Source organism: Bufo gargarizans, chromosome 3 (genome assembly GCF_014858855.1).
Source record: "Bufo gargarizans isolate SCDJY-AF-19 chromosome 3, ASM1485885v1, whole genome shotgun sequence".
NCBI classification, from domain to species: Eukaryota; Metazoa; Chordata; class Amphibia; order Anura; family Bufonidae; genus Bufo; species Bufo gargarizans.
Window position 1 is genome coordinate 25,315,299 of NC_058082.1, and position 71,664 is coordinate 25,386,962.

Below are 71,664 nucleotides of genomic sequence, written 5' to 3' on the forward strand. Positions count from 1 at the left end.
CGCCGCGTCCATATCGACTGGCTCTATAAAAATATCACATGACCTAACCCCTCAGGTGAACACCGTAAAAAAATAAAAATAAAAACGGTGTAAAAAAAGCAATTTTTTGTCATCTTACGTCACAAAAAGTGTAATGGCAAGCGATCAAAAAGTCATATGCACCCCAAAGTAGTGCTAATCAAACCGTCATCTCATCCCACAAAAAATGAGACCCTACTTAAGGTAATCACCCAAAAACTTTAAAAACTATGGCTCTCAGACTATGGAGACACTAAAACATGTTTTTTGGGGTTTCAAAAATGAAATCATTGTGTAAAACTTACATAAATAAAAAAAATTATACATATTAGGTATCGCCGCGTCCGTGACAACCTGCTCTATAAAAATACCACATGATCTAACCTGTCAGATGAATGTTGTAAATAACAAAAAAAAAACGGTGCCAAAAAAGCTATTTCTTGTTACCTTGCCTCACAAAAAGTGGAATATAGAGCAACCAAAAATCATATGTACCCTAAACTAGTACCAACAAAACTTCCACCCTATCCCGTAGTTTCTAAAATGGGGTCACATTTTTGGAGTTTCTACTCTAGGGGTTCATCGGGGGGCTTCAAATGGGACATAGTGTCCAAAAAAACAGTCTAGCAAAATCTGCCTTCCAAAAACCGTATGGCATTCCTTTCCTTCTGCGCCCTGCCGTGTGCCCGTACAGCAGTTTACGACCACATATGGGGTTTTTCTGTAAACTACAGAATCAGGGCCATAAATAATGAGTTTTGTTTGGCTGTTAACCCTTGCTTTGTAACTGGAAAAAAATATTAAAATGGAAAATCTGCCAAAAAAGTGAAATTTTGAAATTGTATCTCTATTTTCCATTAAATCTTGTACAACACCTAAAGGGTTAATAAAGTTAGCAAAATCAGTTTTAAAATACCTTGAGGGGTGTAGTTTCTTAGATGGGGTCACTTTTATGGAGTTTGTACTCTAGGGGTGCATCAGGGGGGCTTCAAATGGGACATGGTGTAAATAAACCAGTCCAGCAAAATCTGCCTTCCAAAAACCATACGGCGCACCTTTCCCTCTACATCCTACTGTGTGCCCGTACAGTAGTTTACGGCCACATATGGGGTGTTTCTGCAAACTACAGAATCAAGGCAATAAATATAGAATTTTGTTTGGCCGTTAACCCTTGCTTTGTTACTGGAAAAAATTTATTAAAATTGAAAATTTGCCAAAAAATCTAAATTCTGAAATTTTAGCACCATTTGCATTAACTCTTGTGGAACACCTAAAGGGTTAACGACGTTTGTAAAATCAGTTTTGAATACCTTGAATACCATTTTTGGGTGGTTTCTATTATGTAAGCCTCACAAAGTGACTTCAGACCTGAACTGGTCCCTAAAAAGTGGGTTTCTGAAAATTTCTGAAAAATTTCAAGATTTTCTTTTAAACTTCTAAGCCTTGTAACATCCCCCAAAAATAAAATATCATTCCCAAATTGATCCAAACATGAAGTAGACATATGGGGAATGTAAAGTAATAACTATGTTTTGTAGGTATTACTATGTATTATAGAGGTAGAGAAATTAAAACTTGGAGATTTGCCTTTTTTTTTTAATTTTGGTAATTTTTTTATTTTTTTATAAATAAAAATGAATTTATTATGGGGGGCACTGAGAGGGAGGGGGGAGAGGAGCCCTATGGGGGCATTTATTGGGGGCACTATATAGGGGTAATTTATACTGGCACATTATGGGGGCACTATGGGGACATTAGCTCAACTGGGGGCATTACAAGGGGGTATGTTTTGCACATTATAAGGAGAATTATTTCTACTGAAGGGCATTATGGTGGGCTTTATTACTCCCCCATGGTATGACCCCCTAGTAGCAGCACCAGCCTCTCCCTGCTCTGCTCTCCCTCTGCCCCTTCTCCAAATCCTTATTATGAAATCTTTCTCATTAGGATAAAACACAACATCAGCTCCGCCGAGACCCCGGCCAAAGTGTGAAAGTGGTGTCCGAGATCCCCAAGGGCCAAGCCAAGTAATTGTAAGTTTTCATATGAAATATGTTTATGTTATACACATATAGCCTACACTGTGCCACACAATATACAGTATACCTCTACACTGTGCCCCACAATATACAGTATACCTCTACACTGTGCCCCACAATGTACAGTATACCGCTATACTGTGCCACACAATATACAGTATACCTCTACACTGTGACCCACAATATACAGTATACCGCTACACTGTGCCACACAATATACAGTATACCTCTACACTGTGCCCCACAATATACAGTATACCTCTACACTGTGCCCCACAATGTACAGTATACCGCTATACTGTGCCACACAATATACAGTATACCTCTACACTGTGACCCACAATATACAGTATACCGCTACACTGTGCCACACAATATACAGTATACCGCTACACTGTGCCACACAATATACAGTATACCGCTACACTGTGCCACACAATATACAGTATACCGCTACACTGTGCCACACAATATACAGTATACCTCTACAGTGTGCCCCACAATATACAGTATACCTCTACACTGTGCCCCACAATATACAGTATACCTCTACACTGTGCCCCACTATATACAGTATACCGCTACACTGTGCCTCACAATATACAGTATACCTGTACACTGTGCCACACAATATACAGTATACCGCTACACTGTGCCCCACAATATACAGTATACCTCTACACTGTGCCACACAATATACAGTATACCTCTACACTGTGCCCCACAATATACAGTATACCTCTACACTGTGCCACACAATATACAGTATACCTCTACACTGTGCCACCCAATATACAGTATACCTCTACACTGTGCCACACAATATACAGTATACCACTACACTGTGCCCCACAATATGCAGTATACCTCTACACTGTGCCCCACAATATACAGTATACCTCTACACTGTGCCACACAATATACAGTATACCTCTACACTGTGCCACACAATATACAGTATACCGCTACACTGTGCCACACAATATACAGTATACCGCTATACTGTGCCCCACAATATACAGTATACCGCTACACTGTGCCACACAATATACAGTATACCTCTACACTGTGCCCCACAATATACAGTATACCTCTACACTGTGCCCCACAATATACAGTATACCTCTACACTGTGCCACACAATATACAGTATACCTCTACACTGTGCCACAGAATCTACAGTATACCTCTACACTGTGCCACACAATCTACAGTATACCTCTACACTGTGCCACACAATCTACAGTATACCTCTACACTGTGCCACACAATATACAGTATACCGCTAAACTGTGCCCCACAATATACAGTATACCTCTACACTGTGCCACACATTATACAGTATACCTCTACACTGTGCCCCACAATATACAGTATACCGCTACACTGTGCCCCACAATATACAGTATACCTCTACACTGTGCCACACAATATACAGTATACCTCTACACTGTGCCACACAATCTACAGTATACCTCTACACTGTGCCACACAATCTACAGTATACCTCTACACTGTGCCACACAATCTACAGTATACCTCTACACTGTGCCACACAATATACAGTATACCGCTACACTGTGCCACACTGCCGCATCCCAACACCCATTACTGTTTTTTTTTCCTTTTCGACATTACTGAGTGAGGACTTGATTTTTGCGGCACAACTTGCAGGTACCACAGGTACCATTTTGGGGGCTATAAGGCATTTTGATAGATTTTTATTCCATTTTTATGATGTGTAAGCAAAAAACATGCAAAAACTGACAGGCAATCTATTAGGCCATGTCTAATAGGCATACACTGTAGGCAGACCTAGGGTCTTTCAGTAGACCCCCGGCTATCATGTAAAGGTATCAGCACTCCATGATCACTTATGTTAGGTGGCAATGGGTGACAACAAGAGCCGCTCCCTCTGAAACCATCCAGATGCTGCGGTTGCTGGTGACAGTGGCAACTGAGGGGGTAAATGGCCAGGATTGGAGAAGATGCCCATCTGTCACTAGACAAGCCGTGAAAAGGCGATTGTGCCAGTGAAAAGCCCATAAAAACAATTATGGGCAGTTGCTAATGGGTTAAACAATGGTTTTAAAGGAAAGGTCCATATTTATTGCCATTGCATCCAAAATGAAAAGGCAGAAAGCCTGGCAAATGATATTTTTATTAAAATAAATTAAATGCAAAATTTAATTATCTAGCTTTCTTTATCTACAGTTTCTTTACAGACCTATGTGTCTCCATGGTAACAGACTACAAACTATGTGGTCTGATCCTTTAGTCCTATCTGTCCCCTATTTTTTTTACTGACATTCATTTGGTAGCTAAGTAAGATGCAGGGGACGGATGGAAAGGAGCATCACTGCAGGTTCAGACTAAACAGGGTTTGGCCTCATGCACACGACCGTTGTGTGTTTTGAGGTCCGCAAACCGCGGATCCGCATAACATGAATGGCGTCCGTGTGCGTTGCGCAATTTTTAGAATGGCACGGACAGCCTTTAATATAACTGCCTTTTCTTGTCTGCAAAGTCCGGACAAGAATAGGACAGGTTATATTTTTTTTTGCGGACCACGGAACGGAGAAACGGATGCGGACAGCACACGGAGTGCTGTCCGCATCTTTTGCGGCCCCATTGAAATGAATGGGTCCGCATCCGAGCCGCCAAAACTGCAGCTCGGATGCGGACCAAAACAACAGCCATGTGCATGAGGCCTTTGTTTGTAGACTGTTACTATGAATGGACACACATAGGCCGACACAGGAGCTGTAGACGCAAGACTTTTAATAAAGGATCTTTGTAATGACACTTCATTTTTCATTTCATGCATTGTAACAACATAAAAGGGTTGCATAAAGGACCCTCCCTTATAGGCGTTGATCAGAATTAGAAAAACATGGCTGATTTCTTCCAAAAACAGCCCCACACCGGTCCATAGGTTGTGCCTGATATTGCCGATCAGCTCCACTGAACTGAACGAGGCTGAGCTGTAATACCACACACAACCTGGGAACAGCTGTGGTGCTGTTTTTGGAAGAAAACAGCCATCTTTCTCTAGTCCTGGACAATCCCTTTAAGCTTCATTTTATAGCTATATGCACACTATACTACATTTACAATATGCTTAAATTGTGCTTTATATACATTTTTTAAACTCTGTTAAGAAAACTGATTTTTATTAGAGATTTTTGGAACAATAAACCAAAGTATAACACAGCACCATTAATGTGACACATAAAATACAATCTTACTGTTAGAGCAATGTCCTAATTGACACCATTTCTTCTTACAAATCATCCAGTCCTGTGACACTTTTAGAGAAGGGAAGGAGTCGGTGGAACTTTTAATGAACTCGGCTCAGCTCACTAAATCTGTTCAGCGACATTTCTATGAAATCAGAAATGTAATGGTTTGGTCACCTTCAGACTTTCTATATTTCTAGCTCAGCCGGATGTTAACCCCTTCAGGCTATAAGTTATCATTTTGGGGTAAGTATATGTTTAATTTTTTATTTTTTATATTTTTTCATTTAATGTAGGGAGGAAAAGTAAAATTAAACACCATCCTTTTTATGCTGTTTTTCATCACTAATCTAAAATAAGTGCACACATCTATAGCACATGTTATAGGAATACCAAATGTATTTATTACTTATTTTAATAATTAAAATGCATTTATTTAAAAAAAAAGGCAGGTCATTTTACAGTATCTTATTAATATTCTCTACTTTTTTTGTCTCTTAAAAGGACATTAAAGGGATTTTCTTTTTTACATCAACCTCCTTTACAATACTCATTTATGGTTGTAATCTATTTATTTTCACTTTGTTGCTGCTCTCTTCCGTTCTGGGCTGTGGTCACATGACCATGTCCATGCAGCTATTTCTTATTTCCTGTGATGTAATGTCTATTTCCTGTGATGTAATGTCCATGGGTGGGGCAGTGATAGGAGAGCGTCTATGTAACTAGCTGAATGGGAGGAGCTATAAACTAGCTGGGCTTTAGGGGCAGTGATAGGGGCGTGTCTATGTAACTAGCTGAGTGGGAGGAGCTATAAACTAGCTGGGCGTTGTTGGGGGTGGTGCTGGAGCTGTGGCAGAGGAAGGAGAAGTGCATCATGGGTTTGGTTGGATTCAGGAACAGGAAGTGCTACCTACAGGATGGAAACAGGCAGACTTTTTTTTTCTTGCATGTGAATGGAATATAAACTATTTCATATACTTGCATTACCTGCAGAATATTAATGATGTCAGGATTTCCTTTGGAGGAAGCAGCTGAATCCTAAAGAAATTTAGACTCAGAAGCTTGGTTTATCTGAAAGCCAAATTCCAGTTCAAATTATTAAAATCAATGAAAGGGTAAATGTGTCAATGTTAACAGGGTTTTCTGGGAGTAGAATATTAATGACCCATCCTCAGGATAAGTCATCAATATCCAGGGACCCCCTGTTTGAAGAGGGAACGGCACTCCAGTGAGTGCTGCAGCCTCCTCACAGCCTACCAAGCACAGCGCCATACATTGTATAGTGGCCATGTGTGGTATTGCAGCCCAGGCCCATTCACTTGAATGGGACATGTGACCAATGAACATGATGTCAATGGTGGGAGCGTTGTGGTATCTTTAAACAGCTGATCGCGGGGGTGCCGGGATTGGACACCCACCGATCAGATATTAAAGACCTATGAGGACAGGTCAATATTCTTCTCCCAGAAAACCCTGTTAAGATTTATACATTTACTTTTTCGTTGATTTTAATACTTTCATCTGAAATTTGCTTTTCATATAAACCAGGCTTCTAAATCTGAATTTCTTTAGAATTCTGTTGCTTCCTCTAAAGGAAATAAACTGGTTTCTGAGACCTTTATGGCATTTCTGCAGGAGAATATGTCTCTCGGAATAAAAAACATAAAGCTCTGTGGCTGGGAGATATTTTTTTTTTCCCCTCGCAGTTCATCGTAAAGAAAATAATTTCAGGATCTTTCAACATTGAAGAATTTAATCACATTCTTCCTGCTGCTGCAGATGCATCTCAGATATTTAGCTAAATATGATCATTGCACGGAGAGGATCAGCACAAGGCATGCATAATTGTGCCGCGCTATAACTCACAGGACATAAATAAAAGGAAACTATTTCAAAAGAACAGGTAAAATGCCCAGGAAATATCTCTTTAGTGTAATGGCCCTGTCATCTGTTGCATAAAGGTCATAAGTCACCCAAAGATCTTTTGAGAAGCTATCATCACAGGAGAAATGATCTGCAAACAGGCCGCAGCTTCCCGGGATTCAGAGAAAATACATTACAGTCGATGGGCACGTGACTCAAAGCTAAAGTTTTTTTCTGCTTACTTTGACCTTTCCTTCCGAGAAAATGTCTAGTGCTAAAAAGAAAACAGGAAGACTACAAAATGAAACCAAAGAACAGTACAGGATAAAAACTACAAACCAGCAGATTTACTAACATTTCGATCCCGAATTTCCCGAAATTTAAAGCATACCTGATTTCTGAAAAAAAGTTTGCATAATGGCTGAACTTCTTTGTACAATTATAACTGAGAAGGAACAGGTGTTTTTTGGGCTTCCCTAAAGTCTTTTTCAGCCATATTATTTCTTGCTTCTGCCGCACAGCTAGATGCATTTCACTCAGAAGCAGGAGGCATCTCTCTTCTGAGAAGTCTGCTAGCACTGTACTGCTGTGACATACTTTCCCTTACTTCCCACTATGTTTGCTTTCAGCTCCGGAGCTCACAGAACAGGTAAGGAGGGGGAGATCAAACTTGTAGACACACAGGAGGATCCTATAATCTTCAAAAGCTGTGTAGAAGGAGTTCTTCTATCAGGATCTCAGCTAGCTCTGACACACCGCCAGTTCCTGTAAACCATCTTCTGAGTCTCTGATACTAGGCACAGATCCTGCCTGACAACAGGCAGTGGTCTACAAATTAGGTGGAAGTGAGACCCCTAGTGGCCATGACTTTATAGCTTTTTTTCAGGTGGGTGCAGGCAGAATTTTTAAAGTGATTTAGAAATGTGTTAGTTACACTATTCTCTATGAATTGATATTGTGTGAAAGTACAGTGACTCTTTAACACCCACCTATATTGTGCTTAGGGGCACCCCAGAAAAGCACCCCTTTAAAGGAAATATCTCACCAGCAAATGACCTATTGTTTAAATCTAATTTTTTATGTTCAACATATTTTTATTTATTTTTTAATGTTAGTGATTTTTTATTTTACATATTACTATCTATTTAAAAACTTACATTTTTTACACTGGCCACTAGGCTTAACCATAGGTGCCAGGTCTTGGTCTGTACAGATCACTTTTCAGTAGTCATCTCCATATCATTACAGGAAGGATTGAAAGGACAGATATCCCCTTTATATAGATAACACAGATCCTCCATTCACAATAGGCGATATCACAGCTTATCTACTCCCTCTTGACCTCTGCACAGGTCACAGAGCATGCCCAGAAAACTCTCCCATAGAAGTCAACGAGGTCCCCTCCAGAATATGGTGCCCTTGTTGCTGCTGTAAAGCATATCTTTAAATGCTGTTAACAACAGCTCGGGCAATATGGCCGCCCCACTATTAGGTTTTTCTTCCGTTTACGGGCCGTTTTTTGGCGTTCCGTATACAGAACCATTCATCTCCATTGTTCCGCAAAAAAAAATGGAATGTACTCCGTATGCATTCCGCTTCCGTATTTCTGTTCCGTTGAAAGATAGAACATGTCCTATTATTGCCCGCAAATCACGTTTCGTGGCTCCATTCAAGTCAATGGGTCCGCAAAAAAACGGAACACATGTGGAATGTACTCCGTATGTCTTCCGTAACCTTTCCGTTTTTGCAGAACCATCTATTGAAAATTTTATGCCCAGCCCAATTTCTTCTATGTAATTACTGTATACTGTACATGCCATACGGAAAAAGGGAACAGAAACAAAAAACGGATCCGTAAAAAACGGACTGCAAAACACTGAAAAAGGTCGTGTGCAGAAGGCCTTATGTTGAGCAAAAAGTATAAAAAAATCTACAAACACAAAATAAAGAGATAGAAAGGAGGGTATGTAGTCTGGTCACCAGTGGCTTTATTCTGGAGACAGGAGCTTCTTTCCGGTCCTCCGCGGTACCACGTGATCGGCGCTCGGACTTACCGAATCTCACAGCCTCCTACACGTGGTCCTCAAGTCTCTCTATTAGTTTCTGATTTCTCTATTCATTCATTGTCTATGGCAAACGAGCAGCGAGCAGGAAGAGAGACAGGATCCTCATACAGCTGATCTCCGGGGGTGTCGGGTGTCGGACCCCCACCGATCTGATATTGATGACCTGTCCTGAGGATAGGTCATCAATATTAAAAGCCTGAAGAACCCCTTTAAGAACAATGGGTTAATTCACGCGGTAGTTTTTTTTGGCGGCCAGTGAATAACGGACGTCAAAAAATAGAACATGTTCTATCCTGTCCGTTTTCACTGACGGACTGCCACCATACAACTAAATGGGACCTTTTTTAGCGTCCGTTTTTCAAAACGGCATCTGCGAAAAAGTCAGTTAAAAACTGACAGTTTATCCGTTTTTAACAGATGGAGTTTTTTTTCACTGTTGTGTGCATGCAGCCAAAGCCTATCACGAGAACAACAGAGCGTTCATGCTGTCATCCCAATTCTACACCTACTATTATCAGCAGGATTGCCCGTCACATAACACATTGCCCTCACAGCAGCTGTAAACTGACTATGGATTACCTATCTCTATGCTGTAGGAGGTCTGATCATATGTGCTGACTGCTAGAGAAGTACAATAGTTTCTATTAATTTTTAATGCTATAGTACTGCCTAGATAGAAAAACCTTTCTTATGGAAGTGCTGCTTTAAAGGGGTTGTCCATTTAGATACTCTTTTTTTGGTCAGGCTTTTGTTCGTGTCGTTCATTTAAATTATGTTTATTATACATGTAGATTTTGCATATAAAAGCCACGGATTATTTGTGGATACTCTAGTGCAGGCATGCTCAACCTGCGCCCCCCTCTAGATGTTGTAAAACTACAACTCCCACAATGCCCTGCTGTAGGCCGATAGCTGTAGGCTGTTCAGGCATGCTGGGAGTTGTAGTTTTGCAACAGCTGGAGGGCCACAGGTTGAGCGTGCCTGCTCTAGTGCAATACACGCTGGATTCGTGCACTTACCAGCTCGCTGACTGCTCCAGAGTCTGAAAACCTGCAGACCTAATATTCATCACAGCTGAGGATTTCTTCTATGAGCCCAGAACATCGGACCAAAAAGCAACAGGAGATAAAACAACGATATCCACTTCAAGTGATTCTGTGAGGCAGAATATTCTCAGGACGGACCACTCAGATCTGATCCGAAGGGGCAACAACGCTCTCCCAGCGTGTATGTGTATTGCGCGGGTCGGGAGAGCCGGCTGACGCTCAGCTGTTTAAAGTACATGGCCAGCTTTAGGGCTCATGCACATGAACGTATTTTTTGTCTGGGACAGTTCCGTTTTCTTTTTCGGCCTGTCTGCGGAGTCATTCATTTCAATGGGGCCATTGAAATTACTCCGTGTGCATTCCGTATCCATATGTCTGCAAGTCTGTTCCGCAAAAAAATAGAACAATGTCCTATTCTTGTCCATTCAGCGGACAAGGACAGGCATTTTTGCAAAGGATCCGCAAAAAAACGGATGTAACGGATGTAAATGTTTTAGTTATTTATTTTTTTCCCACGTCTCCGTGTTTTGCGGACCACAAAATACATACGGTCGTGTGCATGAGCCCCACTCAGCATTCCTCAAACAGCTGAATAAGGCCCCATTCACACGTCCACAATTCTGTTCGGCATTTTGCGGAACGGAATTGCGGACCCATTTATTTCTATGGGGCCGCATGATGTGCTGCCCGGATACGGAATTGCGGACCCGCACTTCCGGGTCCGCAATTCCGTTCCCGAAATCTAATTTTCTATAAAGTCCCGGCGATGTGCGGTCCGCAAAATGTGGAAAGCACATTGCCGGTGTCCGTGTTTTGCGGATCCGCAAAACACTTACAGACGTGTGAATGGACCCTTAAGGGTCTGTGCTACTTCAGGGTAAGGATGGCTATCCCCCCCCAAAAACCTTAGCCTAGTCTAAGCATTCAACAGGTCTGCTGTGCTATGGAGAGCTGGGGCTTGGCTCTCACATAACAGCCAGCACTTGCTCTAATGGGCTGGATCAGCAGATGCAGCGGTCAATAGTGATGGCAGCATCTAAGTGGTTGAGAGGTAGTGGACTCCTTCTTCACAGAAGAGGAGGCCGTATACATCAGATGAAGCCATTTCTAAAATGTTCTCAGAAAATGGCCAACCCCTTTAATGGCAGATAGGTGCGGATCCCATGGAGCAGTCACGCACGAGCAGCCACAATCCATTCACCGCCATGGGAGTTACAAAAATAGTGCAGTCCCACACAAGTGACTGAAGAGGTGGCCGTCCTTGAGCTGCACTCTCTGGATTTACAGCAATGGGACTTCTGAAAATAGCCGTGCGCGCTTGCTCGGCCATTTTTTCAATTCTCTAATAGCGATGAACAGAGATTACGCCGTGCATGCGTCATCAATATTAAAAGCCTGAAGAACCCCTTTAAGAACAATGGGTTAATTCACGCTGTCGTTTTTTTTGGCGGCCAGTGAATAACGGACGTCAAAAAATAGAACATGTTCTATCCTGTCCGTTTTCACTGACGGACTGCCACCATACAACTGAATGGGACCTTTTTTAGCGTCCGTTTTTCAGAACGGCATCTGCGAAAAAGTCATTTCGGAGGCCCTTTTCTCTAGAAAAGAATTGGTCCCAGAGGTGGGACTCTTACCTGTCACATCCCAGCGATATGCCATTAATGCCGGAGATCAGCCAACCGCAGCCAACCTCTTTACCGACGACTTTGCTTCATTGAGCCCATGAATTTCTCCTGGACTGTAGAATGCAAATACGGTAATTATCAGCCATATCCTGCTGCACTCTAGTGTAAGCTCCTCGTTATACTGTACGCACCAGACCGTCCCAGTGGCGAGCTGCTGCCTGCGCTACATTTTGCAGTGTTCGCTTGTTAGATAAAATGCGCCAATTACAATATTGTATTGTATTAAGGTGAATACTGAATTCTCGCTGGCAGCGTCTCGATTGCCAATTCGGTATCACAGAGAAAGTGATCAATGTGGCGATCAGATCCTGGAGGAAATATATATATATATATACCAGGTGTGGTCATCGACTCCTCCGTGCACTGCAGGGGCCAAGGGCCCCATGTATTAGGGCTAATACACACAAATGTATTGTTCAATTTTCTTTGCGGTCCCTATTCACTTCAAAAACGGAAAAGACTACATGTGCATTCTGTGTCTGTAAGTCCACATGGACGTTCCGGAAAAAAATAGAACATGTCCTATTGTTGTCTGCATTACGGACAAGGATAAGACTGGTCCATTAGGGGCCGGCAGTTCCATTCCACAGACTGCAGAATGCACACGGACTGCAAAACATCCAAGGGTCGCGTGCACGAGCCGTTATCCTCAGGGCTGACCGTAGGTTTGGATGGTTCTCTTTGCAGCGCTTTCTGCTGATGCATCCCCCAAATGTCATATGGTATAAAGTCCAAATAATACTGCAAACAGTTACCTAATACTGCAGTCTGTACACCAGGGCATGAAGGACAACTGCACAGGTCAGCCATGATGATCCCCCGCTAGCCTCCAAACCAGAACATTTCCTTAACCCCTTCACTTTTTTGGGCCTCCCTGCCTTCCAGGAGCCATATTTTTCCGTTCACAGAGTCGTATATGAGGGCTTGGTATTTGCGGTACAAGTTGTACTTTTTAATGACGCCATTTATTATTGCTTATAATACAGTGAGAAGCTGGGGGGGGGGATGCAATTCCAGCATTGTTTATGGGTTGCATATGCTACGGCGTTCCCTAGGCGGTGAAACTAACATGTTCACTTCATTCTGGGGGTCAGTATGATTACAGCAATGCCACATTTTTAGGGCTGATGCACACGTTGTGCTGGCCGTTCTGTGCATTGGGGTCCGCAATGCAGGGCAACATCCGTGTGGCGGCCGCAGACAAATCCAGACCTGTTTAACTTGAATGGGTCTGTGATCTGTCTGCACCGCCAAAAAAATAGTGCATGCACTACTTTTTTGCGGTGCAGAGGCACGGACAGAAAACCCACGGAAGCACTCCATAGTGCCTCCGTTCCGCATCTCCCGGATTGCGGACCCATTGAAGTGAATGGGTCCGCAATCCGTGATGCACGCGCCCGGTGCCTGTGTATTGCAGACCCGCCGTATGCGGGGCGCAATACAACCACGGGCAGCCCACGGTTTTCTTTTCATCAGCATATTCTGACCTCCTTTTTTATATTTACATCTATGGACTTTTTGGCGGGTGAGCTGTATTATTCATTGACACCATTCTGGGTTGTGTATGAATTTTTGATAACATTTTTTGGGGAGGAAAGGTAACAAAAAATTGTCAATCAGGCTTTTTGATTATTTTTTATTTTTTTTTTTTCATTTCATCATTTACCATACAGGATGCATACTTTTATATTTTAATAGTTCGGGCATTTTGGGACGCAGCAATACTAATGATCTTTATTTTTTTATGTTTCTTTTTATTTGTATAATGAGGAAATAGGAATTAGAATTTTAGATATTTTAGTTTTTTTAGAAACTTTTTTTTACATCTATTTTTAGCTCCCCCATAGGGGACTTTAACAAATGATCGTGTGATTGCTTAGAGTAGACCACAGACTGCAGTGAATCACTACATTCCTATCAAAGGCAGGACTTAGAAGGAACTTCACTATGGCAGGCCTCGCAATCGTGTCGTAGGGGAGCTGTTCGGTTATTGGGAGTGCTCCTCATAAATGACCGCTCACATATTGTGGCTGCAAATGCATCTGAGGGGTTAAAAGTCAGTGATGGGAGTTGTCTCCGATCACAGACGCTGCTAATGGGTGTCTGCTGTGTAAAACAGGTCTAAGCAAGTGTCATGTTTAAATATGTGACATCTGTCATACATGTACAGTAGATCCCAGGAAGGAGTTAAAGGGGTATTAAAGTTATGGAATATTGCTGGGATATGGTATCACTTCATGATTGTTTGAGGTCCAACTACTAGGACTTTCACAGCTTGCAGTTCATGAAGGAAGTCACGTGTGGTGAGCTGGCTTGGTGGGCATGTAAGATGTGTGATACCATGTCTGCACACATTTACCTCATTGCTGTCATGGGTAAAAAGGATTGTTGGCTTTTGGGCCAAGGCTGACGGGATTTCTGAAACTGCGCACAACTGTTCTTGTGCTGCTGTGGTGAAAGCGTATGGCGAGTAGACAAATGGGACCATTGTGAATAAGAGACGTGGAAACTGTGGCGCACCACGTGCCATTGATGTGAGAGGTGAACGTCAGTTACAAAGATGTGCGAAGACGGACTACAAAGGAGCAGCTCAGCGCGAAAATGAAGGCGCGGCGAGCACAACAGTTCAGCTAGCCCTACTCTGCATTGGGGTACTGAAGCAGATGGATGGTCAGTGCATCTCTAACAAAGTGTCATTGGCAGAAACCGCTTCAATTTTCAGAATGGGACCTCTGCTGATTGATAAAGGGTTGTCTTCTCCAGTGATTCACGGTTTCTGCTTCATCAAATGGATGGACATTGGCATGTCAGGCAAGGAACATCAGAGAACAAGCACCCTGCGACTATTGCTAGAAGAACAAGCTGGTGGTGGCAGTGTCATCGTCTGGGGAATGTTTTCCTGGCATTCTCTGGGCCTGCTCATCCATGTAGAAGGCGCACTCAACTGACTTGGGTATGAATCTATCTTTGCAGATCACGTACACCCATACATGGCGATTGTCTTCCCTGGGGGTTAGGATGTGGTCTTCAGAAAGACAATGCGTCATGTCACATGCCTAGAAATGCCCAACATTAGTAGGAAGAACATGGCCAAGACTTCCAAGTACTACCCTGGCCCCCTAATTCCCCAGTTACACACAACTGAGCATCTGTGGGACCACCTCAATGGTCATGTTCACTCTATGAATCCTCGTCCACGCACCCTCCAGCGGCTGGGGGATGCACTGCAGTCAGCATGACTCCAGATACCTGTGACAAACTACCAGGACCTTATGGAGTCACCACCAGCCCGTTTAGCTGCTGTCCGTGCTGCACATGGTGGTTAAGGAGTTCACATATCTCGGTTTCACTTTCCATCCTTCTGATCTGTTATTTTTACTGATCCTCTTGCACATTTGGCATCCATTTCCATCAAAGTCCATCTTATTAAAAAAAAATAAAAAAAAAAATCTCAGACGGAAATTGCTCAAACAGATGCCAAATGTGCAACAAGATTGGTTTATTGAAATTTTTACAGGATCCAAATATATATTTTTTTGTTCTTCTGATGGATCAGAAGTACAAAAAAATATGGAGATGTGAACTCTCCCCTTAGGATTCATGCGCCAGCCAAGCCGTATTTCGGGCCGCAAAACCATTCAATCTGGAAGGTCCAGTGCGGAACGGAGTCACGAACCCCACAGAAGCACAGAGCGGGAGTGCATGAGCCCTTACTCTATTATGAGCACCAGCAAGTATCCAGTGCGACTCGGCTGTGTATATATCTTTTAATACCGATTTTTCTACTTTTAATCTTTGGAATTAAATCAGCGTCTGCCAATCACCGGGATGGGATTTGCCATCACGCGCACATCCTGAGCCTTGCCATTCAGCATAGCCTGGTAATTCAGAAGAAGCATGCTTGGCAGGCATGAAACTAAAACTAACTGCACAACGATTATCTGTTTTGTTAATCTAAGTCAATGTGACAATCTTTTTTTCTGGATCCTGTGTGATAGCTGCAGAAATACACGCACAAGCTCCTTACAGCTGAAGTTTTAAGAAAGCGCAGCGGCATTGGTGGATTCTGTGCGCCATCTAGTGGCGGAGAGGTGTACATGACAATTCCATTTAAATTAATTTGGCACCTCTGCTTTTCTGCAAAGGTGATTAGTTACAGATGGTTAACGTGAATGCCACAGGTCAGAGACAATAATGATGAAGCATTTTTCGTTACACTGCATGTTGGGAAGTTGGAGTTTAATCAGCCGATAACTACTTTAAACTTAGAGGCTTTTAAAACTCCGTAGAGTTCTTATGTCCATTAAGGACCGAAATCACACACTGGGAAGATTTACTAATCCTGTTTAAAATGTAGACCAGGGGTCAGCAACCTGCAGCTGTTGCGAAACTACAACTCCCATCATGCCTGGGCATACTACAGCTATCAGGGAATGATGGGAGTTGTAGTTTTGCAACATCTGGAGGGCCATGAGTTTGACATCCATGTGCTACACGGTAGTTTTGGATGTGCATCAGGTTAGGATAGGTCATCAGCATCAGATCTGCATGGGTGCGTCGCCTGGAACCCCTGCCAATCAGCTATTAGAAGAGCGCCGCAGCCTCTTCCTAGGCCAGTGAAATCACCGTACATCGGTCACATGGCCTAGTTGCAGCTCAGTCCCATTCAAGTCAATGGTGTTGAGCTGCAATACCATGTACTACCACTATATGATGTACAGCGCTGTCCTTTGAAAGCCGCCAGGAGCCTGCATTGCTCACTAGAGCTCTGATGAGTGCAGCGGCATCCTGACAGTGTCTGGCACACAGTCGGGCAGAGGGCATCTGTCTCTTAATAAATCACACGCCCACAATAGGGAGATCAAGACTGGTGTATGGATATGTCAGTCTTGATAAATGTCTATCATTTACACCTTCAATGGCTATTGGATGAACGACCTCTTTGGCCAAAAGCTATCCTTCCCCGATACATCCATACAAATTCCTGCCTGGCAGATCATGCATGGGGCGAGGAGTGTAAGGCCTCTTTCACACGGGCAAGGTGAACGCATTGCAGCCGCACTGAATCCGGACCCATTCATTTCTGTGGGGCTGTGCACATGAGCGGTGATTTTCACGCATCACTTGTGCGTTGCATGAAAATCGCAGCATGCTCTATATTGTGCGTTTCACGCAAAGCAGGCCCCATGGAAGTGAATGGGGCTGCGTGAAAATCGCAAGCATCCGAAAATGTGTGGATGCAGTGCGATTTTCACGCATGGTTGCTAGGTGACGATCGGGATGGGGACCCGATTGCCATTTCCCTTATAACCATGTTATAATGGAAAATAATAGCATTCTTAATACAGAATGCTAAGTAAATTAGGGATGGAGGGGTTAAAAAAAAATAAAAATAAATATTAAACTCGCCTTATCCACTTGTTCACGCTACCCGGCTCGTCATCTTTCTTCTTCTTTGATTACCTGGGAGGAAAAGGACCTTTGGTGACGTCATTGCGTTCATCACATGGTCCATCACCATGGTGATATGCCATGTAATGAGCGCAGTGACGTCACCAAAGGTCCTTTTCCTCCCAGGTCATCAAAGAAGAAAGACGACGAGCTGGGCAGCGCGAACAAGTAGATGAGGAGCGTTTATTTATTTTCAACCCCCTCTATCCCTAATTTACTTAGCATTCTGTATTAATAATGCCATTTTCCCTTATAACCATGTTATAAGGGAAAATAACATTTACACAACACTAATCCCAAACCCGAACTTCTTTGAAGTCTGGGTACCAAACATGCCGATTTTTCCTCATGCGCGTGCAAAACGCATTAAAACGCTTTGCACTCACGAGGAAAAATCGCGTATTTTCCATGTGAAAGAGGCCTAAGGGTAAGGGTTAACATGCAGAAGATGCGCAGTAATTTCTGTGCCTTTCTGCACCCAAACAAGCCATTTTTAATAGTGGTTTTTGGTGCGGTTTTGCCTCAGATCTCTATTCTTTAAAAATTCTGAGGGGGCGTGGTCTGCCAGGCATGTGACCGGACGTGAACTCCGGAGCTCCTGCACTACCCCGCACTTTTATCCTGATTATCGCTGCTAAACCGAGAAAGCAGCGCTCAGAACCTCGGCAGTACTGTCGGGAGCGTTTTCCGCCACTTACAGAAACTTTTCAGCGGCTGGCATGTCCAAACGGGGGTCCGGGAAAGGAGCCGGCAAGGCCTCACAAGATGGCGCCGGGAGTGCCACACCGCGGCGCAGGGATCGAGTGGCAGATATGCAGCAGGAGGTCGCAGAGCGGCTGAGCCAATTTGCTCATACACCGGAGCTTCTCAGAGAGAACTGCGCCTCCGACACTGTGCACAGTGAGTCCTCCCTGACTGGAGTGGGGCGGGAGTCCGAGGGGGAAGGATCTGAGGAGGTGATGGGCTTGAATCAGCATCCTAACAGGTTCGCCGCCATCCAGGACCAAGATGGAGCTGGGGATTCTGACACACTGTATTCGGATGTGGAAGAGCCTACTATAAAGAACGTTCTCCAGGCCCTTACTAAGTGGGGCAAATCACTTACCATCCAGGTGGGGGCTATCAAGGAGGACATCTCAATTGTTAGACATGATATCAGGAAGCTGGCTGATCGCACAACGTCCCTGGAAGACCGCATGGGAGATATGGAGGATGAGGTGCACCCACTTAAAAGAGAAACTGCAGAACACTCCCGCAGGCTGGACATTATCTCTGCCAAACAAGACGACATGGAAAATCGACTGAGGCGTAATAATGTGCGCTTAGTGGGTGTGCCTGAAAAGGTAGAAGGCCCGAATCCCACTGAATACTTTGAAAAATGGATTAAAGATCAGCTTGGAGAGGGCGTACTATCTCCTTTATTTGCCATAGAACAGGCACACAGAGTTCCGTCGCGACCATTACCACCAGGGGCGCCACCAAGACCCGTCCTGATGAAAGTACTACACTACAAGGATAGAGATTCAATTCTACGCAAGGCCAGGGATTTGCCTGATCTCTCTATAGATGGTCGCAGAGTCTCGTTTTTTTCCCCGATTTCTCCATGGAGGTCCAGAAAAGGCGTGCCCGCTTCCTGGATGTAAAGCGACGACTGCGGGTGCTTGGAGCATCGTACTCAATGCTGTATCCGGCGAAGCTCAGGATAGTGGCTCTTGGAACCACAAGCTTCTTTGAAGACCCGAAAGAGGCATCCAGATGGCTAGACCAACATGAGCGACAGATCCGGGCGGAAGGGAATCAAGGCGATTGAGAGGTCCACCTGGAAGAAGGGACATTGCACCCTCTGGAGGGTGAATATGTTCTGTGCAGCAATGCAGCGTTAACTATTGCTGAGTGTTGATATCCATTCTGTATGTCATTTATGGTTCAGTAAGAGGTTCAGCTGATTATGTGCAATATTAGGCTGATGAGCGTTACTACCAATGCATGCATATATTTTTTCTCACCTATAATTGGGGTTAGTGCAGGAAGACACCCAGTTTTATACGTTTCAGTTACTTGACAAGTTGTGACTGTACCTGGCGTTATACAGAAGCTTTGGACTTCGCCGGGTAACAAGGGGTTGGGAGGCCAGCTCTGCTGATAGATTTTAGGTTTTCCCACGGGCCTTAATATTAAGGTGTATTTGTGGGGTCTGTCAGGAGGCGAGACTTCCAGGGTTAGTTAAGTAATGAGGGAGGGGTTGTTCAGGGATGGGGCGAGTAGGGGGGGAGTTAGGGAGGGGGGGTCCTAGGTCCGTAGGAGCGATCCAGGGGGGACAGATGCTGAGGGACTGTGATTTATAGTATCCGATACATGTGCGGGTTTTCATATTTGATTATGGCTAATCCAGTGAAGTTCCTGAGTTGGAACGTTAGAGGGGTCAAAGATGCCATCAAAAGGAAAGCAGTAATGGAAATAGTAAAGGTACATCATCCTATAATCTGCTGTCTACAGGAGACGCACCTTCTTCCGGAGCAATCCCACTTGCTATCTCCTAGATGGGCGTCTCAGTGTTATCATTCTACTTACTCCTTATATGCAAGGGGGGTAAGTATTTTGATACATAGACAGCTGAGTTATAGTTGCATAGAGAAGAGGATTGATCCGAATGGGGGCTATGTCTTCTTATATGGAAAACTCTGTGGGGTATACAGGTCCTTTTCAAAAAATTAGCATATTGTGATAAAGTTCATTATTTTCTGTAATGTACTGATAAACATTAGACTTTCATATATTTTAGATTCATTACACACCAACTGAAGTAGTTCAAGCCTTTTATTGTTTTAATATTGATGATTTTGGCATACAGCTCATGAAAACCCAAAATTCCTATCTCAAAAAATTAGCATATCATGAAAAGGTTCTCTAAACGAGCTATTAACCTAATCATCTGAATCAACTAATTAACTCTAAACACCTGCAAAAGATTCCTGAGGCTTTTAAAAACTCCCAGCCTGGTTCATTACTCAAAACCGCAATCATGGGTAAGACTGCCGACCTGACTGCTGTCCAGAAGGCCATCATTGACACCCTCAAGCAAGAGGGTAAGACACAGAAAGAAATTTCTGAACGAATAGGCTGTTCCCAGAGTGCTGTATCAAGGCACCTCAGTGGGAAGTCTGTGGGAAGGAAAAAGTGTGGCAGAAAACGCTGCACAACGAGAAGAGGTGACCGGACCCTGAGGAAGATTGTGGAGAAGGACCGATTCCAGACCTTGGGGGACCTGCGGAAGCAGTGGACTGAGTCTGGAGTAGAAACATCCAGAGCCACCGTGTACAGGCGTGTGCAGGAAATGGGCTACAGGTGCCGCATTCCCCAGGTCAAGCCACTTTTGAACCAGAAACAGCGGCAGAAGCGCCTGACCTGGGCTACAGAGAAGCAGCACTGGACTGTTGCATGTCATTCGGAAATCAAGGTGCCAGAGTCTGGAGGAAGACTGGGGAGAGGGAAATGCCAAAATGCCTGAAGTCCAGTGTCAAGTACCCACAGTCAGTGATGGTCTGGGGTGCCATGTCAGCTGCTGGTGTTGGTCCACTGTGTTTTATCAAGGGCAGGGTCAATGCAGCTAGCTATCAGGAGATTTTGGAGCACTTCATGCTTCCATCTGCTGAAAAGCTTTATGGAGATGAAGATTTCATTTTTCAGCACGACCTGGCACCTGCTCACAGTGCCAAAACCACTGGTAAATGGTTTACTGACCATGGTATTACTGTGCTCAATTGGCCTGCCAACTCTCCTGACCTGAACCCCATAGAGAATCTGTGGGATATTGGGAAGAGAAAGTTGAGAGACGCAAGACCCAACACTCTGGATGAGCTTAAGGCCGCTATCGAAGCATCCTGGGCCTCCATAACACCTCAGCAGTGCCACAGGCTGATTGCCTCCATGCCACGCCGCATTGAAGCAGTCATTTCTGCAAAAGGATTCCCGACCAAGTATTGAGTGCATAACTGAACATAATTATTTGAAGGTTGACTTTTTTTGTATTAAAAACACTTTTCTTTTATTGGTCGGATGAAATATGCTAATTTTTTGAGATAGGAGATTTGGGTTTTCATGAGCTGTATGCCAAAATCATCAATATTAAAACAATAAAAGGCTTGAACTACTTCAGTTGGTGTGTAATGAATCTAAAATATATGAAAGTCTAATGTTTATCAGTACATTACAGAAAATAATGAACTTTATCACATTATGCTAATTTTTTGAAAAGGACCTGTATATACCACCACCATATTCCCCGACTGTCCTTAAGAAGCTGATAGCCTTTTTGTCAGACTATCCTGATGTACCTACGCTGATTTTGGGGGACTTTAATAACGTGATCTGTACTGAATGGGATAGGCTGCTGACCTCTGAGGTTCAATCGAGGGGGCAGCTTACACCATTTGGGAGACTTCTGGAGGAAGCATCATTGTTGGATTTCTGGAGGCTGCGCAACCCCTCTGTACGGCAATATTCTTGCTGTTCTAGTACTTATCAGACGCTGTCGAGAATAGACCTAGCACTGGGGAATGAAGCGATGGGGTGCCGTATCTGTGACATTGAATATTTACCTAGGAGACTTTCTGATCACTCCCCCATTTTGGTATCTGCTAACTTCCTTCCCCCTTTGAGTAATGGGAGGCCATTGTGGAAGTTTAATCCGTTCTGGTTGTCAGTGATACCTACGGTTTCGAACGTTGGGGCGGCGTTGACAGAATTTTTTACCATTAATCTCACGGGAACATCTTCACTGATAGTGTGGGATACCATGAAGGCGTTTTTAAGGGGAGTATTGATTGCGGAGGTCAATAAAAAGCGGAACGAGTCTCGAATAACAATTAAGAATTTAGAGCGTTTATTGGTGGATGCGGAAACCCAGTATGTTAGGCAACCCACGGAGTTACACAGAGAACAGTGGCAGGAAGCGCAAAGTAAACTTATGATAAGATTCTTCTCAGGGCGAAGAACAAACGTTTCTTCCAGAAACAATCATTCTATGAAGAAGGGGAACGAACGGGTAGATTGCCGTCACTACTCTCCAAAGCACAACAGCCCTCTGCATATGTCGCTGCTCTTTGCGATACTGAGGGGACTGTTTGTACTGCTCAGGACAGGGTGGTGGAAATAATGCATGAATTTTATGAGTCCAAAACAGATGCAGGTGAGTCAGAGATTGTAGGTTTTCTAGATGGGGTACAGCTCCCCAAGTTAGGGGCTGATCAAGTGTCAGTTTTAGACGGACCCATTACAATTGCAGAGCTGGAACTAGCCCTGAGCGAGATGTCAAGTACTAAGGCCCCAGGGAGTGATGGATTACCTGCGGAAGTATTTAAAACATTTGCCCCTGTTTTGCTCCCCCAATTGCTGGAAGTGTTCAAGGAGGCGCAGCGTCAGGGGGGTTTGCCTCTTAGCATGAATGAGGCTATTATCGTCGTCATCCCTAAACCGGGCAAAGACCCTCTGCTAGCTGAATCATATCGGCCTATTTCATTATTGCAGGTCGATGTGAAACTATTAGCTAAAGTGTTAGCAATTAGGCTCAATACTGTGATCACGACCAGTGCAGTTTCTAGGTAAAATTTCTCTCAGGGCGAGTGTCAAAAAAACTCCAGCGGGGTAATATAACTAAGGGGTATCAGGGATGGGTACATTATTATACAGGGCATGGGCAGGGTAATATAACTCAGCTCAGGACTAGGCCTATCAGACATTATACAGTTATAATGACATCCACAGCAGCCTCCATTCTAAATAATGTCCATAGTGATCCTTATTAAAAATAATGTCCCCCACAGTGACAGTGGCCCCCATTTTCATGTCTCCCACAGTGGCCCCCATTGTAATTAATTCCCCCCATTGTAATAACCCCCATCCCCCCATTGTAATTAATTCCCCCCATTGTAATAACCCCCATCCCCCCATTGTAATTAATGCCCCCCCAGACCATCACTCGCCTCACAGCAGGCATCAGCACTGCTCAGGGGCTCAGGGCGGGCAGTAACAGGCAGGCAGTGCGGCGCTCACTCACTCACTGTATGTCACGCGCCTGCGCCGCCTAGTGGGAGGATCAGGCGCGTGACGTCAGTAAGTCTGGCCAGGGCCGGTGCAAGGATTTTTGCCGCCCTAGGCAAGATAAAAATTGGCACCCCCGCCCCCCCCTTATCAGATCCGGAATTGCGGACCCGGATTCGCAATTCCGAACCTGAAAAAAAATAGTACATGTCCTATTCTTGTCCCCAATAACGGACAAGAATAGGCATATTCTCTTAGTGCCGGCAATGTGCGGTCCGCAAAATGTAGTATTAATAACTAAACAATTAAATAATACACATATTGCATTGTCTACTTACCACCAGGACAATTAGATGATCTGGTCTCTGGCTGCAGTCTGGCTCTGCGGACTCCCTTGTCACTCTCTTCTCCCCCCCCCTCCCCCCCCCTCCCCCCCCTCCCCCTTGTCACTCTCTTCTCCCCCCCCCCCTCCCCCTTGTCACTCTCTTCTCCCCCCCCCCTCCCCCTTGTCACTCTCTTCTCCCCCCCCCCCTCCCCCTTGTCACTCTCTTCTCCCCCCCCCCCCCTCCCCCTTGTCACTCTCTTCTCTCCCCCCCCCCCTCCCCCTTGTCACTCTCTTCTCCCCCCCCCCTCCCCCTTGTCACTCTCTTCTCCCCCCCCCCCTCCCCCTTGTCACTCTCTTCTCTCCCCCCCCCCCCTCCCCCTTGTCACTCTCTTCTCCCCCCCCCCTCCCCCTTGTCACTCTCTTCTCCCCCCCCCCCTCCCCCTTGTCACTCTCTTCTCCCCCCCCCCCCTCCCCCTTGTCACTCTCTTCTCCCCCCCCCCCCTCCCCCTTGTCACTCTCTTCTCCCCCCCCCCCTCCCCCTTGTCACTCTTCTCCCCCCCCCCTCCCCCTTGTCACTCTTCTCCCCCCCCCTCCCCCTTGTCACTCTTCTCCCCCCCCCCCCGTCACTCTTCTCTCCCCCCTTGTCACTCTCATTACTACTCCCCCCCCTCCTTGTCACTCTCATTCTACTCCCCCCCCCCCTCCCTTGTCACTCTCATTCTACTCCCCCCCCCCTCCCTTGTACTCTCATTCTACTCCCCCCCCCTCCCTTGTCACTCTCATTCTACTCCCCCCCCCCCCTCCCTTGTCACTCTCATTCTACTACTCCCCCCCTCCCTTGTCACTCTCATTCTACTACTCCCCCCCCTCCCTTGTCACTCTCATTCTACTACTCCCCCCCCTCCCTTGTCACTCTCATTCTACTACTCCCCCCCCCCCTCCCTTGTCACTCTCATTCTACTTACTCCCCCCCCCCTCCCTTGTCACTCTCATTCTACTCCCCCCCCTCCCTTGTCACTCTCATTCTACTACTCCCCCCCCCCCTCCCTTGTCACTCTCATTCTACTACTCCCCCCCCCTCCCTTGTCACTCTCATTCTACTACTCCCCCCCCCCTCCCTTGTCACTCTCATTCTACTACTCCCCCCCCTCCCTTGTCACTCTCATTCTACTACTCCCCCCCCCCCTCCCTTGTCACTCTCATTCTACTACTCCCCCCCCCCTCCCTTGTCACTCTCATTCTACTACTCCCCCCCTCTTGTCACTCTCATTCTACTACTCCCCCCCTCTTGTCACTCTCATTCTACTACTCCCCCCTGTCAATGTTGTCACCTCTAATGTAGCGTGGCCGAGCTCTGTTCGCTCCGCGGTACAGGAGCTTTTGTTTCCTGTACCCGGCTGACAGGAAGTGCTCACTTAGTGTGCACTTCCTTTCAGTCCGGCCGGGTACAAGAAACAAATGCTCCTGTACCCCGGGCCGGACCGAACAGAGCTCGGCCACGCTACACTAACAACTCAGCAGTCTGCAGCGCAGGCAGGCTGCGCAGCACTGAGCCGGCCGCTCAGGAGGCTCAGCATGAGGGGCGCCGCCGGCCGGCCGCCCGATCCTTTAACGAATTTTTTATTTTTTTACCTCAAGGGCGCCCCCTGCTTCTGACAGCGCCCCGGGTGGCCGCCCGTCCCGCCCGCCCCTAGAAACGGCCCTAATCACGACACTAATACATACGGATCAGGCTGGCTTCATGCCCAATATGTCTACAGCTGTTAATATTAGACGCCTTTTCTTAAATATTCAAGCGGGCCGATTCCATGGGTTGAATGCGGCGGTCTCGTCGCTAGACGCGGCCAAGGCGTTTGACAGTGTGGAATGGGGGTACCTGTGGGCCTGTCTTTATCCAATGGATCAAGCTTTTATATAAAGCCCCCACTGCTAGGATTAGAGTTAATGGAGCCCTTTCAGCTACACAGGGGAACGAGGCAGGGGTGTCCTCTATCACCCTTACTTTTTGCAATAGCAATTGAGCCGTTGGCAGCAGCACTGAGGGAAGCGCGCGAGGTTCAAGGTTTTAGATATGGGGGGATAACTGAAAAGGTAGCCCTCTATGCTGATGATATGCTTTTATTCCTTGATGACTGGAGCTCCTCCCTTCCGGCAGCTATGAGTATCATTAATGGGTTTAGTAGACTATCGGGTCTGTGTGTTAACTGGTCCAAGTCTGTACTTATGACGCTTTCGGATGCTGAAGGGCAAGGTCACTGTTCAACAGAGGGCTTGCAAATGGTCAGGTCCTTTAAGTATCTAGGTGTCCAGGTCACCATTGATGTGGTGGACTATGAAAAGCTGAATTTGACTCCTCAGAGATTTCGGCAGAAGGTGCAGACTTGGACCAAGTTACCACTTTCAGTAATAGGAAGAGTTAATCTTATAAAAATGATTTTGATGCCACAGCTCCTATATATGCTACACAATGCACCTATCTGGGTTCCTACCCGATTTTTTGTCACGGTTAATGCCATCTTCCGGGACCTGATCTGGAAGGGGGGAGTTCCACGTATTAAACTGGCCACACAGTGTAGACCAAAAACGGATGGAGGACTCGGAGTTCCGGATCCGTGGATTTATTATTTAGCTGCCCAACTTCAACAATTACGGGGATGGGGGATGGAATTAATACAGCAGGACGAATAGCGCGACATTATGTTAAGGGCAAGAATCTAATGACGGCACTGGAGGATGGATCACTGGATAAGGTGGAAAATGACATCCCGCTGTTTCGGGTGGTTCATAAAGTCTGGTGGAAGGGTAGAGCAATAGCTGGGGTTCAGGGTTACACCAGGTTCACTGCAATTTGGCCTAATCTTATGTATATGGAGCTACACAAAGTGTCTGATGTTCAGATCTGGGGACGGTACGGACTCACCTGCATGCATCAACTATATGAGGGGGATACCCTGAAAGAATATGCTCAGTTACAAAGGGAATTTCAGCTCTCACACTCCATTTTATTTATACTTGCAGATACGGCACGCTATTCGCGTCCAGGATGCGACAGAGGGATGACTACTTTGTTTGTCTTATAAAATGCTTTAAAAACCTCAATAAAAATAATCTGATTTAAAAAAAAAATCCGAAGTTAAAACCACAAGCACATAACTGACATGCTGCAGATTTAGAAAATCCGCACAGAAAAAAAATCCTCAAAGTGTACATGAGGTGGGACCTGAACCTGACATTGATGGCCTATCCTAGCGATGGGCTGAGACACTGGGGGCATATCACCTATACTTAGAACAGAGCCCACAAAGTCCTGGAGGGCGCACCGCACATGTGCAGCCACCTTCTTCAAATTCCTATGGGAGCGCCGAAAATAGTCGAGCGGCACACTTGTCTATTTTCAGAAGTCTCATTGAAGTGGATAGGAGGAACACTGCACAAGCACAACCACCGATCTATTCATTTCTATGGGGCTGACCGAAATGGTTGAGCTTGTGCTCAGCTATATTGAGCGCTCCCCATAGTAATGAATGAAGGGCGGCCACGCATGCACCCTCTGGGACTTTGCAGACTCCATTGTGAGAATAGGTGGGACCTGCACCTATCAGATATTGAGGGCATATCCTAGTGATATGCCCCCAATGTCTGAGATGGAAATACCCCTTTAAGATTTGTCTAGAACCGTAATATAGACCAGGGATGCCCAACCTGCAGCCCTCCAGCTGTAACAGAACTACAACTCCCAGCATACCTGGCCAGCCTACAGCTATTAGGGCATGCTGGGAGTTTTGCAACAGCTTAGAGGGCTGCATGTTGCACATCCCTGTCATAGACTATCATGCAGTATACATTATACCTTACAAAATCCCAAATGAATTGAAGGGAAAATTTTAAAACTGAAGGAGGGGTAATAAAAAAAACGCAAGAGACAAGTCAAATGGTTAGCAAAATTTTAAAAAAAAATTACAAGTCACTTATTTTCATAAATTCTAAAATATCTTAAACAAAAAGCCAAAAAAGATATAAAAAAAAAACACAAGGCTTGTGTAGTGTGCAGGAAAGTGCACACATTGTGCAAAACATGGTTACATGATAAACATTACAAAATATGAAAGTGCAAAAAACACAACAATAAAAAATGTGCGATAAAGGTGCTCTAATAATCTGCAACCCAGCCAGTCTGACAGAGGTGAACTAGACACTGGGTGACGGGTGTAACGTCGATGCAGTGACCGGCACTACTATAAAATAACATGGAAGACAATCATGGACATTCATATTAAAGTGGCAAATGCACTCAATACAACTGTGGATATAAAAACATAAAAACGACAATCTTCAGTATAAAAAGGTGACTAGTCAAAGATGTACCCTGGAAGACAAAAATAACAGGATTATTTTTGCAAACATCTAGGTAAAAGCAAATTACAGTATACACATAGCACAGTATTAAATTCTATGTATAATAAAAAATAAATAAAGTTACAGTACAAAAGAGTGATGCTAAATATTTTCTCTAATTACATATCATGCTTCTAATCGCAGCAATGACTGGTTGCACTCCTTGTAGCTATGCACTAAAAATCCGAGCGGCTCCAGTATTGCAGACACAGCTGTAGAATGGCATTACTGTACATCCTACAGATCTGGCTCCGGCAATGGAGACAAAAGCCTAGTAGAGAAGCAGCAATTCCTTCTGCATGGATAGGAGCAGCAGGCAGCGCTGCCCATCTGTGCTGCAACTAAGCAAAATCTGCTACACTATGTGGATAGAATAAAAAAAGATGGTGTAATCAATTCTGTAACTGGAGGTTCACTTCCATGTCACCACTGAAAGGAGTTTGCTGGCCATGGACCCGAAATTTCAAGTGTTTTGTTCACCAAGCCACTTAGTCATCACTTGTGCCTTGTGACATGGTGCTCCATCGTGCTGGAAAAAGCATTGTTCATCACCAAATTGCTCCTGGACCATTGGGAGAAGATGCTGTTGGAGGATGTTTTAAACCCATTCTTTCTTCATGGCAGTACTCTTAGTCAAAATCTTGGATGAGAAGCAACATGATCGGTCCCAGGATGCTTTACGGTTAGCATGCAGGGAGGCGAAGGCTTTTCGAGTATGGCCTGGTGTCAAGAAGAGAAGCAAAGAAGCCACTTCTCTCCAAGAAAAAACATCTGCAGAGAAATGGGGTAAAGTTATTTTTTATGATGAAGGCCCCATTGAAATGTTGGGTCCATGGCCAGGAAATGCCCCATATCTCAATCCCATTGAAAACCTGTGGTCAATCCTCAAAAAGGAGGTGGACAAACAAAAAACATTGAAGCACCAAACTGTAAAAACCAAAATTAGTATTAGTCTCAAAACTTTTGGCCAGGACTGTACAGTACTTTGTTGCAGAATTTAGTCGTGAATTCACTGAAATTCAAATCCATGTGGACTTTTTACATTTTGGGGTCATGACATTTTTTTATTTTCCTCCAGATCCCAAAAGCCCATTTGACCCGAGTTTTATTTTAGCCTATCTTTATTTTCTTTTGTTAGAGCTGAACAGCAGGCACTTACCCAATTCATTCAGTATGTGCATGGCCACCATTTCTTTAGCTTGCTGGTACTTCTCTGTGGGTATGAGCTGGTCTCCAAGCAGCCAGGAATATCCAGTAAAGGGCACACCATGCTTCGGGATCAAGACCAAGTACCAAAACCTCAGCCACCCGCAAGTACCAAGGCTCAGGAACTTTATTTTGTACAGTGGCTGACCCAGCTTCACCTTCTCACAGAGGAGGTCAAGACACTGGATGGCACTGGGTGCCACGGTCTTCTGACTGATGGTATTTTCTTGTACTTTCTGAGGAAGGTATAAATTAGGCTTTGCCAGGGTGCCAGCCTGTGCCTTTTGCTTTAGGGAATGCGGAAGCCAGTCTACGGTGAAAGGACAGCCGTACAGAACCTGGACACCTGTTGAAAGGCAACAAGTCCATTATATACATAAACCATCAATGCATGGGTACAAATCTAGGCTACAAGCAGGTCTTCCAGGAGGGGTTGAGGCGGAGGACAGTATCAAGAAGGGTGATTACACATTGCTCATCTGAGGTGCATGGCCAGCTTTATACTTGGCACAGGACACAAGTGGTCTTGGCCTCCTCAGCACAAAACATTTTGGACAAACTACTGTAACTTGTAATACAGTAGTTACTAAAGACAACATGTCTGAAGAGGTGACTGGTCCTCTTTAATGCACAATGTATATTAGAAAGTTGTGCAACCATTTGTTGAAACTGAAATGTCCCTTTGAAGGCATGAAAAATAAAAAGGTTGTGGGGAGCACTGAGCTACAAAAACGAATCTAGGACTAAAGAAACACACAAACCTTCACAAAGGCTTTTCTTTGCCAGGGCGGCCGCCCTGTGGGAGTTGTACTTCACAATTGCTAGATTTTTTGCATCAGATGAAGGGCTGGCATACAGAGAAACTGAACATACGCCCATCGTCATTTTCCCCAGTATACCCTCTAGGGTAGCTTTAGTGAGAAATCCCAGCAGGCCATCCAGCGCAAGTTCACTTTTCTCTGTGCTTCTGCAGACCAATATTTTAAAACCCGGCTTTATTTCAAAACCACAGAGCTGATCAATGGCTTGCTCTGCCATCCGTCTCGTGCAATATCGGGCATATGCAAAGCCACGGTTTAACCCACTAAATGTCATCATGAGACGAAACTCATACAGTTTCCCGACTGATTGGAAAAGAGGGATCAGTAGGTCTTCATACACTTCCTGTGGAAGATTGCCGATAAAAATTTCAGAGCCAAGTGGAGGGGCCTCTCCAAACCAACCTGCACCAAAAAGAAAATTAAAGAAATCAGTTATCACACTTTAAAGGGAACCCGTCATGTGGATATTTGATTATAATCTAACTAATTATATACAATCATTAACTACTAAAAAGTGCCTTAGATGTATTCACTTACTGGTGTGACAGATGGTTACCTCATAATATACACACAAAGATGCCGCATGCTAATGAGCTGATTTGAGTCCAGCGTGATGTCATCGAGTCCAGCGTATATTTAATTCAGAGCTATAGCCACTCCCCTGCCCACCTGCTGCTGATTCATATGGAAAATAACGGTCATTCAGCAGCAGGTGGGTCGGGGAGATCCAGGAGCTCATGAATATTCATGACTCATCATTATCAGCTGGAGCTTTTCAATACAAGATGTTGGCAGATTGACTGGGTCAATTAAAGAAAGTGACCCAGCATTTTGAAGAGAATCAGTCACTTATGTTGCCCTTAGTTAGGACACCATAAAACTGGTGACCGGTTCCCTTTAAGGTCCTCTTACAGACTTCACAGTAGTTCTAGACCACCAAGTGAAAGGGGGTATCCCAAGGTAAAGAGCCATCCTATAGGACGGGGATAAGTATCTGTTTGGTGTTGGGACCACTGTCTAGTCAAATTATTTTTCTCATTTAATCATGTTTTCCGCTGCTGAGACTACCAGTTAGCAGCAAACTACTGTCGTGCTAGGTGTTCCAGAGCCATAGATGAAGGTCCCTCAATGATATCACGGGTAGAATTTCTAATTTAAAGTGGTTTTCCGAGAGGTTTTTACTGATGACCTATCCTCTGTACAGGTCATCAGTATCTGATCAGTGGAAGTCTGACACCTGGGGCCCCTGCTGATCAGCTGTTAGAGAAGGCACGCAGTCTTCCCTAGGTCATGTGACATCACGTTCATTGGTCACATGGCCTAGGTGCAGCTCAGCCTCTATGAAATGTTGCTGGTTGGTGAGCCGAGAGAAGGCCACGGCCATACTGCGAGTGCCGATGCAGTCTCAAACAGCTGATCTGTGGAGGTCTCGGGTGTCAGAACTAGGGATCGACCGATTATCGGCTTTACCGATATTATCGGCCGATATTTAGGATTTTGAACATTATTGTTATCGGCATCTATTTTGGCGATATTCCGATAACGTATGGGGAACACTGATCACGCTGCTGTCAGCGCTCTCCGTGTTCCCTCAGCAGCACAGGGGAGAAGGAAGCAGTGTCTCCTCCCCCTGTGCTGCCGCCACTGCCTTTGAGAGAAGGGAGGAGAAGAGAAAAGGGGCTGTGGCCACTGCGCCACCAATGAAGATAACTCATCAATTCATATACAGGAGGCGGGAGCTGGCTACAGAATGACATAGCCGGCTACCGACCTCTATGACAAGTAGCTGCGATTGTTAACCCCTCAGGTGCCGCACCTGAGGTGTTAACTGCCACGGATCGCAGCTACCGCTCATAGAGGTCGGGGGTCGGCTATGTGATTCTGCAGCCAGCTCCCGCCTCCTGTATATGAATTGATGAGTTATCTTCATTGGTGGCGCAGTGTGCCCCCCACCCCAATATTAATCATTGGTGGCGCAGTGTGCCTGCCCCCCCCCCCCAGTATTAATCATTGGTGGCAGTGGCCACAGGGTCCCCTCTCCCCAACTCCTCAGCGACAGTTCCGATCGGAGCCCCAGCAGTGTAATGCTGGGGCTCCGATCGGTTACCATGGCAGCCAGGACGCTATTGAAGCCCTTGCTGCTGTGTGCACAGAGCACAGGGCAGCAGGGACAGTGTAAGGTCCTATTCACCCTGATAGAGATCTATCAGGGTGAATAGGACAAGGGTTCTAGTCCTTAAGGGGGCTAATGGTTAGTAAAAATATATATATATATATATATATATGAAAATGAAAATTCACAGAATATCGGTATAAGTTATCAGCTATCGGCCTAAAAGTTCACAGATTATCGGTATCGGCCCTAAAAAATCTATATTGGTCGATCCCTAGTCAGAACCCCACTGATCATATCCTGATGACCTTCACCAGCGATGGTAGGAAGGCTCTTCCCCGTCGTGGCCTGCTATTGGTTGCCCCCAGACACTCCCACCGCGGCACCCAATGTTCTCATCCGCGACACAGGTGCCGGTGGGGCAAGTATGACCTGGGCATTTTGGGGGGCATTATAGGGATTGGATAACACCTTTAATATTGATTATCTATTCTCAGGAGAGCTCCCACACCCTGCATCCCAACCAACCAGCTGTTGCAGAGTAGCTCCAATGAAGGGAATGCAAAGATTCCTCCATTGTGTAGTGGACAAGGTAAGTAACCACATTCGCCATCAACATAACAGTTAGGGCAATCACCACAGTTAGGGCATCCCTCACTTTACACATGGTACCGGTCGCACAGGGTGTAGGTGTTCATGAGAGCTCAACAACTATGGCCAGTCATTCGGTACTGCTGCACGAGACGTACACGCAGAGCTGAGCATGGAAGTTGCAGCATAATCTCATTTTTAAGGCCTTTTGCACACGACCGTAAGTATTTTGCAGTCCACAAACCACGAATCTGCATAATATGGATGTGGTCCATGTGCCATCCACATTTTTTTTGAAGATGCATTGACTCCAATGGGTCTTTATTTTGTGGATAAGTAAAGGACGTGCTTTCAGCATCCTTGCTTGCCACCAAAACAACCTGATTCTAGTGAATGGAACTGAAAACCTGCCATGTACTATACTATGACCCTCTACGCCTCGTCACTTTACCAAAAGGGGGCCGAGCTCATTCATCATTATTTACACCAGAAAGTTGGCATAAAGAATGACTGAAATCTATGCTAGCTACAAGCTGACCCAGATTTCGATCTAGGTGCCTCAGCACAAATTAAGCGCATCCAACGGGGGATATTAAAACCGATGTACAAACGCCAGTCTTAATAAACAACCCACTGAGTGTCTTCCCACTGCTATTTTCCCCTATAGAGGAGATATCAAAACACCTAAAAAAAAAATGGATTTTTTGTACTCACCGTAAAATCCTTTTCTCGTAGTAGGCATTGGGGGACACAGCACCATGGGTATATGCCCAGCTGCCACTAGGAGGCTGACACTAGAAACAAAAAAGTGTTGGCTCCACCCAGGTGGGCTATACCCCTCTGCTAGAGCCAGAACAACTCAGTCAGTACCAAAAGCAGTAGGAACGCCACACCTGAACCAAAAAGAAACGGAGTGCCAACAAGTCTTGAACTGGGGAACCCGACAACCACAAGCAAACGCCGGAACCACGAACAAGAACAAATGCTCCAAAGAAAGGGAGGGATCTGTGTCCCCCAATGCCTACTACGAGAAAAGGATTTTACGGTGAGTACAAAAAATCCATTTTTCTCGTGCGTGGCATTGGGGGACACAGCACCATGGGACGTCCCAAAGCAGTCCCTGAGGGAGGGAAGAAGATCGCCAGACGGCAACCTAAAGCACCGCTGCCTGCAGAACCTTACGCCCCAGGCTGGCATCAGCAGAAGCCAGGGAATGAATGTGGTAGAATTTAGCAAAAGTGTGAACTGACGCCCAGGTGGCGGCCCGGCAAAGCTGGGCAGCCGAAGCCTGATGACGCACCGCCCAGGAAGCTCCGACTGCCCTAGTCGAATGAGCGGTCAACCTGGAAGGGGGAGCGCGACCCTTCGCGGCGTAGGCCTCCTTGACAGCCGACCGAACCCAGCGAGAGATGGTGGCCTTGGAGGCAGGCAAACCTTTACGAGGACCCGCCGGAACCAGGAAAAGAGAATCCGAACGACGGAAGGGTTCCGTGAGGCGAAGGTACCAGCGGAGGGCCCGAACAACATCCAGGCAATGGAGAGACTTCTCCCGAGGGTGAGAAGGATTAGGGCAGAAGGAAGGAAGGATAATCTCCTCATTGATGTGAAACGGGGTGACAACCTTAGGGAGAAAAGAAGGAACGGGACGCAAAACGACCTTGTCCCGATGGAACACCAGAAAAGGCGACCGGCAGGAAAGCGCCGCCAGTTCGGAAACCCGACGGATAGAGGTGATAGCCACAAGGAAGGCAACCTTAAATGACACAAACGACAGAGAGATGTCTGCCAAGGGCTCAAAAGGAGAGGACTGAAGAGCATCAAGAACAAGATTCAGGTCCCACGGCTCCACCGGAGGACGAAAAGGAGGGGCTCGGCGCGCGACACCCTGCAGAAAAGTCTTAACCTGAGCCCGCGCGGCCACAGAACGTTGAAAAAGGACCGAAAGGGCAGAAATCTGCCCCCTGAGAGAAGCCAGGCGAAGCCCCTTATCAAAACCAGCCTGAAGAAAGGCCAGAATATTAGGGACCGAAAAAAGGAGAGGACGAGAACGTGCGGACTCGCACCAAGCAAAATACGCCCTCCAGGTCCGATAGTAAATACGGGCCGACTGGGGCTTCCGAGCGCGAAGCATCGTCTGAACGACAGAGTCCGAGAGACCACGGGCCTTCAGGATCGCGGTCTCAACAGCCACGCCGTCAAACGAAGCTGCGGTAAATTCGGGTGGAACAGAGGGCCCTGCGAAAGGAGATCGCGACGCAGGGGAAGACGCCATGGAACGTCGGCGAGCAGGAACACGAGATCTGCGTACCACGCCCTGCGGGGCCAATCTGGGGCCACCAGAATCGCCGGCACCCGGGCCGCCTTGAGACGCTTGAGCACTCGAGGCAGAAGAGGGATGGGCGGAAAGAGATACAGAAGGTCGAACTGGGACCAAGGCAGAACCAGGGCATCGACCGCAAGAGCTTGCGGATCCCTGGACCGCGCAACATAGCGCGGAAGTCTGTGATTCAGGCGAGACGCGAAGAGATCCACGTCCGGAACTCCCCACCGGAGACACAGTTGATGAAACACTTCCGGGTGGAGAGACCATTCGCCCGGGTCGACGAGCTGACGACTGAGAAAGTCTGCCGCCCAATTGTCGACCCCGGGAATGTGGACGGCGGAGAGAACGGGAACGTGTTCCTCCGCCCATCGCAGGATCTGAGAGGCCTCTCGCAGGGCCATCACGCTCCTGGTGCCCCCCTGATGATTCAGATAAGCCACGGCGGTGGAGTTGTCCGTTTGAATCCGGATCGGGAGGCCGCGCAGACGGGAAGTCCAGTGCGACAGTGCTAAGAAAATTGCCCTGAGTTCGAGAACGTTGATCTGCAGGGAGGATTCCTGAACAGACCACAGACCCTGAACCGTGAGGGACTCGAACACCGCTCCCCATCCCGAGAGGCTGGCATCGGTCGTGATCACGCGCCAACTGGGGGGGAGGAAGGACCGGCCCAGGGACACCGTCCGGGGAAGCAACCACCAGGAGAGATCCAGGCGAATCTGAGGAGGGAGACGAACGAGGCGCTCGAGACCCTCCGGGGACTTGTCCCACCTGGACAAGATGAACATCTGCAGGTCCCGAGAGTGGAATTGGGAATAAGGAATGGCTTCGAATGAGGCCACCATCCTCCCCAGGACGCGCATACATGTCCTGATGGTCAGAGAGGACGGCCTGCGGAGAAGATGTACCCCCGCCTGAAGAGAAGACACCTTCTCCGGGGGAAGGAACACCCGCCCGAGGCGAGTATCGAACAGCATTCCCAGAAAGAGCATCTTCTGGCGTGGGACAAGGGAGGACTTGGAGTGGTTGACAAGCCACCCGAACTGAGCAAGAGCCGAGAGGGTGATGCTCAGGCTGGACAGATTGTCCTCGGGAGACGGGGCCCGAATCAGAAGGTCGTCCAGGTAAGGCACCAGGGCGACCCCCCTGGCACGAAGAAGAGCCACTAGGGGAGCTAACACCTTGGTGAAAACCCTTGGTGCGGAGGCCAGACCGAAGGGAAGGGCTACAAATTGGAAATGAAGCGAACCCACCGCGAAGCGAAGGAACCTTTGATGGGAGAGGGCGATGGGAACGTGGAGATAGGCATCCTGAATGTCGACCGACGACAGGAACTCGCCCAACTCCAGGGAGGCGATCACGGACCGGAGGGACTCCATGCGGAAATGACGGACCCGGACAAACCGATTGAGCGCCTTCAGATCCAGGATAGGGCGGAGTGAGCCGTCCTTTTTGGGGACGGTGAACAGGTTCGAGTAGAAGCCCCGAAAACGTTCTGACTCTGGAACCGGAACGATGACCCCCAGAGCGCGCAGGGAATGAATGGCCTGAAAAAAACTGTCTGCCCGGGCGGGAGACATGGGGGGGGACGTCAAGAAGAAACGACTGGGCGGAAGGTCGGTGAATTCGATTCTGTACCCAGAAGAGACCACCTCGAGAACCCAAGCGTCTTCTACGTTTGCCCGCCAAACATCCCGAAAGACAAGCAGGCGCCCTCCCACCATGACGGGGATCGAGTCATGCTGAAGGAGGCTTAGTGGACTGGGGACGAGCGGGCTTGGGCTTGGCGTGCCAAGAGGGCCTGGACTTGAAGGAAGGCCTGGAAGGCTTCTTGTCAGATCGGGCAGGAGGGGCCCGAGAGGACCGAAAGGACTGCGTCCGGGAGGACGACCCGGGGAAACGACGGCGGCGAGGCTGATTCTGAGGAAGAAGAGAACTCTTACCTCCAGTGGCCTCGGAGATGAGCTCCTCTAAGCGTTTCCCAAAAAGCTTTCCACCGAGAAAGGGAAGAGAGATAAGAGCCTTCTTAGAGGCGGCGTCCGCCGCCCAGGAACGAAGCCAGATGGTGCGGCGGATAGCCACAGAGTTGGCGGCCGCACGCCCAGAGCGGCGAGCCGATTCCATAGAGGCGTCACAAAGAAACTTGGAGGCCTGATAGATCTGGGAGGCAAGCACTGCCAAGTCCCCCTGGTCAGAGTCAGCAGGTAAGGCACGGAGAAGCTGCTTTGCCCAAACAGCGCATGCCTTGGCGACCCAAGAGGCGGCAAACGCAGGGCGGATGGCGGCGCCCGCCGCTATGAAAACAGACTTGGCCAAGGAGTCGACCCGTTTATCAGCGGGATCCGACAAGGAAGCCGCATCAGCCAGGGGAAGTGTAGTAGCCTTCGCCAGACGAGCGACCTGAGGATCCACCAGGGGGGGAATCGTCCAGAGATTGACCGAATCCTCAGAGAAAGGATAAGGGACATCAGAAGCCTTGGTGAGATGAAGGCGCCGGTCAGGGTGACGCCACTCCTTGGCAAGGAGAGCGTCCAGATCCTCGTGATTGGGAAAAACCACCGTGGACCGCTTAGAGCGGCGGAAGGACACCGCCTCCAGGGAGGAGGACGAGGGGACGTCCTGTACGTGGAGTGCGTCCCGAACGGCCCTGATGAGATCCTGCACGGCTGCCGACATCGCCGAACACCGCTCAGATTCAGAATCTGAAGCGGAGGAGTCCCCAGGAGCGGCGGAAGCGGCTGAAGAAGAAATCTCACCGGACTCAGACCTAGCCGGGGAGCGATCCGGGGAAACTGAGGAGGAGTGGGACCCAGCCGAGACCGTACGTGGTCGTTTGCGGGACCGAGAGCCGGAGCGAGGATGGGAACCATCGCCAGGCGCATCACCAGCGGTAGAGGCCCTGCCAGAAGCGGCCGCAATCTGGGCAGGGAGACTGTCCAGAGACTGTGCCAGGGATTGGGAGAGGCTAGCAAGGCTACCTATGGCCTGGGACAGGGTAGCAGCCCATTCCGGGAGAACCGACAAGGTAGAGGCCGCAGGAGCGGACTGGGCGGGCCCGGGGGTGAGGCACTGCACACAGAGGGACGTAGGCTGGCCGCATGGGAACTTCCTATTACACACAGAGCAGGCGTAATGAGTGGAAATGGCGGCAGGGGGAGTGGGGGCCTGACCAGAGGAAGACATGATGGCGGTGGTGGAACCTGAAAAGAAGAAGTCAGCCAGAGGCTGCCTACCACGACCAATGGTGCTGTGTCCCAGAAAAAACGAGCGCTGGAGATCCGGAGCGCAGGAGGATATGGCGACGCACGCGACCGCTCAGCCCAGGCACAGAGAAACCGTTCGGCAGAAGAACCGCCCCCCTAGCAGCCCGCGCTGGCGCTGGATTGGGCCGAAGGAAGAGAGACCTCGGGAGGAACGCCCACAAGGGGAGGGGCAAGAGAGGAAGCCCGGGAAGCGCAGGAGGCGGAGACGACGCCCGCCCACGTGACCGCGGCCTAGGCCGAGCAAAAGCCGCGGCCTCTAGTATGCGCTCCCCATCCTCAGGGCGCAGTCGGACGCAGAGGAAAGCGCCGCCGCCGGCAACCCCCGCCCGCCAGCGCAGGAATAAAACAGACAGCGCCGAGGACAGGCAGAGGAGAGGACACAGCCACCGAGGTAGGAAAGGGCGAAGGCCGAAAATGGCCGTCTTAAAGGAGCCGATCTCCATTAAAAAAGGCTCCAGAAGGGAGACCCCCCTGAGAAGGAGAGTGAAGGAGAGGTGCCCCCCCAAAGGCCCAGCTATACTAGGGGAAGATGGGTTGGGGCTGAAGCTCATACTCACCCTCCGATTAGTTCAGGCGCAGCATGACCACCCCCTCGGCGGACTCAACACGGAACCGTGGGTCCGCCGGAATCCACTGCAGAAGCAGGTCACGTTGGGGACTGGGTGGCTGCAAGGTACCGAGTACGCGCCCGCAGGGGGGCAACTAAGGTGGAACACGATGGAGCCGCCCCTGCAACCTGTAGAGGAAAAAATTAAAAGAAATAAAAATAAAATAAAAAATTAGCAGAAAAAGGACCTGCTAGCAGGTCATGTCTGCCTCCTACGGACACTAGAACTAGACTGAGTTGTTCTGGCTCTAGCAGAGGGGTATAGCCCACCTGGGTGGAGCCAACACTTTTTTGTTTCTAGTGTCAGCCTCCTAGTGGCAGCTGGGCATATACCCATGGTGCTGTGTCCCCCAATGCCACGCACGAGAAAAAGCTGTGCTTTTGACAATCCAGAAAGAAAAAAAAACCTGGAGAGAAAAAAAGTGCCAAAAAATGAAGCAAACATGCAGACAAATTCCACTTGCAGTCCAAAGCTGGATATAGCGGCCAACTTCTACCTGAGGAAATGGTACCATGTGAAAAGGACCAATAAAAAAATATATATATAATAATCACACAGCTCTGTAGAGCACTTACCTGGAGGTGGACCACCATACTTTCGTTGTCCATTCACCTGCAACAGTTCAACCTTTGAGTTTTTTATCCATTCGGCGAGAGCAGCTTTATTTTTGGATTTACAGAGTTGAGCCAAACCTGTGGCTGAAATAAAACAAAGACGAGCGTTATAATCTGAGTAACGGGCACCAGGGTACCCGCCATGACCATTAGCCTTCACTTTTCCACGCTTCAATAATCTGCGTCAATACTACCATGGGAAGACATAAGCGAATTTAAGCTCGGCTCGTCTCCTGATCAGCTCATCTCCCGATGCTTCCACCCAGAGTGCTAGGGCCTCTATAGAAGGTCTGACTAATTTGATACATTTAAAGGGGTTTTCTGAGATTTAAATACTGATGACCTAGGATAGGTGGGGGTAAGACACCTGGTACCCGCACTGATCAGCTGTTTTAGAAGGCGCCAGTGCTCACGGCTGTGGCCTTCTCCGTGCTCACCAAGCACAGCGCCGTATAGTGGCTGTGCTTGGTTTCACAGCTCGCCCCCATTCACTTCCATGGAGCCGAGCTGCACCTAGGCCATGTGACCGATGAAGGGAAAGCTTTGAGAAGACTGCGGTGCTACTGCAAGCACTGGTGCCTTCCTGATCAGCTCTATCCCTGCAAAGTCGCCACTGCATCTCCCTGTCAATTGGATCAAAACATCTGGCGATGGGGGGGCAGCCAATAGCAGATGACCACGACGGTGACCAGCCTCAAGGGGGCTCCCCCGTCGCAGCCTTCTCTTGGCTGCCAGATGTTTTGATCGGAGTGACGGGGGAGATGCAGTGGATCCGGAGTGACATGGATGCTGGGGAGCAGGCAAGTATAATCCATAGAATTGGTCTGGGCATTGGGGGGGGGGGATACTCTAGATATTGGATAACCCCTTTAATGGGAATTGACAGCACAAGGAAGAGTCCACAGAGAGCAGGAGAAACTAACTGTATAGGGTAGTTTTTTTCTAAGTAAGTGTAAAGATCTTTTATTCTGCTCCTGCAAGTATAATCCATACAAGGGGCTCAGACATTGAGGGAATATTTTAGATATCGGAAAACCCCTTTGACTGTTAAGCACCAAACTGTTTTGCCTGAGTCCAGCTCAGACAGAATGGGAAAGAGGGGGCAGCACTGCTTTACTGGCTCATATACCCGGATTGGTAGCAGCTAGAGACATGTGCCCAGTCTTGTTTGAAAGCTGGCATTTCATACAAGACCAAAATGATTAACATGAGCAGAACATTGGCATTTCTAAAAGCAATATCTTCTCATTTTGGTATTGTTTGGGAGCTTGGAATGTCAGCTTTCAAACAGTATAAAGGCTATATCTCTAGCTGCTACCAGAGAACTGGGCAATTAAGGCTACTTTCACACTGGCATTTTGGCTTTCCGTTTGTGAGATCCGTTCAGGGCTCTCACACGCGGTCCTAAACGGATCAGTTTTGCCCTAATGCATTCTGAATGTTTAATGATCCGTTCAGAATGCATCAGTTTGCCTCCGATCAGTCTCCATTCCGCTCCGAAGGCGGACAACAAAACGCTGCCTGCAGCATTTTGCTGTCCGCCTGACAAAGCGGAGCCAAACGGATCTGTCCTGACACACAAGGTAAGTCAATGGGGACGAATCAGTTTTCTCTGACACAATTGAAAACCGATCCGTCTCCCATTGACTTTCAATGGGGCTCATAACGGATCCGTCTTGGCTGTTACAAATACAAACAGATCCGTTCATGACGGATGCATGCGGTTGTATTATTGTCCATGACATGACAGATCCGCCCAAAACGCGAGTGTGAAAGTAGCCTAAAGCAGCTGCCCCAACTCCCTTTCAGTCTGGAGGAGGAGGGGGGACAGTGTGAGAGCTGACAGCTTTCAGGAGAAAAAAAAAAGTATAGAAATGTGGCATTGTCATCGTTGAAGGGACCCACATGATAATGTTACATTAGGCTACTTTCACAATAGTGTTGTTTAAATTTGGCATTTAATTCCGACACCGGAACTGCCCGCCGGATCTGGAAAAACGTGTGAAAACGGATTACATTTGCATCCTGATCAGGATTTTGATCACAATGAAAAAAATGCATTGGAAAAAACGGGTCTGCCATTTATGGACTTTAACTTTTTTTTCACATTTTTCAGGTTTAACATGCAAAAGCCGGATCCGGTTTGACTGAACACACGGAGCCGGATCCGGCGTTCAGTCAAAGTGTTCAGGATTTTTGGCCGGAGGTAAAAATACAACATGCTACGGTTTTCTGAAAAGCCTGATCAGTCAAAAAGACTGAACTGAAGACGTCCTGATGCATCCTGAACGGATTGCTCTCTATTCAGAATGCATGGGGATAAAACTGGTCAGTTATTTTCCGGATTTGAGCCCCTAGGACAGAACTCAGCGCCGGAAAAGAAAAACGCTAGTGTGAAAGTTACATTAGTTATACGACACAGTGAACGCCGTGAATAAATGCCACAAAATAATGTAAAAATTGCTGTTTTTTTTTATCTTTCCACCTAAAATTAAAGTTATTTAATACTACACTATACACTCACCTAAAGAATTATTAGGAACACCATACTAATATGGTGTTGGACCCCCTTTTGCCTTCAGAACTGCCTTAATTCTACGTGGCATTGATTCAACAAGGTGCTGATAGCATTCTTTAGAAATGTTGGCCCATATTGATAGGATAGCATCTTGCAGTTGATGGAGATTTGAGGGATGCACATCCAGGGCACGAAGCTCCCGTTCCACCACATCCCAAAGATGCTCTATTGGGTTGAGATCTGGTGACTGTGGGGCCATTTTAGTACAGTGAACTCATTGTCATGTTCAAGAAACCAAAACAAGATTTTCTTCAGACACATTAAAAATCCACAATAAAAGGACATTTTTAGGAGGGTTTTTCCAATTTTAATGTGACTAAGGAGTTTAATAAATTTTGCACATTTCACTGACAGTCTTTAATTTGAGACGGGTGCATCTTACGGGTTTCGTTCCCACGGCGTTCCATTTGCAGCAAAACTGACCCACGCCCTTCATTCTCTGGGTCAGTGCAATTACAACAATACCACATATGTATAGTTTTTTTATGTCTAAATAGCGTAAAAATAGGGAACCTGTCACCGGGATTTTGGCCATAGAGCTGGGGACATGGGCTGCTAGATGGCCGCTAGCACATCTGCAGTACCCAGTCCCCATAGCTCTCTGTGCTTTTATTGTGTTAAAAAAACAGTTTTAATTGATATGCAAATGAACCTGATATGTGTCCTGTATCCGGAGATGAGTCCAGCAGAAAGGAGCCCAGCACCGCCCGGCGTCCTCCGAATCTCCTCCTTGCTGGCTGACGTCACAGAGCTGGAGTGCTGAAATCTTGCGATGCGCGAGCTAGCGCATGCGCAGTGTCGGCATCATGTTCATTCCCTGTGCCGGCATCAGCACAGGGAACGAACTACGCATGCGCTAGCTCGTGCATCGCAAGATTTCGGTGCTCCAGCTCTGTGACGTCAGCAAGGAGGAGATTCGGAGGACGCGGGGCGTTGCTGGGCTCCTTTCCGGATACAGGACACATAAGGTTCATTTGCATATGGATCAAAACAGTTTTTTAACACAAAAGCACACGGAGCTATGGGGACTGGGTACTGCAGATGTGCTAGTGGCCATCTAGCAGCCCATGTCCCCAGCTCTATGCACAAAATCCCGGTGACCGGTTCCCTTTAAACTTTAAAAAAATTACTTTTTTTACATCACCATATTCTGACCCCATAACTCTTATAGTTCTGAGCTGTGTGGGGGCTCATTTTGTGGGACAATCCTCAGGATAGGCCATCAATACCAGATCGGCAGGGGCCCCGACTCCTGGCACCACCACCGATCAGCAGTAATTACAACTAAGCCGTCCCATTCACTTCAATGGGATGGCTCCTTCCTACTCACTTGATGGCGGAGCTGAAATCACACCTGTGCACCACTGCAGTTATGACGGCGGGCTGATCGGTAGAGATGCCAGGTGCCCGAATCCCATTGATCTGATATTGATTACCTATCTTGAGGACAGGCGATTGATATCTGTAGCCCGGAGAACCTTTAAAGGGATTTTTCACCTCAGAAAAGCTCTATAAACCTACGGGAATAGAGCACTTGCCCGCTACTCCAGATACGTAAATAGAGACAATTTACCTGTTGTGTGAGGTGACCGACTTCCTCTAAAAGGAGGTTTTCCAGTATTTTTCTACTTATTGTCTATCCTCAGAATAGGCCAATCACATCAGACCAACATCCCAGCCCCCCAGTAATCAGCTGTTTAGGGGTAGGTACATTCATTGTATAGCATTGATCCCACAGAATTGAATGGGAGCAGTAATGACCAGCTCTGTCCACTAAACATGGATGGCGCTGTGTAGTTCTGGTGCCTCTGCCAAGCAGCGACTTTCACACTTGCGTTGTTAACAGGGTGAATAAAAATCAATGATTTAAAAAAAAAAAAAAAAAAAAAAAAAAAAAAAAGATTTTTATTTAAATCTGATTTTTTAATATAAAATGCTTTTTGAGGAAAATATATTACCATCTAAAAGTTATTTCATTATGAAATAAAGATCACTTTTTTAATTATGTAGAATAAGGCTGCATATGTTTAATTTTTTGTTAAATTCCATTAATCCATTCAGCTGTTTTATTGCTGATGCTGTTGAAATTTGGAAGGAACTGAGTGAACACTTAAAAACAGAACTACACATGGACAGAATTAAATTACAAGCATTAAAAAAAAAACTAATGGGACAAGCACTGTCTCCAGCTCATTTTTTGGCAAATATTGTCAATATCCAGTATCAGGGTCAAAACTTAAGTGCTGAGGAAGAGGAGTTCGCTATGACATGGGTATCCAGCAATCATCCATCTGTAATGCCAACTATAATGAACTTCAAAGCCAAGGGGGAACCATTCAAGAAAAATATGTTTGCTGAAGATATTTTAAAGAAAGTCACACCAGTGAACTGGTGGAAGTCACTTAAAATATATATTTTTTCTTTAGCCAAATTAGTTAAACATGGATGTTGAAGCAAATAACATGCTGTAATGTTATTGTTTCAGTTGAATAAATCCTATTTAAATTTTTATTAAGGTAATAATTATTTGTCTCCTTCCTAAGTACAACAGAAAAATTGTCCAAATATGAATCTTTATGTAAAAAACTATGATTTAAATCAATGTGTATAAAGTGAATGGGCACTCTGATAGATGGAGTCACATACAGAATAAAATACCAAATTTAACCAATTTATTAACTCAATATAAAACTATAAGTATAAAAATCCTAGTATGAATTACCATATGGCATAAAATATTAAAATATTGGCACTGTATGATACAGTAATACAATAATAATGTTGACTGATGTTGATCCGACAATTGATATCGTCACAATTATTCAATGGACTTATAAAATGTTCATGTAAAAAAAGGGAAGAAAAAGAGTCCAAAGTTCCTCAACGTGAATATGAATATAGATTGTTATGCAGACTCACATTAATCTGGCAGAAAATGATGATAATAGTAATTGATATTGTTGTTCTCAATATACGATGGTATATGTTGGTGATACCGCACACAGACGGTTTCTATATTAAATCTTTCCAAGAGTGAATTTTTGATAGATAACAGCAAGCAGTGATTGCACAGATTTTACTCAGCTCTCGGTATGAGCAGCTATTACTCACAGTTAGCAGCTTCGATTCGTGGCGTCCCACGAGCTGTCTTTATGTAGTGAGGTTGCTTCTTTGTTAAAGATTTTTCATACGGTTGGTATACCGAATCTTTATTCTTTCTGTTAGAACACGGCTGTGTGGAGCTGTAACACACGCGGTCCCAATATTCGAGCTGATTTCCTTTGGCGTTCCACGTGTCTCCAAATGTGCGGAGCTTCAGTGTTTGCTGAAATACCTGCTATGAACCAGTTATTTGCAGGCTGTGGATTCCGCCGGTGGATTTCTTTAGTGAAGCGCTTCACTTATGGGCCATCTAGTCGATGTTGTCCAACATATGCCCGGCTATTTAAGTCTGATGACCGAAAGTTACCGCCAGACGCGTTTCGGGGACTATACTCGTCTCCTTCCTCAGTGGCTGTGTTCGGTCTCTGTATGTGGCCGGATTTTATACGTTTCCTCTCTGGAGACCGAACACATACAGAGACCGAACACAGCCACTGAGGAAGGAGACGAGTATAGTCCCCGAAACGCGTCTGGCGGTAACTTTCGGTTTTATATTGAGTTAATAAATTGGTTAAATTTGGTATTTTATTCTGTATGTGACTCCATCTATCAGAGTGCCCATTCACTTTATACACATTTGTCTAACCTGGTGAGTAGGGTGTCGCACTAGTTTGGAGCACCTATACATCACCAACACAGGGGTGAGCCGTCCTATACCTTTCTGTTATGATTTAAATCAAGCCTTACTGACTAGTGATTTAAAATCGCTATTTAAATCAAATCTACCCTGGTTGTTAATTCCAGCATTGAGATCTGGCAGAGAATCTTAATACCGGAACTAAACGGATCAGTTTTGATTTTGCACATCAGGGTGCGTCCGTTCTGTTAGGATGCGGTTGTGTGAAATCAAAACGGAACAAACCGGATCAGTCACTAAAATACATTGAAAGTCAATGGCATTTGACTTTGCCATTTCCAGTACATGCCCCCGTCACATTTGGCATGCAGAGCCTGGCTTCAAGACGCACGCATGGCACAGCGAGACCGCTCACCCACTAGCCCTCCACCCTCCAATACCAGAGACTGGGCATGTGCTGGAAGTGGGGCGGTATGGTGCTTGTATTGAAAGGGTTGTCTGATCTCGCTATTACTAAGGCGAGAGGAGACCGTCCCGACCACCAGGCGGCCAGAAAACAGCGCAGCGGGCCGGTACACCATTGTTTCAGCAGCTCCCTTTGCAGTGCATGGCAGCTTCAGAAAGAGCATAACACAGCAAGCTATTCCGGGGGCTGGGATTGGGGTGGCCCTGCAGGGTCCCCCAGATACCGCTGAGGTGTCACCACGTGTTGCTGCTCTCCGGAAGGGATGGTAAGGCGTGGTGCACCCCAATGGGGAATAAGTCCAGCGAGTCAGGGTCGGCAGTAAACCAGTGCGCTTCTTTACTGGAGGAATTCAGGTGCAAAACAATACAGGCGAGGCACAGGGCTGCTTCTCCAGTCTCCTCCCTGGCAGAAGAAGGGTTTGATGCTGAGGAAAGGCCTAAGACAACTTTCACACTTGCGCTTTCCCTTTCTAGTATTGAGATCCATCAAAGGGTCTCTATAGCGGGGGGAGGGACGCTTCAGTTGTGTCCCCATTCATTGTCAATGGGGACAAAACGGAATACACCAGAATGCAAACAGCGTTTTTCTGTCCGCTAAAAATGCAGTAACACAGTAATAAACAGTATAAGTTAACCCTTTCAAGAGAAATAAAGTAAGAAGTTTTAAACTTTGCATAGGGGAAAACCGGGGTAAATGTCCAGACTTCAGAGTACCCCTGCTCCAGGGCATTACACTATACCGTCCATGAGTTGGGAAGCTGCATAGCTTCACGTGCGACACTGCAACATGCATCATATTAGGAGCACCAGCCAGCGGCACAGAGTCTCTGCCACTCGGTGGTCAGGACACCTTCGTAATAGCAAGATCAGACAACCCCTTTAATACAAGCTTGCTTGTAACAGTAAGATCAAACCCTCTAAAGAGGACCTGTCCCCTCTCCCGACATGTCTGTTTTCTAAGCTTCATGCATTAGACAGGTACTAACAATTCTGGAGCATCTATTCTTCTGTCTGTATGTTGTGCCATTCCTCTATTATTCCTGCTAGAAGTTATGAATAATTTCTAGACGTCTGCAGTAAGGGTACAGAGGGGAGGTAACAAGCTGGGGGCGTGTACCTACACAGACTCACTATCCAATCAGTGCTGCCATTTTCCAACTTCCACACCCCCAACTGGTTACCCCCCCTCTGTACCCTTACTGCAGACTGCTCGTGATTCATTCATAACTTCTAGTAGAAATAACAGAGGAATGGTACAACATACAGACAGAACAATAGATGCTCCAGAATTGTTATTACATGGGAAATGCATGGAGCTACTAAAACAGACATGTCAGGAGAGGGGACAGGTCCTCTTTAAGGTTGAGTTTCAGCAGATTTAAAGGGAACCTGTCATCGGGATTGTGTGTATAGAGATGAGGACATGGGCTGCTAGATGGCCGCTAGCACATCCGCAATACCCAGTCCCCATAGCTCTGTGTGCTTTTATTGTGTAAAAAAAAAACGATTTGATACACGTCTCAGGTTAATTTGCATATGTATCAAATCTGTTTTTTACACAATAAAAGCACACAGAGCTATGGGGACTGGATATTGCGGATGTGCTAGCGGCCATCTAGCAGCCCATGTCCTCAGCGCTATACACAAACTCCCTGTGACAGGTTCCCTTTAAGGTATGTTCACACAGCTGAAATCCACAGCAGTACAACGAGAAGCTGAAAAGACGTCGTTTTTGGTGGCAGATTTGTCATTTGGTGGTGGTTTTACTGGAGCTTTTGGTTAATCTTTTCCTGCTTCCCCATTGACTTCTATGAAATCTACAATCAAATCTGCTTCAATTAAGGCTTCATTCACACGTCCGCGAAATGGGTCCGGCATCCGTTCCGCAATATCCGGAACGGGTGCAGACCCATTCATTCTCAATGGGGCAGGAATGGATGCAGAGAGCACACAGTGTGCTGTCCGCATCCGCATTTCAGGAGCGCAGCCCCGGAAAAAAATAGAACATGTCCTATTATTGTCCACAATTGCAGACAAGAAGAGGCAGTTCTATGGGGGTGCCGGCCGGGTGTATTGAGGATCCGAAATTTGCGGCTCCACAATACACCACGGACATGTGAATGGACCCTAAAGGGGTTGTGCACCAAGTAATATTAATGACTGTTCCTCAGGATAGGTCATTAAAGGGTTTCTGTATCTGGCTGACATTAGCGATGTGCTGATGTCCGCAGTACATAACAGTACGCTTTATAACTCCCTGCCGCCGTACCCTCAAAATAAAGACTTTTACAATATGCTAATGAGCCTCTAGGTGCTAGTGGGGCGTTGCTGCAACATCCAGAGGCTCCGTCTTCTCACCCTTTGGCACGCCCATGTACAGTTGATTGACGTCAGAGTTCTCCTCAGTGGCCCGTAAATCCTGCGCCGTCCCGCCTAGTATTCGGGGCAGTGAGTGAAGATGCGCTCCTGCTGTGGGCTTCCTCACTGCGTTGAAGGAAGGAAGCTGGCAGCAGGAGCGCGTCCTTCACTGCGACTAATACTAAACGGGACGGTACTCCTGCTGCCAGCTTCCTTCCTTCGGCGCAGTGAGGAAGCCCGCAGCAGGAGCGCATCTTCATTCACTGCGACGAATAGGAGGGACGGCGCAGGGGCGGGATTTACGGGACACTGAGGAGAACCGGACGTCAATCAACTGTACATGGGCGTGCCAAAGGGTGAGAAGACTGAGCCTCTGGATGTTGCAGCAACGCCCCACTAGCACCTACACCTCATTAGCATATTATAAAAGTCTTTATTACTGATCAGCTGTTTGAAGAGGCAGCGGCGCTCCATGAGAGCGCTACTTTCTCCTCAGACTATCCATAATACTGACGAGTACTCGCTCTGTTCACTTGAATGGAGTGAGTACTTGTAATTACACTGAACCACCGCTGCAAGGGAGACGATGCGCAGTGTAATGAAGCGGAAGCAACGCTCGCATGGAGCACCGCCTCCTCTTCAAACAGCGGATGGGCGGGGCGACAATCCGATATTGATGAGCTATCCCGAAGGCTGTACAACCCCTTCAAAGTCCATGGGAAAACTGTTGACGTCACTGGATTTAGCAGTGGAAAATGCCCCCCAGTTACTGTCCTGCTGAATCCAGGCATATTTGCCAGGTTGCTGGATGCCATTATAGTAAATGGGGGCAATGGGAATGGGTCTATGATCCATCCGTTCCGCAAAAAGATAGAACAAGTTCTATTTTTTTGCGGAACGGAACCCCACAGAAGCACTCAGTAGTGCTTCCGTACCGCATCTCTGGATTTGCGGACCCATTCAAGTGAAAGGGTCCGCATTCGTGATGCAGAATGCACACAACCGGTGCCCCAAGTATTGCAGAACCGCTGTATGCGGCCCACAATATGGGCACGGGTGCACTACGGCCGTGTAAAAGAGGTCTTATGGTAGGTTCACCAAGAGAATTTTACAAGGTAGATTTCCCAGCAGATTTTCTTTTTAGCCAAAGCCAGAAGTGGATTTGAAAGGAATCAGAAAGGAAGGACTTCTACTTCTCCTTCCTGCTGGATCCACTTCTGGCTTTGGGGAAAATCTGCCTCAAAATCTCCTTCAGAAAAACTCTGAACCTTCCCTTAGGCCTCATGCACACGACCGTGGTGTGTTTTGCGGTCCGCAAATCGCAGATTCGCAAAACACAGACTGCGTCCCTGCGCGTTCCGCAATTTACGGAACGGCAAAGACAGCCTTCAATATAAATGCCTATTCTTGTCCGCAAAGCTCGGACAAGAATGGGACATGCTATACTTTTTTGCAGGGCCGCGGAACGGAGCAACGGATGCGGACAGCACATGGAGTGCTGTCCGCATCTTTTGCGGCCCCACTGAAGTGTTTGCGCCGGTTTTTAGTAAAAAAATAAAAAAAAATTGAAAAAAACTATTTTAGACTGAAATTGTACCCGTTTTGGATCATTGTTCACCTTGTTTGCCTATTTTGATTTATTTTTATTTTTTTAGACTAATTCATAAGTTTTCTAACTTTTGTGACTTTTTCCCCCCAACCTTTTTATATAAATGAATCTCATTTTACACAACAAAACCCCTCATTTCTACCCCACCCCCGGGCTGGCGTACTTGTCTGTGTTCAGTGGTGAAGTATGACTTTTTTTGCATTAAGTCACACTTTCTTGGAGATGTGATTTTTTTCATACACAAATAAATGAGACCAGTGCGAGTGACTATGGACCTGCGTAACTGAAAAAGAACCACAAGCGGTCAGACTAAATACGGCAAGTGCTGTGCAACTTAACCGCCTCCGGACCGCCTAACGCAGAATCGCGGTCCGGAGGCGGCAGCTCTGCGCAGAGTGACGCATATACGCGTCATCTCGCAAGAGCAGAGACTTCCTGTTAACGCGCGCACACAGGTGCGCGCGTTCACAGGATCGGAAGGTAAGCGAGTGGATCTCCAGCCCGCCAGCGGCGATCGCTCGCAGGCAGGCTGGAGATGCGATTTTTTAAATCCCTAACAGGTATATTAGATGCTGTTTTGTTAACAGCATCTAATATACCTGCTACCTGGTCCTCTGGTGGTCCCTTTTGCTTGGATTGACCACCAGAGGACACAGGTAGCTCAGTAAAGTACCACCAAACACCACTACACTACACCCCCCTCCGTCACTTATTAGTCATTGATCACCCCCCTGTCATTGATCACCCCCCTGTCATTGATCACCCCCCTGTCATTGATCACCCCCCTGTCAGGCTCCATTCAGACATCCGTATGATTTTTACGGATCCACGGATACATGGATCGGATACGCAAAACACATACGGGCGTCTGAATGGAGCCTTACAGGGGGGTGATCACCCCATACAGACTCCCTGATCATCCCCCTGTCATTGATCACCCCCTGTAAGGCTCCATTTAGACATTTTTTTGGCACAAGTCAGCGGAAATAGATATTTTATTTTTCTTACAAAGTCTCACATTAACTTGTGTCAAAAAATAAAATCTTACATGACCTCACCATACCCCTCACGGAATCCAAATGCGTAAAATTTTTTAGACATTTATATTCCAGACTTAGGCCTCATGCACACGACCGTTGTGTGCATCCGTGGCCGTTGTGCCGTTTTCCGTTTTTTTTTTCGCGGACCCATTGACTTTCAATGGGTCCGTGGAAAAATCAGAAAATGCACCGTTTTGCAGCCGAGGCCGTGATCCGTGTATCCTGTCCGTCAAAAAAATATGACCTGTCCTATTTTTTGGACGGACAACGGTTCACGGACCCATTCAAGTCAATGGGTCCGTGAAAAAACACGGATGCACACAAGATTGGCATCCGTGTCCGTGATCCGTGGCCGTAGGTTGCTTTCATACAGACGGATCCGAAGATCCGTCTGCATAAAAGCTTTTTCAGATCTAAGTTTTCACTTCGTGAAAACTCATACCCGACAGTATATTCTAACACAGAGGCGTTCCCATGGTGATGGGGACGCTTCTAGTTAGAATACACTACAAACTTTGTACAAGACTGCCCCCTGCTGCCTGGCAGCACCCGATCTCTTACAGGGGGATATGATAGCACAATTAACCCCTTCAGGTGCGGCACCTGAAGGGGTTAATTGTACTATCATATCCCCCTGTAAGAGATCAGGGCTGCCAGGCAGCAGGGGGCAGACCCCCCCCCCCCCCTCCCCAGTTTGAATATAGTTGGTGGCACAGTGTGCGCCCCCCATCGGGCCCCCCTTCCTCCCTCTAGTGTAATAAATCGTTGGTGGCACAGTGTGCGCCCCCCATCGGGCCCCCCCTTCCTCCCTCTATTGTTATAAATCGTTGGTGGCACAGTGTGCGCCCCCCATCGGCCCCCCTCCCTCTATAGCAGTAACAACATTAGTGGCAGTGTGCGGCCTCCCATCTCTCCCCCCCCCCGATCATTGGTGTCAGCGGAGTTCCGATCGAAATCCCAGTTTAATCGCTGGGGCTCCGATCGGTAACCATGGCAACCAGGAAGCTACTGCAGCCCTGGTTGCCATGGTTACTTAGCAATAGTACAACAGTAGAAGATTCATACTTACCTGCTTGCTGCTGCGATGTCTGTGAACGGCCGGGAGCTCCTCCTCCTACTGGTAAGTGACAGTTCTTTAGCAATGCGCCGCACAGACCTTTCACTTACCAGTAGGAGGAGCTCCCGGCCGGACACAGACATCGCAGCAGCAATGAATCTTCTACTGTTGAGACCGCACACTGCCACCAATGTTACTGCTATAGAGGGAGAGGGGGGGGGGGGGCGATGGTGGTTGGCACACTGTGCCACCAACGATTTAATACAATAGAGGGAGGGAGGGGGCCGATGGTGGTTGGCACACTGTGCCACCAACGATTTAATACAATAGAGGGAGGGAGGGGGGGCCGATGGTGGTTGGCACACTGTGCCACCAACGATATTCAAACTGGGGAGGGGGGGGGGGGGTCTGCCCCCTGCTGCCTGGCAGCCCTGATCTCCTACAGGGCTCCTCCTACTGGTAAGTGACAGTTCTTTAGCAATGCGCCGCACAGACCTGTCACTTACCAGTAGGTGGAGCTCCCGGCCGGACACAGACATCGCAGCAGCAAGCAGGTAACTATGAGTCTTCTACTATTGTACTATTGCTAAGTAATCATGGCAACCAGGACTGCAGTAGCGTCCTGGTTGCCATGGTTACCGATCGGAGCCCCAGCGATTAAACTGGGACTCCGATCGGAACTCCGCTGCCACCAATGATCGGGAGGGGGGGGGGGAGATGGGAGGCCGCACACTGGCCACCAATGTTACTGCTATAGAGGGAGGGGGGCCGATGGGGGGCGCACACTGCCACCAACGATTTATAACAATAGAGGGAGGAAGGGGGGGCCCGATGGGGGGCGCACACTGTGCCACCAACGATTTATTACACTAGAGGGAGGAAGGGGGGCCCGATGGGGGGCACACACTGTGCCACCAACGATTTATTACACTAGAGGGAGGACGGGGGGCCCGATGGGGGGCGCACACTGTGCCACCAACGATATTCAAACTGGGGAGGGGGGGGTCTGCCCCCTGCTGCCTGGCAGCCCTGATCTCTTACAGGGGGATATGATAGTACAATTAACCCCTTCAGGTGCCGAACCTGAAGGGGTTAATTGTGCTATCATATCCCCCTGTAAGAGATCGGGTGCTGCCAGGCAGCAGGGGGCAGTCTTGTACAAAGTTTGTAGTGTATTCTAACTAGAAGCGTCCCCATCACCATGGGAACGCCTCTGTGTTAGAATATACTGTCGGATCTGAGTTTCACGATGTAGCTCATATCCGACAGTATATTCTAACAGAGGCGTTCCCATGGTGATGGGGACGCTTCAAGTTAAAATATACCATCGGATTGGAGAAAACTCCAATCCGATGGTATAAAAGAACTCCAGACTTTACATTGAAAGTCAATGGGGACGGATCCGTTTGAAATGGCACCAATTTGTGTCAACGTCAAACGGATCCGTCCCCATTGACTTGCATTGTAATTCAGGACGGATCCGTTTGGCTCCGCACGGCCAGGCGGACACCAAAACGACTTTTTTCATGTCCGTGGATCCTCCAAAAATCAAGGAAGACCCACGGACGAAAAAACGGTCACGGATCACGGACCTACGGACCCCGTTTTTGCGGACCGTGAAAATAAACTGTCGTGTGCATGAGGCCTTATTCTCACGCTTTAGGGCCCCTAAAATGCCAGGGCAGTATAAATACCCCACATGTGACCCCATTTCGGAAAGAAGACACCCCAACGTATTCCGTGAGGGGCATATTGAGTCCATGAAAGATTGAAATTTTTGTCCCAAGTTAAGAGGAAAGGGAGACTTTGTGAGAAAATACAAAAAAAAATATATATATATTTCCGCTAACTTGTGCCCAAAAAAAAAAAATTCTATGAACTCTGATTTTTTTTTTTCCTTACAAAGTCTCATATTCCACTAAATTGTGACAAAAAAATAAAAAATTCTAGGAACTCGCCATGCCCCTCACGGAATACCTTGGGGTGTCTTCTTTGCAAAATGGGGTCACTTGTGGGGTAGTTATACTGCCCTAGCAATTTAGGGGCCCAAATGCATCTGGTATCGCCGTACTAAGGAGAAGTTGGGCAATGTGTTTTGGGGGTGTCATTTTACATATACCCATGCTGGGTGAGATAAATCTCTTTGTCAAGAGATGCCAACTTTGTATAAAAAAAAAAAAATGGGAAAAGTTTTCTTTTGCCAAGATATTTCTTTCACCCAACATGGGTATATGTAAAATGACACCCCAAAACACATTCCCCAACTTCTCCTGAGTACAGCGATACCAGATGTGACACTTTTTTGCAGCCTAGGTGGGCAAAGGGGCACACATTCCAAAGAGCACCTTTCGGATTTCACCGGCCATTTTTTACAGATTTTGATTTCAAACAACTTCTCACGCATCTGGGCCCCTAAAATGCCAGGGCAGTATAACTACCCCACAAGTGACCCCATTTTGGAAAGAAGACACCCCAAGGTATTTTGTGATGGGCATAGTAAGTTCATGGAAGTTTATTTTTTGTCACAAGTTAGTGGAATATGAGACTTTGTAAAGAAAAAAAAAGAAAAAAATCATCATTTTCCGCTAACTTGTGACAAAAAAAAGTTCTATGAACTCACTATTCCCATCAGTGAATACCTTAGGGTGTCTACTTTCTGAAATGGGGTCATTTGTGGGGTTTTTCTACTGCCTGGGCATTGTAGAACCTCAGGAAACATGACAGGTGCTCAGAAAGTCAGAGCTGCTTCAAAAAGTGGAAATTGACATTTTTGTACCATAGTTTGCAAACGCTATAACTTTTACCCAAACCATTTTATTTATTTTTTTATCAAAGACATGTAGAACAATAAATTTAGCGAAAAATTTATATATGGATGTCGTTTTTTTTGCAAAATTTTACAACTTAAAGTGAAAAATGTCATTTTTTTGCAAAAAAATCGTTACATTTCGATTAATAACAAAAAAGTAAAAATGTCAGCAGCAATGAAATACCACCAAATGAAAGCTCTATTAGTGAGAAGAAAAGGAGGTAAAATTCATTTGGGTGGTAAGTTGTATGACCGAGCGATAAACGGTGAAAGTAATGTAGTGCAGAAGTGTAAAAAGTGGCCTGGTCATGAAGGGGGTTTCAGCTAGCGGGGCTGAAGTGGTTAAAGGGGTTCTCTGGGCTTTTTAAAGAGTTTCTACCACCAGAAATACTGTTATGTAGCTGACTGATATTAGCGATTCGCCCATGTCAGCACTACATAACAGTATGTTTCAAACAGTAGTTCCTGCGGCCGTTTTTGTTAAAAATGTACTTTTATAGATATGCTAATGAGCCTCTAGGTGCTATGTGGGCATCATTAGCACCTAGAGGGCTCCGTCCACTAACCATTTCAGCCGCCCATCGCGTCCCTCCAGCCCGCCCCGCTCCCGTTGATTGACGTGAAACTTCTCAGTATCGAGTACCAATTCCCGCGCCTGCGCTTCTGTGTTTTCCCGGCGCCGGCTTCCTCACTGCGCCTGCGCCAACTACGTTACAATGAGGAAGCCGGCACCAGGAGCGCAGCATTCACTCACTGCGCCGGATACAGAAGCGCACGGCGCAGGGGCGGGAATTGGTACTCGATACTGAGAAGTTTCACGTCAATCAACAGGAGCGGGGCGGGCTGGAGGGACACGATGGGCGGCTGAAATGGTTAGTGGACGGAGCCCTCTAGGTGCTAATGACGCCCACATAGCACCTAGAGGCTCATTAGAATATCTATAAAAGTACATTTTTAACAAAAACGGCCGCAGGAACTACTGTTAGAAACATACTGTTATGTAGTGCTGACATGGGCGAATCGCTAATGTCAGTCAGCTACATAACAGTATTTCTGGTGGTAGAAACCCTTTAATATTGATCCTATCCTCAGGATAGGTCATCAATATCAGATCAGCGGGGGTCCGACTCCAACACCACTGCTGATCATCTGTAAGGTGAGACAGCATAGACATACAGCAGCCGACAGGAAGACTGCTCGTGCGCACGCCCTCTCCCCGTGCAGCTAATCGGCAGGGAGTCGGACCCCCGCCGATCTGATATTGATCACTAGTGTTGAACTTCTGTTTTCAAGTTCGGCGTACAAGGTTCGGGTTCTCTAACAATTCCATAAAGGATTCCGCTACCACGGACCACAAGCTATGGTCTGTGGTAGCGGAATCCATAACGGAATTCTTAGAGAACCCGAACCTTGAAAACACAAGTTCACCCAACACAATTGATGACCTATCCTGAGGAAAGGTATTCAATATTAAAAAAGACAGAACCCCTTTAATAAAGAGACAGCTGAATGAAAATCACCTCATTGTCAGGCTTAAAAATGGGACCTACTAAAAGGAATGACAGAATGGAAGGCTCAGACTTTAACAGGAAAGTGGAATGCCCATAGAGAACAACGGACCAGAGTGGAATGCCCATAGAGAACAACGGACCAGAGTGGAATGCCCATAGAGAACAACGGACCAGAGTGGAATGCCCATAGAGAACAACGGACCAGAGTGGAATGCCCATAGAGAACAACGGACCAGAGTGGAATGCCCATAGAGAACAACGGACCAGAGTGGAATGCCCATAGAGAACAATGGACCAGAGTGGAATGCCCATAGAGAACAACGGACCAGAGTGGAATGCCCATAGAGAACAACGGACCAGAGTGGAATGCCCATAGAGAACAACGGACCAGAGTGGAATGCCCATAGAGAACAACGGACCAGAGTGGAATGCCCATAGAGAACAACGGACCAGAGTGGAATGCCCATAGAGAACAACGGACCAGAGTGGAATGCCCATAGAGAACAACGGACCAGAGTGGAATGCCCATAGAGAACAACGGACCAGAGTGGAATGCCCATAGAGAACAACGGACCAGAGTGGAATGCCCATAGAGAACAATGGACCAGAGTGGAATGCCCATAGAGAACAATGGACCAGAGTGGAATGCCCATAGAGAACAATGGACCAGAGTGGAATGCCCATAGAGAACAATGGAAATGTAATATTTGAATTGGAGACAAAACCATTTGACATATCTAATAATTATTTAGCAGGCTTACTCTCCAAATTCAGTGGGATTATTTAATGTTCAGATTAAGTGGAATTATCACTGTTTTCTGCAGAATGACGAGGGTGAATGACACCGGAATGCCCATAGACTATAATGGGAAATAAACTATGAGCTCATTTGCAGGTAAATCTGTGTTATGTAGGACATTAACATGATAATCCCACTTAATCTCAATTTTAAATAATCCCACTGAACTAAAGTGTAAACCTGCTACAGATTTATTTGATATGTTAAATGGTTCAGGCACCAAGTCACGTTTTACTTCCCATTATAGCCTATGGGCATTCCATCACCTTTGCATTCTATAGAAAACAGTTATAATCCAAGGTAATTTTCACTTTACAATCTGCTCCTCTACCCAGGGAACACTTGCGGTAAAGGTTAATGTCCTACATAACACAGATTTACCTGCAAATGAGCTCATAGTTTATTTCCCATTATAGTCTCTGGGCATTCCTGTGTCATTCACCCTCGTCATTCTGCAGAAAACAGTGATAAATCCACTTAATCTGAGCATTAAATAATCCCACTGAACTTGGAGAGTAAGCATGCTAAATATTAGATATGTCAAATGGTTTTGTCTCTAAATCAAATATTACATTTCCATTGTTCTCTATAGGCATTGCACTTTCCTGTTAAAGTCTATGGGCCTTCCATTCTGTCATTCCTTTTAGTAGGTCCCTTAAAAACAGGTGAACTTGATAAATGGGCCCCCACTGTTGGCAGTTTGCATGGCAAAAACAACCTATGGTGGCTACTACTCCCCATTCAGTAGCTGGATGCCAACCTGCCCCCCCAACCTACAGTGCCCGCCACTGCCACCTGCTCCAGTGACAGACCAGCCATAGATCCCTACTCCTGTGCTCCAGGGAACACCGCCACCTGGCGGCCAACTGAGTAACTGAAGGCTTTCTTGGAAACTATGTTGCGCTCTGTCTGTAGTCGGGCGCCACCCTGTCTGCCCCCACAGACTGCCCCCACCCTGACCTGTCCATCTGTCCCCACCCTGCCCTATCTGTCCCCACAGACTGCCCCCACCCTGACTGCCCCCCACCAGCTTTCCTCTGTCAGTATATAGCACACAGCAGGATATATAGATATATACACTGTATACCCGGATAAAACACTTTCTATCCAAACATTGCGCCCCACACAGAAAAGCAACAAGTGCACCTTCTACCCCCACCCGGGAGCCCGGAGTCTCCCCCCACACCTGTCAGTGATGGAGCACTACAAGTAGCAGCAGAGCCGACACAGGTGAGCGGCGCCGCCCTATTTACCAACAAGCGCTCACTCCCTGCAATCCTCCTATGTGGCTGTAGCCAAACTACGACTCCCAATATGCATGAGCTGACAGCACCGTAGAGAGTTGCAGTTCTATTCTACCACAGCCTGCAAACTACAGACCGACCTCATTTTAATTGCGCTACCTGAACGAGCAAAAAAAAATAATTAAATGAAAAACTAAATAAAAGTCACTTTATTAACGGATTCTTTGCCCCTCACCTCACAGGCGGCAGCCCCTGATCTCCGGTCCACGCCGCTGATCCTCTGCGCCATCTCTGCTCCAGCGTCAATGAGCCGGGAGCTGCTGAGCCGGGGGCTTATATAGACTCCTGACCTTCTCTGACCAATCCGGAGCGGCCTAGGGCAGTGCTCGCTTCTCATTGGTTCTCGGCAGCCCTCTGCCCTCCCCCATGGAGAGGAGAATAGACTGTGGTGAAGGGATGCAGATTAGGGGCTTGTGCAGAGGACCAGGGCTGGTCATGGAGGGCGCCCCCTGCTGGAGACCTAGAGGGGGAGAATGTGAAGGGGTGGCCATTTTTATATTATTTCATGTCTGCTTTATATAAATTCCTGTTTTGCTGCTCATATGAAATATAGTGGGTGGCTAGCTTCACCCACCCGTCCATTCCGTGGGCACCCATCCTTCATTTTACATTTTAGGCCTCACTCGTACGAACGTTGTTCGGGTCCGCATTTTCTGCGGCTCGGCTGCGGACCCATTCGCTTCACTGGGGCCGCAAAAGATGCGCACAGCACTCCACATCCGTTGCTCTGCAAAAAAATAGAAAGTGTCCTATTCTTGTCCATTTCGCGGACAAGAATAGGCATTTCTATTATAGGCGGCCTGTTCCGTTCCACACACACAGGCGGTATCCGTATTCTGCGCGGTCGTGCGCCTGTAGCCTTATACTCTCTGGAAATGTCTTGCCCAGACTCAGTATAAGGCTACACACACAAGGCCGCGCCGTGTTTTGCGGGCCGCAAATTGCGGATCTGCAAAACACGGATGCCACCCATGTGCATTCCGCAATTTGCAGAACGGAAAGGACCGCCTATAATAGAAATGCCTATTCGTATCCGCAAAACGGACAAGAATAGGACAAGTTGTTTTTTTTGCGGGGCCACGGAACAGAGCGGTAGATGCGGCAGCACACAGACTGCTGTCCGCGTCTTTTGCGGCTCCATTAAAGTGAATGGGTCTGCTCCTGAGCCACAAAAAATGCGACTTGGGTGCGGACCCAAACAACGCTCGTGTGCTTGAGGCCTAAGGGGTCATGCACACGACCGTTGTTTTTGTCCACATCCAGGATTAGATGCGGGCCCATTCACTTCAATGGGGACACAGAAAATCGGACAGCACACTGCGTGCTGTCTGCATCCGTATGTCCGTTCCGCTGCCCCACAAAAAAATATAGAACATGTCCTATTCTTGTCCGTTTTACGTTTCTGTAGAGGGCAGGACGTTCTGTTCCACAAAATGCTAAACGCACACGGGCAGTATCCGTGTGCTGCGGCCGTCTGCTTGAGCCCTAATCCAGCTCCGCTTTCTCCTGTCCCATCTTGGCTCCTGCGCGCGCCCACTCTACTTCTCCTCCGCTTCTTCATATGCTGGCTCCGGTCATATGTTTGACTGCGCAGACTCCCTACAAAGCATTCGGCGCCTGCGCAGGACAAGTGATGACACAAGATGGGACAGGAGAAAGCAGGGCTGAATTACACTGAGTCTGCGCAGTAATATGAAGGACGGGAGCGCGCAACGCTGAATGGACGGGCGGGTGAAGCTGGCCATTCACTGTATGACGTCATCTACGGCACAGCTGGGGACGCAACAAAGAAAAAACAAGCAGCAAAACAGGAATCGGGAAGAAAGGTCATTTATGCAATGGAAACATCGAATAACGTACAGATAAGGCGACTTTCACACTGGTGTTTTGGCTTTCCGTTTGTGAGATCCGTTCAGGGCTCTCAGATGCGGTCCGGAACGGATCAGTTTTGCCCTTATCGCATTCTGAATGGATAAGGATCCGCTCAGAATGCATCAGTTTGCCTCCGTTCCGGCTCCATTCCGCTCTGGAGGCTGCTTGCAGCGTTTTGTTGTCTGTCTGACGAAACTGAGCCAAACGGATCCGTCCTGACACACAATGTAAGTCAATGGGGACGGATCTGCTTTCTCTGGCACAATAGAAAACGGATCCGTCCTCCATTGACTCCAACGTTTTGGCTATGTTAAAGAGAATACAAACGGATCCGTTCTGAACGGATGCGTGCGGTTGTATTATCTGAACGGATGCGTTTGTGCAGATCCATGACGGATCCGCACCGAACGCGAGTGTGAAAGTGGCCTAACAGCACACATAAAATTACATAAAAGTTAAAAGTTAAAGGGTTTACCCCTAAAATGCCCCCCCATACGCCCGGGCCCCTCAAAGAGGTTGTACTTATCTCGTTCCCTCGCACCCGCGTAGCTTCTGACGCCGCACGGGCATCGCTGCATCTCCCTATCGCATGGATAAAAACATTCGGGGTGGGGGGGGTAACAGCCAACAGCAGGCCGCGACAGAAACAAGCCTCCCTAGCATCGCGGGTGACGCTACGGAGGCTCATTCCCGTTGTGACTTTTTTTTCATTGTCGCCTTCCAAGAGCTATAACGTTATTATTTTTCAGTCGATGTAGCCGGATGAGGGCTTGTTTTTTGTTTGTTTTATTGGGGACAAGTTGTGGTTTTAAATGGCCCCCTTTTTTGGGTCCACATAACTTACCGGTTAAACTTTTAATACGTTTTTCTGGGGGGGGGGGGGGGAACAGCAAATCTGCCAGTGAATTGTGTACGTTAAAAACATGATACGTTTATTCCCCGGGTCAGTACGATTACAATGATACCAAATACATACAATTTGTTTGTTTTACTACTTTTGCATAATAAAAACCCATAAAAAAATTAATAAAAAAATGAGCCATAACATTTTTTTTCCTTCCCATTCTACAGAGCTGAGTGAGGGTTTGATTTTTGCGGGACGACTTGTAGTTTTTATTGTTACCATTTTGGGGATTGATTGTTTTTTTTCCATTTCTTTGTTGGCAAATATACAAAAAAAACTGCATTTCTAGCATTGTTTTGTTTGTTTGTTTTTTTCTGTGCTCCCCATGCAGCTAAATGATGTGATAACTGTGTTGTGTGGGTTTTTAAAGGGATGTGGCGATGCAAGATATGTGGAAGGTTTTTTGTTTTTTATTTTTTTTCCATTGAACTGCATTTTTAGGCACACGACCGTATGTGTTTTGCGATCCGCAAAAAAGGATGACGTCCGTATAACATCAGTTTTTTTTTGCTGATCCGTTTTTTTTTTTGTGGATCCATTGTAATAATGCCTATACTTGTCCGCAAACTAGAAAAAATTAGGACATTCACTATTTTTTTTTTGCGGAGCTACGGATCGGACATACTGGTGTGGACAGCACACGATGTGCTGTCCGCATTTTTTGCGGACCCATTGAAATGAATGGGTCTGCATCCTATCCACAAAAAAAAGGAACGGACACGGAAACAAACAACGTTCGTGTGCATGTAGCCTTACAATGAAAATGTTTTTTTTTTTTTTTTATTTAATTTAATTTATTTACCTTTTATTTTTTACTATTTGTTAGTTCGCTCATATAGTGCACTGTGCTACCTATGTGGTACAGTGTACTATAATATTGACAGGCACTATCAGGCAATTACTTTGTTAGGCCCTCGGGTACCGTACTAGACATCGGCATCCCACATTCTGTCCCAGCTAGACTCGCCGAAAAGGCCTCCTCAATCAATCACCACCTCCTTGGCATGCTGAGGCAGTACAGGAATACTGTTATTCCTACTATAAAAGTTATTGACGAATTGCCAGCAGGCTGCCATAAAGGTCCATTTGCATGTTAGACTGTGTTCACATCTGCGGTCTGAATTCCGGTATGGCTTTCCGTTAGAACATGGAATAACGGAATCCATAAGACGGAAGTCAAAACGGAAGCCTTTAGAGGCATTCCGTTTTGATCCGCCATAATAGAAGTCTATGGGAATCATAGCGGATCCGTCTGGTTCCCGTTATGCAAGACGGAAAAAAAAAGTCCCGTCGACAGGATTTTTTTTGTCCGTTCTGCATAACGGAAACCAGACGGATCCGTTATGATTCCCATAGACTTGTATTATGACGGAAAGAAAAACGGAATGCCTTTTAAAGGCTTCCATTTTGCATTCCGTCATAATACAAGTCTATAGGCAGAAGAACGGATCCGTCCTTCCGTCTTATGGATTCCGTTATTTTTCGTTATAACCATGTTATAACGGGAAGCCATACCGGAATCCAGAACGCAGATGTGAACCCACCCTTACCAGTTACCACAGAGTCATAGGAATAGATGCTCCAGAATTGTTATTACATGGGGGATGTAAGTAGTTAACAGACATGTCCCGTATGAGACTGGGGCGGGGGTGCGCATGCATGACTAAGGCCTTGTTCACATCTCTGTTATGGAGATCCGGCAGGCTGTTCCAGTATTGTTCTACTTCACTGGCGGTTCTCCATTAACTGTAATGAGGTCCGATGGTGATGCAGCCGCTTTCCAGCATAAGTGTCGGGTTTCAGATGAATAAAAACGCTTGCATTTTTTTTTTGTCCAGCCAACAACCGGCATTTGCACCAGATCAGGTAGACGGATCTCCTTGATGGAGTTGTGAACAAGGCCTTACTCTCCAGTCACTTCTATGGGATTCCAGCATTCTCATAGTGGTTAATGGAGGAATGGTCACACGTGCACTAAGGGACTCTAGGACCTCCATTTTTATGAATGCTGGGGTTGCCAGTGGTTGAACCCCCGGTGATCATACACTTATCGTCCCCCAAGCCAGGATATATCAGGATAAGACATAAATTGTAACTTTAAGTTACAACAGCTTGAACTTCTTGCAGGCTGTTGTAACTTGATCAAGGCAGCAGCTCTGTCAGGACTGACAGAAAAGGGAGGAAACTCTGCTCTCAGTCAAGCAGACCAACGGGACGAAACAGGGTGGGGAAGGTAAGGCAATGTTACGAATCAGTGAGTGCGGACCCACAGTGCCAACCAACTGGTTTGGCTTTGGGGCTAAACCCTAAAGCCTTAAAGGGGTTGTATCATCTCAGACAATGGGGGCATATCGTTAGGATATGCCCCCATTGTCTGATAGGTGCAGTTACCACACCTATATCAAGAACAGAGCCCCAAAAGTGGTGGAGGGCACACTGTGCATGTGCAGCCGCCTTCCATTTCTATGGAGCCTCCGAAAATAGCTGAGCTCTGGCGATGGGGAGATGCCCCATATAGCGATATGCCACCATTGTCTGAGATGACACAACCCCTTTAACTCCTGTACAGGGATCTGGACTTCACTGCAGGGGAGCAACCAGACCACTTTGTCGTGGGGTAGTTCCAGTATAGTTGGCATCTGACCTACTGGGGCCAGGGACTCTGGTGCAAGCACCTGAAGCTCAGAATAACAAACACGCACTAAAACTGCAGGAACAGTCTGAACAGTCACTAAGACTGATTATGTGGTCTTTGGCAGAACATGCCTGCAGGAAACTTGGCTAGATGGCTGAGACCTGACCAGAACAGCAGATATTGCCAACATAGAACTGGATACACTAGGAGAGCTTGTGGGCAGGGTAGTCATGGATGCAGAAAAAATACGGATGACGTCCGTGTGCATTCCTATTTTTGCGGAACGGAACAGCTGGCCTCTGATAGAACAGTACTATCCTTGTCCGTTATGCGGACAATAATAGGACATGTTCTATCTTTGAACGGAACGGAAAAAACGGAAATACGGAAACGGAAGGCATACGGAGTACCTTCCTTTTTTTTTGCGGATCCATTGAAATGAATGGTTCTGTATACGGTCCATATACGGAACGCAAAAAATGGAACGGAAACGGAAAAAAAACACGTTTGTGTGCAAGAGGCCTTAGGGGCATTCACTTGAATGGGGCCGCAGAAGATGCGGACAGCACACCGTGTGCTGTCCGTGATGTTATGTCCGTTCTGCGGCACCCGCTCAAAAATAGAATATGTCCTATTCTTATCCGTTTTACGGACAAGGATAGGACTGTTCTGTAGATGGCAGGACGTTCCGTTCCACAAAATGTGGAACGCCCACGGCCAGTATCCTTGTTTTGTCGATCCGCAATTTGCGAATCGCAAAAAAGGCTATGGCCGTGTGCATGAGCCCTTATTGTTTTCATACAGCTAGCCAACACCTGATTACCGGAAATTGGACATATCAAAATTTAACCCCTTCCCACCACAGACATTTTATTTATTTATTTTTCATTTTTATTTTCATCTTATGTGGGACTTGTTTTCGTTTTTTTGGGGGGAGGGGGGACAAGCTGCATGGAACAACATTCAGTAGTTGTTGAAAACAATGGGAGGACGACCCCAGGCACCCCACCCCCACCCCTCTAGCGGCTTTTTGGTACAGAATCTGAGCCAAATTCTACCTGCAAAAGACGTCATGCTAACAGCCCACAATGCTAGGTTTCCATCTACCGTTTTCTGATGCAGCTTTTGGAGATAAAACCAGGCATGGATTAAAAAAAAGAGGTGCGGTATCTGTCCTTCCTGTTGTATCATATAGCAGCACTCTATAACTGTAAAGGATAGTATCTGTCATTCCTGTTGTATCATATAGCAGCACTCTATAACTGTAAAGGATAGTATCGGTCCTTCCTGTTGTTTCATATGGCAGCATTCTATAACTGTAAATAACTGTAAAGGATAGTATCTGTCCTTCCTGTTGTATCATATGGCAGCACTCTATAACTGTAAAGGATAGTATCTGTCCTTCCTGTTGTATCATATGGCAGCACTCTATAACTGTAAAGGATAGTATCTGTCCTTCCTGTTGTATCATATAGCAGCACTCTATAACTGTAAAGGATAGTATCTGTCCTTCCTGTTGTATCATATGGCAGCACTCTATAACTGTAAAGGATAGTATCTGTCCTTCCTGTTGTATCATATGGCAGCACTCTATAACTGTAAAGGATAGTATCTGTCCTTCCTGTTGTATCATATGGCAGCACTCTATAACTGTAAAGGATAGTATCTGTCCTTCCTGTTGTATCATATGGCAGCACTCTATAACTGTAAAGGATAGTATCTGTCCTTCCTGTTGTATCATATGGCAGCACTCTATAACTGTAAAGGATAGTATCTGTCCTTCCTGTTGTATCATATGGCAGCACTCTATAACTGTAAAGGATAGTATCTGTCCTTCCTGTTGTATCATATGGCAGCACTCTATAACTGTAAAGGATAGTATCTGTCCTTCCTGTTGTATCATATGGCAGCACTCTATATCTGTAAAGGATAGTATCTGTCCTTCCTGTTGTATCATATAGCAGCACTCTATAACTGTAAAGGATAGTATCTGTCCTTCCTGTTGTATCATATGGCAGCACTCTATAACTGTAAAGGATAGTATCTGTCCTTCCTGTTGTATCATATAGCAGCACTCTATAACTGTAAAGGATAGTATCTGTCCTTCCTGTTGTTTCATATGGCAGCACTCTATAACTGTAAAGGATAGTATCTGTCCTTCCTGTTGTATCATCATATGGCAGCACTCTATATCTGTAAAGGATAGTATCTGTCCTCCCTGTTGTATCATATGGCAGCACTCTATAACTGTAAAGGATAGTATCTGTCCTTCCTGTTGTATCATCATATGGCAGCACTCTATAACTGTAAAGGATAGTATCTGTCCTTTATACTGAGGGTGCAACCACACATCACAGCGGTACTGCGCTATGAGTGCGCCACAAAACTGGTTAACAAACTGCTGTAATGCCCTGGAGCAAGCGTACTTTGGAGTCTGGACATTTGCCCCTATTGCTGCTATGCAAAGCCATCAACTCCCTACTTTGTTGCAGTTTGAAGGGTTAACTTGCACTGTGATTTATGCCGTTGTTTGCACTTATAGGGGGGTTATTTACTCACAGCAACAACAGAATTTGGCGTACAAAAAGTCGCAAGACCTTATTTTGGGACTTTTTAAACACACATGCGAAACTATGCTGCACAGGCTTCTTTACACCATCCTTAGCACTGAGGAGTGGCCGGGGCCGGAGTGGGTCCTGACCAATCAGCCCAGCGCGTTGCATTTCCAGGCATAAAAAACGGCTCCACTCAGGAGCATACTGCCGTAGAATGCGCCTAATTTGTGACGAGGCAGCGCAGGGACTATCAAAGACCGGCCTGTTTAATAAATGATACTGTATTATACTGTTAAATTACACTTTATATGATATATCCCGCTCATTTGCACTGTTATTGCACCGTATTTGCAATGAATTGTGGACACAGGTACGGCTACGTTCACATCTGCGCTGTTAAATACAGTTTTGAGATCCGGCAGAGGATCTCAAAACCGGAATTAAATGGATCCGTGCTATTTAATACATCCAGTTGTATTAAAGGGGTTATACAACCCCTATAATGCCCCCCAAAATGCCCCGTCACCTCATACAGATTATACTTACCCCGCTCCCCGGCACCCGCGCCGCTCCTGATGCTCACACGGCCGCGACTGTATCCCACTAGGGAGGGTCGTTCCTGTTGCGGCCTGCTATTAGCTGACACCCCCCGGGCATTTTGAGGTGCCCGAGCGTTTTAGGGGGCATTATAGGTGTTGCATAACCCCTTTAAATCAAAACTGAACAAACCAGATCCGGTATTAAAATCATTGTAAGTCAATGGGTGCTGGATCAGTTTTTTTTTCAGGTTTATCGTGGATTTATAGCAGGTGTTTTCTTGGTCCTCCTATCGGTCTATACATCTAGTTTGATAATGATCGCATTATTAGTGTTTCTTTATCCCCTGATGAACCCCAGATTTGATTATTTCCGTGGGGTAATGCGTTGGGCGGGGTAACCGAGTATCTTTACAGGTGTTTTTCCTGGAAGATAGGTCTGGAGTTGACCATTGTTCTATGTATAACACTGCAGACACCATATTATCACATTATGCCAATAAAGCCTGTAAACACTAACGGGCGTTCACATGAGCGATCGTTAGCGATCATCTTGCAAGGTAATACTTTAACTTTTTTTAACTTTATTATTTATTATCATTTGTAGGCGGCAGACCGCGGTGTCTAATAACGATCTGCCGCCGGCAAACCACTAGACAGCATGTGGCTGAGCGCTGGCATAGCGATCGCTGCATGTAATAGCAGCGATCTCCTCCGCTAGCGAGCAGGCGATTGCCGGGCTCGTCCTCATCACCGCCTGCCATTGGCTGACCCCCCCATCCCCCCTGACACCTGAGAAGCAGCAGTGGCGGTGCGGCGACCAGGAGTGGAAGGAATCGGTAAGTAGAATCAGTGTGAGGGGCCCGGCAAATGGGGTAGCATTCGGATAACACCTTTAACTCTTTGTAGGACCGGGCCCAGAGGGGTTGGGAGGTTTTGATATTCGATACATTATGATGACTGGTGCGCAGGTGATGTCCTTATACCCTTTTTGATCTAGGTCCATCCTTTCCGGCTAGGTAGTATTAGAGCACCCTTTTCCCTGTCCCTTTATGGTAGGTTAGGGTCATCCAGGGTGACATTTGAAGATGGTGGGATCACTCTAAGGCCTCATGCACACGACCGTTGTTGTGTCCCGTGTCCGTTGTTCCGTTTTCCGTGATTTTCTGCGGACCCATTGACTTTCAATGGCGGGCAAAAAAATACTGTCGTGTGCATGAGGCCTTAGTGTCCATTCACACGTCCGTATGTGTTTTGCGGATCCGACACTCTCATAGAAAATGCCTTTTCTTGTCCGCAATTGCAGACAAGAATAGGATATGTTCTATTTTTTTGTGGAACGGAAGCGCGGATCAGGAAGTGGATCCGCAAATGCGGATGCGGACAGCACATTCCAGCCCCATTGAAAATGAATGGGTCCGCACCTGTTCCGCAAAATTGTGGAACGGATGCGGACCCATTTTGCGGACGTGTGAATGGACCCTTATCAGGGTGGCTACTCCGCTTTAGGTAAGGTGAGCCTAGGGAAAGCCCACACTGATATACTACCAAATGCCAAGTATCCAGAGACCTTGGATCAGGGGTGTATTGTTTTTCACATCCAGCGTGGTTTTTAAGGACTTTTTTGGGTTGTCATTTATAAATGTTATGTTTTAGGGAGGGTTTTTGTTATTCTCTATGATTTTTTTTTTTTCAGATTGACCCCCAGCTTATCTATTGCCTACTGGTGGCAAACTGACCAGCTCTGTGATAATATTCTGCCAGGGAGGAAACTGGAGCGCCAGCTCGATGCCTTGCCTGTATTGTTATGCACTTTAAGGGGTATTCCGGTTATAAGGTTATAACAACTTATCCCCTATTCATCGACCTGATATCTGTCACGTTGGTGGGGGACCTAACGCTGGGACCTCCACCTGTCACGACTACAGGGTGTACCCTGTGGAGCCTCCTGGACACAGCAGCTGGTTGGAAGTGCGCGCCGCCACTCTATTCATTTTTGTGGGGGTGCGGAGATAGCCGAGCAGTGCTTCCATAGAAATGAATGGAGCGAGGCGCACTTCTAACCATCCGCTGTGTCAATTTCAGGGGGGCTCCACAGGGTACGGGGCCCCTGTTCTCATTGTCGGTGGGGGTCCCAGCGTTAGGGCCCCCACCAACCTGATAGTTATCCCCTATCCTGCGAATCGGGGATAAATTATTAGAACTGGAATACCCCTTTAAGTTACTCTAAAGAAGCGCACTGATTTACTGCAGACCCTGACGCTCTGGATTTATTTTCCATTGGGGTGGACCACACTTTACTATCCCTTCCGGAGAGCAGCAACACGTGGTGACACCTGAAGCGGGGACCCAGCATAGAGTTTGTTGGCACCTCATTGCCACAACATACCCGCAGACTAAAATCCCATTAATGTCACACTACTTTGTAATGAATGTAATTCAGGTCTTCTGCATGTAATTTGCTTTCTTCCCTTTTCTGGAAGAAAACCCAGCGTAGGGCGCTGGCACACACTTGAGACGCTGTTGAAAACTGGGTGCAGTTACTGCGTCAAGAAACGTGCATTCACACCGCAGTTAGGGCTCACGCACGAGAACGTATTTTTGGCGGACCCATTCACTTCAATAGGGCAGCAAAAAATGCCGACAGCGCACTATATGTCCGTTCCATTCCACCCGCAAAAAAATAGAATTTGCCCTATTTTGGTCCGTTTTACAGACAAGTATAGGACTGTTCTATAGAGGGCAGGACGTTCCGTTCCAAAAAACTGGCTACGGTCGTGTGCGTGAGTCTTTATAGAATGAGCCAGTTTATCAGCGGGCCACATTTAAAAGGTGCGTTGTGAATGCATTTGTGTTGATGCAGTAACTGTGTCACAACTGCATCCTAACTTAATGCAGATACGTTGTCGCAAAAACTGCACATGGTTTTTTTGATGCTTGATGTGTGAACCCAGCCTTAGGGTCCATTCACACGTCCGTAGTGTATTGCAGATCCGCAATACACCCGGCCGGCACCCCCCATAGAAGGGCCTATTCTTATACGCAATTGCGGACAAGAATACGACATGTTCTATTTTTTTATGGAGCCGCGGACCGGAAGATTGGGGGCGCGCTCCAGAAATGCGGACAGCACACTGTGTACTGTCCGCATCCATTCCTGCCCCATAGAGAATGAATGGGTCCGCACCCGTTCCGCAGAATTGCGGAACGCGCGCGGACACATTCACGGTTGTGTGAATGGACCCTTATTCTCAGAAAAAGATTTATCAAACTGGTGTAAAGTAGAACTGGCTTAGTTGCCCCTAGCAACCAATCAGCTTCCACCTTTCATTTTCCAAAGGAGCTGTGAAAAATGAAGGTGGAATCTAATTGGTTGTTATTGGCAACTAAGCCATTTTGTCTGTACCCCAGTTTTGATAAATATCCCCCTTTGCCTTTCTCTTCCACGCGGATATTAACCTGTCGTGCGGATTTTGAATTCAGCAGCATGTCAATTGATTGCGATTTTTGGTGCGAATTTCACACTTTTTAATGGAAGGGTGAGATCTGTGGCAAAACTGTATTAAATCTGCAACGAAAACATGACAATGTGTAACACATGCCTTTTTTGGTGCTGAATCCACAAAGACAAAAAGGCACAGAATTTCTGTTTGAAATTTGCACTTGTTTGTCTGATTTGTGGGGTTTCTCTCTGGTAGACAGGATTAGCGGACGCAGTATAAAGGCAAGAACAAGTTCTTTGGATCAAACAGTTCAGTGTTTTATTCACACTTTAGGCAAGTGACAAAACAAGCAGTCATATTCAAATAAAAAGTCACCTTGCGGTTTTGGTGGTAATTTACACCATGCGGCAATTCTGCCTCAAGAAGTCCTTGCTGATAGCAGCACCAACCTGTTTCACGCCAAACAGGTAGGCAAGCCTTCCTCCAGACACAAGGCTCTCAGATCCCAACACAGAGACATGGCTTCTGAGCCCAGCTGCCTATTTAAGGACAGCCAGGTGCTGCCAAAATCCAGTCCGGTATCTGACCTCACCTGGCTGTAATTCAGCCCAGAAGTACATGCTGGGAGGAAAACCTATTTTCCCAGACCTAACCTCTCACTGTGTCACAACCCCCCCCCCCCCCCTCCATTTGTTCAACCCTGAGGGGGTGAACACACGCCAGTGTACCCGGGACAGGGCATCCG

The 71,664-nt window shown here is 46.7% G+C and overlaps 1 protein-coding gene across 1 annotated transcript; it reads right to left on the bottom strand.

Moving 5' to 3' along the window:
- Positions 1-28,023: 28,023 nt before the first annotated feature.
- Positions 28,024-59,203, bottom strand: LOC122931330 (dead end protein homolog 1-like). The gene is given in 6 exon segments (XM_044285395.1): positions 28,024-28,140; positions 29,329-29,721; positions 30,137-30,598; positions 39,667-39,762; positions 39,765-39,789; positions 59,150-59,203. Coding segments are annotated over 6 exon segments (1,047 nt in total). The 3' UTR covers positions 28,024-28,123.
- Between the last annotated feature and the right edge of the window lie 12,461 nt (positions 59,204-71,664).